We start from the raw sequence: 71458 nt of genomic DNA, 5'->3' as shown, positions 1-71458 counted from the left end.
GGGAATCTATGTAGCTTCTAAAATGAGTATGACTTCCTCACTAAAATTAGATTATATCTAGCAGTTTTGTAAAAAATACTGCAACAAGCCATTAGGATAAGTGTAGGAGCACAAACAGCCTCCTTTGAGAGTAGGGCGTCAACAAACTTCTTCTGTAAAGGAGCTAAATAATAAATATTTTAGACTCTGTGGACCCTGAGTCTCTGTCACAGCCACTCAACTCCATTGTTGTAGCACAAAACAGCTGCAGATATCACAGACTGAATGTACGTGGCTCTTTCCCAGTAAACCTTTACTTATAAGCGCTGACATTTGAATTTTATGTAATTTTCTTATATCATGAACTATTATTCTTTTTTTGAGTTTTTTTCAACCATTAAAAAATTTAAAAGCCATTCTTAGCTCTCAGGCTGTACAAAAACAGGCAGTGGCTTGAACAGGGCTCACAAGTGATAGTCTGCCTGGTTTATAAAATTCCCAAGGCAAAAATGCAATGAAGGCAAAGTTTTGGTTTTGGTTAATGTAATCCTTTCCCTATGGGCCTGCTATTTTAAAGTAAAACAATGCGGGGGCGGGGAGGGCGGGTAAATAATGAGCTTGGAATTAGCAGGTACAAACTACTGTGTATAAAATAAACAATGTCCTACTGTATAGCACAGGGAACTATATGCAGTATCCTGTAATAAACCATAATGGAAAAGAATATGAAAAAAAGAATATATATATGTATAACTGAATTCCTTTGCTATGTAGCAGAAATTAACACAATATTGTAAATCAACTATATCTCAATTTAAAAAAATTCCACTTGGGAAAAAAAGAACCACTCAGGGCTGCCTCTGGTGGTAAAGGTACTCCTGCATCCTCACCCTAAACGAAACCAAACCTTCCTGCCTCCTCCTTGATCGCTGAAATCCCTTTAACGGGGGAAAAGTTCTGGAAGACAGCGTATCAAATTAAAAGCCACAATAAGGATTAAAAAAAATAATAAAGGAAGACAAGTGGGTAAGAAAAAGGAAAGTCAAAGGAACAAATTATCAACACAGGAATTTCAAGAAGAGCAAGGGAAATATTTTGAAGAAGGTCCCTCATTTGCCACCTTGTAAACAACTACTGACTTTACTTTCGGGGGAATGAATTTCACTTCTAGCAAATTCGACAGACTCCTATTGACCTCTATTATATGCCAGGAACACACGAAGTGCTAAGATGATGAAAAAACAGCTCCTGCCCTTTGATAGGGAAGAATTGCAATTAGATAATGAAAGGTCCTTTCCATTGAGGGATAAGAATCAATCATTCATTGAACAAAGCATTCGCTGATCACCTGCTATAGGCCAGGTTCTGGGTTAGGTGCCAGACATTCCAAGAGAAATAGATTCTGAAGATGTTTATGGTAAGCAACTGCCTGCCTCGCTTTCACTTTGTTATCTTGTTTTCTTGAGTGACAGACGGAGCCACAGAGGATGAAGCTGGCTGTCCCAGGTGGAACATCAAAAGAGGAAAACCAAAGAGTGACTGGTCTCTGCCGTAGCAGTGCTGGGCTAGGGAGAGGTGAGCGAGGCCTCCAGGGTGCAAAAGCCAAGGATGCCTTCATGTGCACGTGCTTGCGTGACCTTGAGAGTAGGCACCTTTCATTTGGCCCCCTAGCACCCCACTGGCCTCCCTGTAGCGCTGGCTGGTGCCTTAGCTCCCCCAGTGCGTGCTGTGAGCCTGGGAGGGCTGGAGCTGGCCTTTGTGGGTTTGGGATACCTAAGACGCCCCAGTTCCCTGGTGAGGAATTACTTCTTTCTCACTGTATCCAGCCTTATGGAACTTCCCCGGGGCCTCATCCCCCAAGAGGTCCCGAAGCTGGTGTGGGCATCACATGCTTCCTTCTGGATTGTGACTTCTGGGCTGCATGAGTTGGTTTCCGTTTCTTCCCACCACCTACAGGCTCGCTGAGTAAGGCCAACATTCCAGTCCAAGTCACACCTCAGAGCCCTGCTACTCCAAGTGTGATCCACGGACTAGCAGCACCGGCATCGCCTGGTGCGGGTGAGACGTGCAGAACCTCAGGCCTGACCCAGACCACAGTCAGAATCTGCATTTTGACTGGGCCTCCAGGTGGTTCTCGTGTGCCTGAAAGTGCCGGATGCGCTAACCCACACCTTGCATCCCCTGCCCCTTCCCCCATGGTATGGCCTTTGCTGCTGCCCTGAGCTTCACAACACAGGGGCCTGGGAAAGGGAAATGCCATACTTGCTGAAGCACAAGGAGGCTCAGGGCTGGGCCTGCCCGTCCCAGATGGCATTCCCTCCCTGTCAGACACACTCACCTGGTGTTTTGTTAATAGTTGACTCCAAAATAAAATAAAAATTTAAAAAATAGGCATTCATTTCAGAAAATGATGCCAGCACCATCCTTTGAACCAGCCTCTCTCCAGAGATGCTCCTTCCCTTTTAAAAGTTTGGGGCAGTGGAGGCGGGAGACTCAGGAGGCTACTTCGAAGGGTAACGTTTCCCTGCAAGACCCCTCAGTCTTGGGCTAATACGGGACAGTGGTGGTTCTTTTTGAGAGAGCGACGTCTGCTCTCTCTTCCTTTTAGAATGGGCCAGGAGTGGAGAAAGGGCATCAACAACCCTGATATATACTGCTAGCCAGCCACGTGCCAGACCCTGGATGTATTTTCTCTTTTGTTCTTTAACACAACCATAAAGGACAGGCTGAGACAGAGGAAGAAACAAGTTCAGAGAGGCCAAAATAACTTGCCTCGAATCATCCATTTGTTTCCTGGGAAGAACCAGGGACTGAACCCAGGTTTTGTCCATGTTGCAGACTCATGAAAACACGTGAAACACAACATATAACTGTGGCCAACCTTTGCCCCACGTGAGAGTAGTGGTGGGGATGGTGACAGCTCTGGGTGTGCACATGCGTGAACGTGTGCTGGGGGTGTGGGCTGGGGTCCTAGGAGAGTCAAGGGCAAGTTACAAGTGAGAAGCTTGCAGAGGGGCCTAGCTCTTTGTGGTGGTGGGCCATGGCATCAATGAGATATGCAGTCAGCTTCAGACTTCACACATTTGTAACTTAAAATAAGTGGACCACCAAGGACCTACTGTATAGCACAAAATACTCAATATTTTGTAATAGTGTGTAAGGGAAAAGAATCTGAAAAAAATATATATGTATGTATAAATGAATCACTTTTCTGTATGCCTGAAACACACAATCAACAATACTTCAATAAAAAAAAATTAAAAAATAGTGGAAGTAAGGATATTCAGATTTTTCCAATGATGATTTTATCAATGCTTTTTTGGAAAATATAAAACACTGAATTCTATCCTTTTTTCTCATTCTTTTGGGTCCCCTGCTTTTGCTGATGCACTCAGTACACACCCCTGTAGGACCCACCTTAACACCGGCGCTGAGGCTGAGGGTGTGTGGAGGTGGTGGTGACACCCTCCAGCGGGAAGACCAGCAGCGTGTGGCGTGGCTGGGAGGGGAGGCTGCAAGCCCAGGCGAGGCACTGCTCTAAGAATTGCTGGAGTGCCTGCTATCCCCATTCCCGGGCTCTGAGTCAAGAATGTAATGGAAGCCACAGGACAATAGAGTGTGAAAGGAAAGATGTTTCCTTGTGTCAGATACCCTGGCCAACCAGACCCAAAAGCACAGAGCAGGTGCTTGGCTTTTGTTCCTGGTGCTGGCTGGGTCCCTGCGCCCTGCCCCATACCCCAAAGCCTCTCTAGACGAAAGCCACAGCTCCCGCCTCCTCTGCACATCCAGGATCTGCTCCCACGGAGAAGGGTCTGCTTCCTCCTCCCGACCCCTTGTTTCAAGGCTAGAGATACAGAGACAGGAGCCACATCTCAACGGAGGAAACCATGAAGCAGAGCCTCAGATGCTAAGGATCTCACACGAGGAGGCTGAGGGTTTTGTCACTGTCTGAAGAAAACTTTCAAGTGCCCTAGGTAACCTTTTGGTGTCTGGGAATAGGATCAACAACCAGGTGACCTGGGTTTTCACAGTGTCATTGAGACGTCCCCAGGAAACCCAACCCCAGGGGCAAGCCCCATCCTGCCCTGGTGGAGACACAGGACCTGCGTGCTGCCTTCTGGATGGCATGGGGGAGGTGGCTCTCAGAGAGCTGGAGATGGTTGGTCTTTCCGTCTTGCAGGGTCTTCTTAAGCCCTGCCCCTCCCCGCTGGAGAGGGACTATCTTCCTGTCCACCCACATTGGATTCAAGTTTTTTGTTCTTTGGCCACGCTGCGTGGCTTGCAGGATCTTAGTTCCCCTACCAGGGGCTGAACCCAAGTTCTTGGCAGTGAAAGTGTGGAGTCCTAGCCACTGGACCACCGGGGAATTCCCTGGATTTTAGTTCTGAAGGGCAATGAAGCCTTGTCTGCTTGCAATTTCAGGAGGAAGATCCAAATGGGCTATTTGGCTCTGAAACATCCTGATGAAGCATCCTGATGAACATCAGAGGCAGCCTTGAAGGAGCAAAGACAGCACCATATGGCAGCCTCCCAGGTAGGTGTGGAAGAGACAAGGAGCAGCCTTTTCTTTGAAGTCAGGGGAGGGTGGCTGTAATGGCTGATGGCAAAGACCTGAGACTCAGGTGTGTTTAAATAACAACACACAAAATAAGCTGTCCATCACTGAGCGTTTGCTGTGTCAGGCACTGTACTAAAAGCTTTACATGTGGTACCCTAATCATGCCTTGGATGCAGGTATTATAATTAGCACCTTGTTTTGCAGACAGAGAAGTGAAATAGCATACTCAAAGGAATATAACCAGTACGTGGCAGAGTGACTTCCAAATTCTGGTCTTACTTCGAAGCCTGGCTTTTTGTTTTTTTTTTGTTGTTGTAGCTGTTATTTGTTTTTATTTTTGTAATACAAAGAGGGAGAGAGGAGGCAAAGGGGCAGGGCCCAGCGATGTCCCTGGAACAGCTTCTGAGGCATATGTTCTGAGGCATACATTTATCCGGATTTGTTTTGAAAAGGCAAATTCAGACCATGTTTCAGGAGACTCTCCAGGCTGTCAATCTCAGTGCAAACAACTTAAAATAAAAACCTCCCATCTGTTCACCACACGGGACCCCAACACAAAGTGCAAAACAAACCTGTTTGGAAAACACCTGCCCTTAAAACAAGAGTGAGCGAAGCCTGGGATTTTGACCTCTATCCTAGACTGCATCCTTTGCAGGGCAGTGTAAGTTTCTTTTATCCCTGCTTCTTCCCTCTATCACTGTTCATTATCAGTAGTTAAGGGTCTTCCCAAAACAGAGTCAAGAGTGACCCCGGGCAGTGCCTCTGAGCCCACACACCCATTGCTCTCTTTTATCAACTCTGGGTCTAGACACAGGGTACAGGAAAGAGTGGCTGCCGTGAAAGTACCTCTTAAAGTTCAAGATTGTGTGTTTTCATTGGTGGGAGGAGGAGGGGGAAGAAACAGAGATAACGTGTGGAGCTAGATTTCTTAAAGGCCTCTATTTCAACCAGTTTGGGGAAACTGTCTTGTTTTGTTTCTTTTTAAGAACCCAAAGGCTGGAAATCAGATGGGCTGTCCAGTTCAGGCTGGGGCAGGAATCACTACATAGTTAAGCAGCTTAACACTGTATTTAGGGTTTGCCTGCACTTAAAATAGCTTTTTTTTTTTTTTAAAGTGTATGCTTTCATTTCCTATGAGTCATAAAATATCCAAATTACAAAGAATCTCATATCAGTTCTACTTATGAGAGCAAAAAAATCAGAAACATGCCAAATTTTCAAAAATAGGAGAATAACAAACTACAGCACATTAACCAGTGGAAGTATCACACAACGATACAATGAAGACTAGGTTAGCAACACAGGAAGGTGCTTATGCAAGTTATTTTGAATAAAAAATAAGGTTTTAAATAGAAAGTCCTATATATACATATAGGCAAAAGACATAGAAAATAATTCTTTTAAGTGGTGGTGAGATTATAAGTGACCTTTTTCCTTATACGAGGGTGAGTCAAAAATCATCTGCACTCTGGCTGTAGAATTTGCAGAAGTTTCAATATAATGAGTGTGGATAATTTTTGACTCACCCTCGTAGATTTTCTCTTATCTTTATAATCTTTTGTGACAAACTGGAAATGTATACAATTATATGGTGCCTTGCACCTTTGGCTTTTTTTTTTTTAATTAATTTTTTAAAAATTTATTTCATTGGCTGTGTTGGGTCTTTTTTTTTTTTTTTTTTGCTGTGCATAGACTTTCTTTTAGTTGCGGTGAGTGGGGGCTACTCTTCGTTGTGGTGTGCGGGCTTCTCATTGCTGTGGAGCATGGGCTCTGGGTGCGTGGGCTTCAGTAGCTGCAGCACATGGGCTCAATTGTTGTGGCACACAGGCTTAGTTGCTCCGTGGCATGTGGGATCTTCCTGGAGCAGGGATCGAACCCATGTCCCCTGCATTGGCAGATGGATTCTTAACCACCGCGCCACCCAGGAAGCCCACCTTTGGCTTATTTACCTTACAATTCTATATCCAAATATGGCAAATAGATATTCATTTGAACTTGCAAATTGCTGCATGAAATTTACATATTCCTTCAAATACATATCTATTTCTGTTATACAAGCTGGAATTAATTCTTTGAGTTAGAGTCTTTTTTATCCAAATTTCATTATGCCATGTTTATCAGTAATATTTTATCTATCTTGGACAGGAATCCAAACTAGAAAAGTGAAAGGGAGCTGCCACCACCCAGCAGTTCCTATCAATACAGCAGTGAAACCCCATTTTCTCAGCACATCACCTCACTTTCTATCTTTTGCAGAAGGCAGAAAGGAGGATTATCTGGAGATCCCCAGGGCTCCTAACCCATTAAGGCTGAAGTCTGGCACCCCAGCAGGTCAGGTGACTCTTCTCTAAGGTCCACAGGAAAGAGCACTGGGGAGTCTTCCTATGGAAGAAATGTGTGTTGGTGGTAACTCTTGTCCATCTGCTTTCCCAGGAAGCAAAGGCTCCCTGCAGACATCCCTTGTGGAATAGAAACCTGATTTTTATTTATTTATTTATTTATTTTTTATTATTTTTTGGGGGGGTACACCAAGTTCAATCATCTGTTTTTATACACATATCCCCAGAAACCTGATTTTGTAGTCTCGAAGAGTCTGTGTAATTATTTATTTATACTCTACTCTTTGCCCTGAAGATTGGGAGATGCTCTAGGATAAAAGCAAAGGTATAGTAAGACCAATTTTTTTTTTTTTTTAGAAAACTTAAATGGCATAAAACAAGAAATGGGAGGTGGGTAAGAGGGGAGAACTTGTAAATTAAGTTCAGCAAAAGAAACCTACAATAAAGAACAAAAACCGGGTGGTCAGAGTAAATAGTAAAACCAAAGCATTTATAAACTAAAAGAGCTCTTGTTTCTAAGGTTTGAGAGGTAAGGATGAGTCATGGATGCCTGTGGCTAGAATACTCGAGAAAATTATACAGCATGCCCGAGAGCGCCTTTCCCATTGGTTTTAGGTGGTTAAATCTTCCAGGAAGGGGGGTACAATGCCTGTTTTCAATGCACTCCTGTATCATTTACTCTCATTTTGCCAGGCAATCATATCCTATTATTACTATTTCTTGCTGTGTATGCACTGCCTCCTCTAGATTATAGACTCTTTGAGGGCAAGAATTCTATTTTATACTTTTTCTAAATTGTCCTTTAACCTCCAAAGGATGGTGTCTAAAATAATATAAATGCTTCTTAAGTGGAAATGGAAATTCTTAGTCTTGTAAGCTGAATTCCTTACAATCTTAATTTCCACGTATTCTTTAGTTACTAGAAGACAATATGGAAGCCCTTTCTGTGTTTGAGAATGAACAGAATAAGAGATTAATGAAAAACTATAGCTGGAGGGGAAAGAGAGAACACAAGCCTGAAACGAGAGACACTCCGGATAGGAGTTTTCACGTAGAGGGTTAGGGATGGAAGTGAGATGAACAGTTCTGCCAGAATGTGAGACCAGACACACTTCGTGGAGTCACATTTTCTTTACATCGATTGCATTCCTGTTCCTAGGCAGATTATCCGCCTTGTTCCTTTTCAATTTCTTGGGAAGGTGTTAAGGCCGACAGTCCTGGAGTACCCTGGAAGAAGAGTACTGTGTGAGAACAGAGCAGGAAGACACGTCGTGGGAATGGCGGTCACCAAGCTCAGCTAAGCCAGCAGTGAATCACTTCCCCACTGGGTCGTGAGATGCAGATGTGCCAGCCATCCCTATGAAGCCATCACTCACCTTAAAAACAAAAATGAAAAACCCTATTGCCTGGGTGCTGGGACACATTTCTAACAGGCTGATCTCTGGGCTTTTAGCAACAATATTTAACCCTTTTGGGAGAGCGACAGGGCTCACTTTGGATAGTGGTGTCCTTGACCACAGCATGACTCAAGGAGTTACTTGGCAAACTGTTTTATTGTGAAACGCGGTTTTCACAGAGGAAGTGGGCTTGGGATGGGGTGGGGGTTGGGTGGGTGGGGGGTAGTTCTGATGCAGGATGTGGTCAGCACATCAAAACCTGGCTCATTGGAAGGCCACAGGGCTATATTATTCCACTGCATGTACCTGGGAGTTTAATGTTCGATTTATGAGTCTAAGCAACAAGAGTTCCACTGGAAAGGCAGCATTTCAAGTCCCGAGTATCTCCTGAGTTGACAACAGATCAGGACTCACCATCATCAAGTGTACCCCCCCACCCCATCCCCATGCAGCACCCACTCCTGGGAGCCGACTCCTTCGTGCCTCTGGCCCGGCCATGTCGTCAGCCCCTCGGGAGACAGAGCAGAGTTCTGTGTGTTCCTGGGCCTCGCACCTTTCCTGTCGTTAGCTTTCTTCTGGAGACGGGATTCCGCAGTGGCTCCTCAAGAATGAATGAATGAATGAGCGCTGACCTGCCTTCACTGTACATCAGCTGCAAAGCCTACCAGCAGGATCCCATGTTCTGTTTACTTCCACTCAGCAGCACATCCAAATGCAAGAAACTGAGCAACAGAAACTTATTTTCAAGGGCCAGTGTTTTGCTTAAAAATGAAATGTGACTCTATTACTGTGAAACATTCCTTACCCGCTGTGCACAGGTGGTGAAACACTCCACAACTGTTACTTGAGCATGTGTGTCTGGGCCAATCAACCAATGTATTGTGAATGCGTTTTATGTGTGGGATACCATCGCAAAGCCATGAATGGTCTCCCAGGGATTCATGCTGGGGATTTTCATTTCAAAAGGAAACAAGTTACTTTCAGTTTCCCTAAGGACCTAACGGGGAGAACAAAAGGCTCAGGGCCAAGGAACAGAAGCGTGACTGGAGGCAGAGGCAGGGTGGGGGTGGGGCGTCTACACACATCACCTTAGCTCTTGGCCTCACGAGGAAGGTGCACAGGCAAACCGTCTCCAAGGATGGAGAAACGGCTGTACAAACGATAACATTAACCTGGGGTCACACAGTGAGTGGCAGAGGACTTGAACCTGGCCCCTCTGGTTTCCAAGCCCCTCACTGTGCTGCCTGCCCTGAAAGGGAGCTAGGGTTGCACTCAAGCCAATGGTGACCTTGAGCAAGCCACCCAGCTCTGGGGCCTTGATGATGATAAGCCTCCTTCCGGCTCTGAATCAGCATTTCGGTTAAGGCACCAGCCTTGGCAGGCCCTGATAAGGCCTTGACGCGCCTCTTTGTTCTCCACGGCCTTGGTAAGAGACGGAAAGAAAGCTCACGGGCAACAGGAACCAGTCTCATCCTCTAGGTCGATGCCGATTTGTTAAGAATTTGGCAAAAGTTGCACTCACGTTAGTGAGCCCTCAGCATAGCTTCATTGTTTGACACACAAAATTTATGACATCTGTTGGAGGACTGTAGCTCTGAAAACCCTCAATGTCAAAAAGCATATATAATGGGAGGGACACTTCTTGTACCACCTGCCATTTCTAACAATTTCTTTCCAAACCCCTGTCTCCAATTTCGGAAATGATGGCTCCCTGAGCACCCCAGTGTTTTGACTGGAGAATTCAGATTCTTTTTTTCGGTATGTACATCTGACTACAGATTTAAAAAAAAAAAAATCACATTTACAAATAGTGTTGACAAGGTGAAAAAATGGTTAACATTGACTCAAATATTTGTTCAAGTGAAAAAGACACTTTCTTCCTGAAGAAGAAGAAAAAAATCAGGCCCAGAGTATTAAACTCTGGAGGATACACAGCAGCATATACAGAAATGAGATTTTGTTCCTGGTAATGGTATCTCTAGGAGCAGTAAGAACTGTTCTCTTCAATGCCAGTCTCCAAAAGTTCACAATGTATCCACAAAGTGCTTTTCTTTTTTCCTTAATAAGAGACCAGAGAACTCTCATCACAAAACTAAGTATTTTTGGAAGATGCTCACATTTTTACCCTGCACCCTTTCCCTGTGGAGTTCTACAATGTTTTACACTGAACAAGGCAACATCTCTGGCTGTTCATTCTGAAATCTAGGCTTGCTAAGTCTTGGCAATGGAATTTAGAGTACGAATCTTGAACTCTTTGTACCACACGGTTTTCTAAATGGTGACCGTATCAGTGTCCAGCCTCTGTGTTTGCACACGGAAGAGCCTTAACCGCTCTCCCGACCTCAAAGAGCGGCATGTTCGGAGATGATCACACCCGGTCTGACCCAAGGTGTGCGCCCCGTGGGGACAGGGCGTTTTCCCTTTTCTATGTATCAGAACGATCTGGTAATAAAATTCTTCGAATTGGCGGGATGCTGCAGTAATCCACTGATTTCATCTGGTCCCTGGAAGCCAGGGAGGAAGTCAGGCCTTCAATCACGCACTGGGGTCAGGGCAGCTGCAGACTGACTCAGCCTCCAGCCTCCCAGGCTCCTCCTCTCCCAACTGTGTCTGCTGCCTCATCTGGTTCGACCCGCGTCCAGGAGCTGCTTTTCTTCTGCTGTAAAACATCTGAAACAAGTGGAAGAAGAATCCAAACAGGGCTTTGGAGTCGCACAGGCCCACGTGTGACGCCTGACCACCGTACTCACGCGCTCTGGGCCTGTGAGCAGGTTCACTCAGCCCCCGAGTCTGTTTCTGTGTGAGATGAAACAGAGGTGAAGCTGAAACAACACCCGTAAGGCGCTTATGACAGGTTCTGGCACAGGATATCTGAGAAGAGTCCTGATAACCAGCATTGCCACGTGGGGCTCTCAGTGTTGTCCCAGCTTCCCCAAGTCCTCTGTGGTGATCTTCGTGGCACGTGTGGCACTTTGAGGGCAGCAGGAACAGCCATCGAGTGTGCCCGAGGAGCTGTGCTGCGTACTTATCACCTGGGTCACCCATTCCAGTCCCACGACAATAACCTGTGAGCTAGATGCCCATTTCATACATGAAGGGTCTCAGATTTAGGGACTTGACAGGCTAGGCAGCTAGGAAAGGTGAAGCCAGATCTGCCTCCCAAAGCAAAAAGATGCTGGGAAAGCTTTTGACTAGAGTGAGGCAGGGGGCATCTCTGTCTAGCTGAGGACAAGCAGGGGAGTGCCCAGGGCTGGTGAAGATGCGGGAAGGCTGAGATGCAGAGAGTTTAACTGTCTTGAGCAAAAGGACAGCTTTTTAGAGGTGGGAACTGTAACCCAGCTGTGAAGCTTCTCTTTGGGTCTGTGGAGAGAAAACACCTGATCAAAGGGTGTGGAAGAACAGCTACAGTGATACTGAATCTTTTTCAGTGAAAACGTCCGTGCATTCAAATGAATTTATTTTCATTTTACTGTGTTCGCTTTTCATGGGAATGCCTTTTTCTCCCCCCTTGTTTAGCACAAGTTTAGCCAACTCATACAGTACTCTGTTTTTGTAATATCGTACTAATATTGTAATCTGTTTCTGTTTGCTTAACTTCTTCAAGACTGATCTGTGATATTTTCAGGTTCCAAATCCAATAAAAAGATGTATTGGAATTTAGAACTCAGCATGAGTTAGAAAGCAGAAAATCACCAAGACACTCTACTTCTGCTTTTAAGTAGATCACAGTGCTGGGGGACAACACATTTGGTGCATCAACCCACAGTTTGTTGATGTGTATGATTGCCACCGCTAGAGACATGGCTAAGAACGGAGGAAAAATCCCCAAACCACGGCCAAAGGCCTACATTAATGTACGTGAAGATATAAACCGTAATCTGGAGAAAGGCTTGGACTTGGAAAGGGTCCTTTGCTGCTTGGCTGTAACTTCAACAGACCAAAGGGATGCTGCCTTGAGTGCTTCTGGGAGGATGACATATGAAACCAGTTTCCACCTGGACACTGGGGTATTTTTGCTTTAAGACACATGTATGAGGGAAGGTAGGTCGATCACACGATCTAAAGTTCACAAAATAAAAACATACAAACAACAGGACCACCTCATTTAGAAAATGTTCTACAACGTGCATTTATTCCATATCATTATACAAGGTTTCCATACAGTTATAACTCTTAAGACAATGTTTTTTCTTCACCATTGTACACGGTGCCTAAATCTTTCATTTGAACATGGTGGAAGTCCACATTGCATGCTATCCCACGAGTTGTAACGAACTGCAAACGTGCCAATCAGAAGAAAACAGAAGCCTGAGAAGAGCATGGTGTCTTACAAACCCTTGGCTTTAGTGCATTCTGGCAGACAGGATCCACAGTCTCACCTCATCGTAAAACTCAAGACAAAATAAATTAGTGTTGGACAGAATTCTAAATTGTACAATATTGAACGAAAGACCACAGTGGGACTTTTTGTTTAAAGTAGCACCAATCCACACACCTGATTGTGTTTCCAACATTAATCTTCCTGTTCATGTATCATTGGCACTTTGAGTGTAAGTCTTTCTGCTTCAGCGAGGATTCCTGGACTGACTAAGCATACTGTGTTGCTAGACTCTCTAAGAAGTGTGGCAACGTCAACTTGGGAAATGGCACATTTAAATCATTGTTGCCTTGACACGGGCTTGCCTCTGTGTGTGTGTGTCTTCCCCACCCCCGATCTAGCTGGTATTTTGTGGATGTTTCTGTGACAGTGGTAAAAGTAAATAAAAATGCATTTAAGGGGTTTCATGGTAAGCATGGTGTTTAAACACAAAACAAAAAACAAAAACAACATGAAAGAATGTGGTCGCAGCTAAGGAGGTTTTCACATGTTGTTTAACTCCAGTAAAGTCTGATCCAGCATCTGGTGCATACTAAGGTTTTCTTCTTTGGCATGAGCCACTTTCTCTGTGGTGGGATTAGAAAATTAAGTCATGAATAGCTGCGCTTTGGACACAGTGGTGGTTTGTACATTTAGGCAGGCAAACATCAATCACAAACACAGGATGAGATGATTAGGACCAGGCATGCTCCTAAGACATGATTCATTTCCAGACAAGGACCTACGAAGGGGACACTGTCTTGGACCCGAAGGAACTACAGGCACAGCAGGTTCTCAGAGTGGCCAAGTCAACCTCCACCAACAATCCACGGAGCACAAAATGCTGGCGGGGTTGGTGAAGGTTCACGAGTCCTGCGCCGTGGGAACAGGGAGGGGTGCTCGCAGCACTGAAGTTAACAGCAGACGTTTCTGAGCTACAGGCAGTTAAGGTCTGAGAGCTGCGTGGTAACACAATCTCACAGAAAACCATCATGACGTAAATAGGCTTTCTGATTTATTTCTGTTGCTCATTAAAAAGAAATCACCAACACGTTTCATGCACACTCTGGTAGGACATTCTCTTATTATTCTCACAGTGTTCTATGTATTACCAGCATGACATTCTCACCAGATTCCAACACCACTCTTAAACTGAATAAAAGCATACCTTTCAGACAATCAGGGACTTCTGACATGAGCTCCTGTTTTCAAAAGCTATTCTGCCCAAGCATAGGTACATTTAATCATATTTCAAACACTATACCAGATACTTAGAACTTAGAAATATGAATATGTAATAGGAATATATATTATATATATCACATCCTATATATAATATATATATATACTTATACACATACACACCCCTCTGCTCTGGCTTTCTAACTTAAAGCAGGACTCAGTTCTCTGTAGGAAATAGAAAACATTTTTTTGGTCCTCATCATGTGTCAGTTCAAACAAGAGGACCTGCTACTGCAAAGACGAGTGCTGAACTGATTACAAACGTTGATCCACAGACACAGATGTAATTTTACCATAAAAGTGGTTTGGGGATTAAAGAGAACTTCATTATTCCAGATATCAGAGGAAAATGCAGGCAAGGCCAGCCTTTCAACTGATTCATGTTCAATTCTGCAGAAAGCAATCATTTTCAACCCTATTGTGGAAGGTTTGACAGTCTTAGGTTTCCTGCCCATGGGCTGCATTCCTAGAATTCAGCCCAGGTTCTTTCCCACTTAAGTTTAATCCTCATTCAGGGCCAGCTTTAGTTGGTTAGTTAGGCGACGGTTTTGCTCAAGTTGCTGGTAGAGTTGATCTGTACACGTCAGCAAGCAGGTTAGCAGAAGAGAAGAGGCAGAAGGAAGAAGAGGTTAGCTGAAGGTGGTGAGAGGCAGTTAAGAGAACACAGAGGTACCTCAGGCGCCGGTCACTTGCTGAGGTTACCCTTACCCCATGGTCAGCGGTCTTGTGCCCAGGAAGGGTGGATGGGAAAAGGCCTGGCAGACTTAGGGAAAGCCAGGACTCCTCTCTTGGCAGGAGGGAGGGAAAGAGAGAGGCAGGATCCGAGGAGGAGGACAGAGAGAGGGAATGTTCTTCATGCATCTCAGTGAAACCACCGTGTGAAGTGGGCCGAATGCAGCTTCTGCTAACAGCCTCAGAAACTGGGGCAGGCCTGGAGGTGAGCCCACTCCTTGCTAGTGCTCAGCGAGAGCTTCCTGCAAAACCTCGACCTGCCCATTTCTGCTCACCTCTTCCCGGAACCCTTTTATCTCCACTACCAGGGTTGGCTTTCCTTTCAGGTTAGCACCTAGAGGGCCTACCGCCACTGCATTAACAATTTTTGAAGTGCAGAACTAAGCTCCGTGTCCCTCCCCCAATCGCTGTGGTACAGGGTGAAAATTCTGAACTCTCATCCAGCTTAGATACAGGGTGTGTTACCCTACTCAAAGCGCAAAAGAACAAGCACTTATCTCCACTCAAAATTGATTTAAAATTTAACTGTTGACTTCCTGAAGAGGATGGCATTCTCTGGTGCTAGATGGATGTGTATAAAATGAGTAAAAATATCAAAAAGCCACATGGAGACCAGTGCAACATGCATTTTACATACGGGCACGTAATCTGCTCACTTGGCAAGGAAGGCAGCCGCCAGTCAGTCTGTATCTGATGGTCCAGGGAATGTCCAAACAAGGACAAGAACCTGGCACTTAAAAAGCTGGAGAATACATGATTGTTTCGAATTACGGTGACAACCTAGACCCACAAAACTCTTAATGATCTTGAAAAGCTGATAATCCTATACCCCGGGGGAAATAAAAATGTTTGGTCTCTAGCCCCCAGGTCTGTTGGGCAATTGATCAATTCTAATTTTAGTCTTCTCTCATATATGGTAGGAGATGGGGAATACGCTACAGTCACTGTGCTTTCTGGCTTGGGATCTCTGCCGCCTCGTCTTCTTTGCTAATCCAAATTTTCTGAATACTCAAACCCCCATGCAATTGTCACCTCCTCCAGAGAGCTCCCAACCAGAACTACTGTCTCTATTCCTTGTTGACTCTAAATGCATACCACCTGTTAGATCAGACCTGCTTCACTCATCTATCTCCCCACAAGATGGCCAGCTCATCAAGGGCAAAGAATATTTCTGGGTCATCTCTTTACCACATTCTCCCTACCTTTCATGGTATGCTGCATGTTTGGGGGTTGCAAAATCTAAACCCCATGAGCACATTCACACTATTACGTGGGAGGTACCAACACAGGCAGGTAGATGTCTCAGTTTGCTGAGCCAATGTGCAGCCAAGCTGGGATGGAAGAACTCTGGGGAAAACCTAGAGAACCCAGAGGGTCAATGTGAATGCAGCTTAAATGACAGCTGTCTCCACCACTTCCTCCTCTGGATCTGCGCCACTTCAGCTGCCGTGGAACTGGTATGCCTGGGGGGACTGGAATGATTATATGTTTGCATGTGTTTTCCCCTCCTGTTCTATTTCCCCAAGGTCTGGGGTGTCTAGTGCCAAGCAGTGCTTCTGGGGTTTGGTCTAACCAAGGCTACTGCAGCAGCTGCCTCTTTGTATGGCCTGACCCTCTGAGCTAGAAGCCTGGGCCCCAACAATTTCTTGATAAAATCAACTAGTTATTTATCCTCTTGTGCACCTGTATCTTTCTGGGCTATTCCAGATTTGCCTTCCCAATCCATCAGTTACCCATTTCCCCTTGTAGAATATATTTATAGAAAGTGTGAAAGTCTCTGGAAGAGTTTCCAAAAAACAGATGTGCTGCCAGAATTAACTGAACATCTGCTCAGCAGAACTTTCAGACTTGTCATCTTGTATCCCGCAGGGAGCAGGGTTACTCAGAGAAGGGCCCACTTCCATTACTCTGAATTTTAAAAGAACAAGGCAGGAATCATAGTCAAAGCAGGCCCAAGAAGCCTCAGGGAAAAAAAAAATCACAGACGTCTTTCTACTTTCAAAGGAGAGACATTGTCTAGATTATAAATTTTTAAATTCATACCATTGCTAAATTCATGGTCCTCTTAAAAACAGTACTCTTACTCGGTCCTGAAGTCTTTGTTGAGTGACTCACATTTTCAGTTTGTCCAAATTTATTTGAATATAGGGATATATAAACACTCTTAAGCTAAGAAAAACTATACACAGATGAAGATCACCCACGTTTAAAACACAGGAGAAATACAGCCAGATTGCTGAGGATGAGAAATGTTGGGAATTAAAAGTCCATATCATTATAAAGTTCTAATTTTGACATGTTTAAAAAAATCACTTAATTGCTGTCTTTGAATTAATAAATATAACTAATAAAATAAACTATGACTGAACAATTTCTATTTTCAGTGGGTAAGAAAAAAAGAACCAACTTTAATAGCTATGCTTTAAAGATGTTCACAAATGAAAAAAAAAAGTTAATTATCACAAAGATTATGTAAGTAAAATCCCTCCTAAAAAATACATGATGTTCTTAAGAGCACAAAAATAAATCTTGAACAGAATCATATGTTCCTAAAACCTAAGAATGTCATTTCATGATCAAAATGAAGGTGGCTGAGGAATGAATATACTTTTAAAAAGCTTTAACTGTTCTTTGTGCTGTAAAAGAATGATCAATGATAACCTCAATTTACAATGTTAGAATCCACTTTCCTTTTCACCTTTTCTGATATGTAAGTTTCTGGCAGTGTGGGGGCGGCAGCCTTTCATTAGTTAGCCACACCCTCCCAAGCACGGCCACCTAAACACCAACAGAGAGCTCTCCACATCCCAACTAAACATCTGGCAGAGGAAGGCACTGCTCAAGGCAGATCTTCTGACTCCAACAAGCAACATCCCCTGTGCAGAGGTGCTCAACCTGTACTACATACCCCCGTACTACATATTAGAAACATCTCAATCCCTAAAAATAAACAGATGCTCAGGCCTCACTCTAACCTTTGCAAAACAAAGCTCTGAGAAGGACCCAGGCATAGGTAGTTTTAAAAAGTTCCACAAGGAGCTACTGCTTTAGAGACTCTTGATATTAATATATGGTGTTCAGAATGGAAAAAAAAAAAAAAAAAAAAAAAGGAGCAAGCAGCAGCCAAAGATTAACCCTCATATGTGTGAAGCAGATTTGTAGGTTTATTCAGTGTTGAAACTAAAATGCCAATAAATAAGAAGTAAAAAGAAGAGCAAACAGAAATAGCTTATACAGTGTTTATTTTACACTGAAATGAGGAGCTTCTGTACAATAGGAAGCACAGTGCGTTCCTGGCCCTAAGGCAGGATGTGAAAAGAAAGAACCAGGGTCAGCTGGAGAACAGACAAACTGCAGAGCTCAGAGAGGTGGGACATCCAGCTTGATGAAGGGGTCTTGGGAGAAGTGAAGCAAAGAAACTTATCTGCATGAAGAGAAAAGGTGGGAGAAAAAGAAAAAAAGTGGCACAATGGAAAACAGAGAAGCTAAACTAACAGATGAGAGCAGCACTTGAAACACAGGTGAGAAGCAGACATGCAAAACCTGCTGCCAGCTGCACCTGCAGGAGGATGTCAATCCTTTGCCCACCAGTGTCTGGACCTGAGGCCAGCACAAGCCCCTCCTGGGGGAGGGGCCGTTGTAAGAAGACCCATGAACAGAACTTAAAAACAAATTTTAAGCTAAACCCACTTTTCAGAATATTTAACCATACTTGATGCTAAAAGTTCTTCCTCATTAGAATCACCACATTTTAGCACTTAGAGACAGATGATCTGATCCATCCCCTCACTTACAAATGAGGGAAGAGAGGATGGAATGCTCTCTAGTTTCCATGGTGACAGTCATGCCTCCAAGGGCTGTGTGGTGATTCTATAATCTGTAAGGCAGCAGGCACATGCCAACACTCTTAAGCTACCATTTTTCTGCACGGGTAAAGGAATGACAGGTGGGCCAGGAAAATGAAATTTCCAGCTTACATGGAATTCAATGCCATCTTGTGAGGTTAAAAGGAAGCCTCTGTGAAACATTCCAGGTTAGAATTTAGAGGGCAGAACCAGTTAAACGTTCAGGTTTGCTTAGCAACATGTAAGTTAGTCGTGTATGCTCCAGGTTCTGGTGAGATTAAGACGACCTCTACTCCACTTGCACTGCCCAGCAGTAGTAAAAGCTGGACCATTAACTTCCAAACTCATACTACACAATCTGTGTTTTATGTCCCATTTCTTTGACACAGGTTGCGGTGTTTGTATGTCAATTCTTTTTATATAAACAGAAAATTAAAGGCTTGGCTACTCAGTAGACGGTTCCTTTCTGTCTAAAATTCTTAAAAGTAAGGAAGATGAGATCCTTTACAGCAACATTCTTCATGCTGTTCTGGATCAATTTCCCTTCTCTCAGAGCCTCAGTCACCTGAGTGTAGGCTTCCTTAAATTTATATTTCTTCTACGAAAAATGTTCACATTATATTTAATTGAATCTCAGGAAACCGGCTTTTGATATTTCTTGGGAAATTCCTCCACAATTGCATGGCCTTCTAATTTTACTGGAGCCTAGTTTAATTTCCTAAAAGGACAGTGCCCAAGTCACTCATATTCCAGTTCACTGCTTCTTGGGAACGACCTAGCTGAGACAGTGTGAAACGAATGGATTCTGAAAGGTTTGTATAGACAATCTACTTGGCCTTTATGTTAGTAGAACGTGAGAAAAACAGTGACTATCCTAGGTTATGCAAAGAGAGTGAGCAGAAAGGTGTCAAGATGGAGATTCTGGAGCTACAGAAGGGAGTGGTGGCAAATTGATCATATTAGTATGAGGGCACAGCTGTGAGCAGGCAGGGTGGATGAACATTTACATGGAAGTCATATCGTTGAGAGCGTGGTCCAGCTCCTCGCTGATGGCTTTGTACTTCAGTTTCTGAGCGTACAGCTCGTCTATGACCAGGAAGTGGAAGGCAGAGGTGCAAGGACATGGAGAGTGATCAAGAGATGGAGGGTGAGTGAGGGTGGCATGGACACCATCCCGACACAGCAGCAAGAAAAGGGCAATGCATGAAGGAATTGGTGCCGCAGCAGGTGGCCAATGCAGGAGGCGTGCGTTTTGTTTTTAATAAAATTGAAACAAAAACAAAAAGAACAAAACCCATTAGAAAGTAAAACCAGAAACTCAACACGAAAATCATAACAAATATGGTAGGTATATCAGTAAACCCTGTTACACCCTAAACAAAACCACGGAAGCCTGCCTCCTGGTTGGGGGAGGGGTAGTAGAACATCTTTCTTTTATAGAGCTATAATTTAATTACACTGGAGTAGTCAGCCGCCTGCAACTATAAACAGTGGAAAAAACATCCAAGGGCATTGTTTTGCAGGAACAATTTGTGACTACAGTCTGTAATCCTTATCGGGCCCCGCCCGGTAACCACTGACTTCCTGACCAAACTAGACCACTGGGATATGGATTTGTTGGTGCCATCCAGACTACTCCTGTGGTCTTCCCACTCAAGCTGCCCTCCCTGGTCCAGGAGGCTTGGAAAGTAAGGAGAGTCATGCTTTTTATGGTGTTGCTGTGCCAAGTCTGCAGTTCAGTTTTTCTAAAGATGAAGGTTTCATACGTTGCTGCACTTTGGCAGATTGTTTTGCAACCATTTGTCACTTTCTCTTTTCCACCAGCTTGGTTATCATTTGCACCAACCTCCAGTCCTTCTCTAGCCCCCTCCACCTTTGATGTATATATTTTATATATATTTTTTCTTTCTTTTTCGCAGCCTCAGAGCTCGACACTTATGATTTCTGAGGGACAGAGAGGGTGTTACTAAAATAAAACCTAAATATCTTAGCGGAGAAATGCTTAAATACAATATCAAAGTGCAATGCCCTATTGCCCTCCACCCATCTTTCAGGATACAGAGCATAGGCCAAGATGATTAGTAACTTACAAAATAAGTCCAAACCCTTACACTGAATTCACACTTGGGAGAAGATAAGCTGTGCCTAAAAACAAATCCATACCATTCTGACAATAAGGAGGTTATCACTAAAGACAGAAAACCTATCAGTCGTTCTCACCTACAACCACCTCACTCACAGTGAAAAATAAACCTGCCACACTTCTGAAGAGTGTGCAGTAGAGCCGCTTGGCATCTGCTGCTACAAAAAGAGACGGGGCCTGTCTGGTGGCTAACAGTCATCTGGCGAGCAGAGTTTAAGAGCCACAGAAGGAAAATCCCAAGGGGCAGACAGGAAGACCGTGCAAGAGCAAAGGAGTGTATCAAGGAGGACGCGATGATTGGAAAATCATTTTGCCAGGTCAGTATTCAGCCGTAAGGATTAAGGTAAAAACAAAACTTAAGATCTTACCTTCTAAGTCATCAATGCTTTTCTCCAATTTAGTTACTGACCTCTCCGCAAACTCGGCCCGCGTCTCAGCCTGTGATAATCCAATTTATTTCAATCAGAATAGGGAAGTTTTATTTTTCCGGTAGCAACAAAGACAGGGAAACTAGAGAATGAAAATCAAGCCTGGCACCCATGAACGGGGTCTGAGACCACCCGCCAGTCAATCACCACAGCTCGCTCTCCGAGACCACCCCTGAAAATCCCTGGATCACTCTCACTTTAAAATGAAAACGCCCTGACCAGCTCCATAAGAAAAACAGTCCAGCTGGCTTTGTTCAGAACACCCTGATTTTACCTCCTTCAGCTTGTCAGAGAGGACCTTGATCTCCTCCTCGTACTTGTCTTCCTTCTGCGAGTACTGCAATTGGAGAGAACATTCCAGATGTCAGGCCACAGCTCACCCTATACTTATGTCTCCTAATACAACCAAAGTGCCAGCCCAGTCAACAGATGTTGAGGATCTCTCAGGAGGTAATGGAGCCTCTGCTATCAAATGGCATATAACAATACGCTCTCTGTTTTCCTGCCTATTGTTTTACACGGGATAAGAAGATAACCTATCCATTTGGCACTTGGTTTAAATTAAGTTGTTGCAGATGACTCACATACTCAACGTAAAATAGATTCTCTCCATAAAAAAAAAAAAAAAAAGAATCCGTTATTGATAACCATCAGGAAATCACCTCAAAATGACGGCATGTGCTGAAGTGCCTAATGGACTCCGCCTTTCATTGGCAGGGCCTCGGAAGAGAAAAAGTGGGTGTCTCTAGAGCAGCTCTTAAAAGATGCCTTTCCCCCAACACCATGCTCCTGGCCTACCTTCTCAGCCTGAGCCTCCAGTGACTTCAAGTTGTTCGTCACAGTTTTCAACTCTTCTTCAAGCTCGGCACATTTGCTAACGTTTTCAATCAGAGGCAGAAAGGGTGGGAGATAAGCCAAAGGAAGGAGGAGAGAAAAAGGAGAGGGATGGGAAAAAATGAAAACCGAGTCCTAGAGAACAAAGGGCTGCCTTAAAGTAGCCAAATCATCAAGGTACTAAAACGCTCAATTTCGCCATGGACACTGCCCCCGACCTTTCAACAGCAGAAAGGGAGGGTGACAAAATCCAACAATCCCGAAGTGTGATAATTTGGCTTCTTTTTTGGCTGCACCAAAGAGCATTTATGAAGGAAAAACAAAGGAGTATAAAAGACCCAAAGAAAGCACTTAAAGCAAGATATAAGATAGCAGAGGGTGTTGTGAAGGTGCAGTCGTTATAAAAACGAACCAGTAGGCATTGGAAGCTGAACGACGCCTGGGTTGCAGTTAAGCCTAAAACCCATACATGAGCCATCAGTACCTTATCCTCTGCAGCCATTAATGCTTTCAAGGTCTGATCCATTATTCTTAATTGTTCTTCCAGCTGTCGAACTTGGCTGTTAGTGGACACAGGAAATGCACAAGGCCATTCTCAAAATCAGTGTGCAGGTAAGGCATGCAGTGATACACGCATTCATACACAGACACCCCACACAAGTCCTCCGTGTTCCATATTCCTGGCTCATCCACATCAAATGAGCACATGAGGAGCCCTGAGCTGAAATAGGTAAATGTGCAGCTGCCAGAAGGTCATGCTGTTTAGTCACTGCTCCGCAGCACCCCACACACAGCCTCCTGGTGCTGGGCCCGCTTACCCTTCTGAGAGCTCAGCCCGCTCCTCTGCACGCTCCAGGTCACTCTCAATGATGACCAGCTTACGGGCCACCTGCAGCAGGACAAACACAAAACACACACGCCATGGGTCTTCCAGGCTCCGAGTAGGGGGTGTGGGGGTGCGGACGGGATCCATCAGCTCCTAGGAGTTCTTGTCTGCAAACAAGATGATCCTCTTTCCCGTGGACTGCAGAGAAGCAACTCTCCACCAGGAGTGCCCATGGCAAGGAGACCAGAGGCTTCCGCTCACAAAGAACGAGAATGGTTAGTCACGAGTGAGCAAGCTCATCTGAAGTCCGACCCAGGTGAAGCCTGTATAATTACACAGCAGCCAGACCAAGTGTGGAAGGAGGGAGAGAGATGAAATTCATCATCTCAAAAACAGCAGTATGATGAGACATGATGCCTTTTATGCTGAAAAGGTGGGGGCTGCAAGACAAGCCTGAAAATAATCCTAAGAACTTCATCAATTTAGAGCTCTGTACCTCAACTTCCTTTGTGTGGAGGAGGTCAAAAATGCCAACAGAAATAGCAAGAGATGCTAACATGAGAAGCTAGTGAGATGACTAATGAGGTCAATGGAAGAAAGGACCAGAGAGAAGGGATCCTACAAAAGTATTCAAAATTAGGGGGTCACAGTGTAACCTGGAGAGGGAGAGGATGAGGATGAAGAGCCAATGCTCTTTCAGGACAGCTGTATTACATTATGGGAAAAACTAAAACCTTAACAGTCATGTGGGCTCTGTTACCATAGGAGGTTGCTTTCATGGGGACATGGCCAGGAGTGATTCACCTGTGAACCTTGAGGAGAGAGGAGGATGACAGAGAAGCCTCCATGAATCTAGGGAGCAAGGCATGGTCTGTGTCTCTATGCTTTCTGAAACATGCTGCACCAGGAGAATCATGCTAGGGAGAACTGCTTGCGTGGTGACAGCATGAGAGACCCCTTCCACAAAACACAAGAGACCCAACTCTCCCTTCTCTTGGCCAAAGATCTTTTGTACTGGTCTTTGGGCTGGGGGGAGGACAAAAAAACCTTTGGTCCTTCCCAGCGTGACTGATCCCTAGCAGGATCAAAATTAAGAACCGTTTTCCGGGGACAAAGGAACTCTGCTTCTCAAGACCACCCATTTCTGCTGAGGAAGCAGATGGTTTCACTGAAGAACGTAAGGCTGCACACTGCTGCCTGTCTCCCCCCAGCTCCTGGGCCACGGCTGGGAGTCCACGAGGCCTTGGGCCTCAGGATCTGACCTCTTCATACTTGCGGTCGGCATCCTCAGCGATGTGCTTGGCCTCTTTCAGTTGGATCTCCTGAATTTCCATTTTCTCCTCATCCTTTTGGGCTCGGCTTTCAATGACTTTCATGCCTCTGAAAAGGAAGACGTGCAGGAAGACCCAAGATTTAGAGGCGACCTCCGTGAACTCACACTGCTCCCCAGCGGTTTGTGAGGCTCGGTGTAACTGACAGACTGAAACACAGCACAGAGCTACTTTTATCTTCCAAACCATGAAACAAGACTTTCCAGAGCTGAAGGCAGAACAAAGACATGCACTTCCCTCTCTGTTTATTGTGGATGGAAGCTTACACTTTCATTACTGTTGACACTGTCCAGGCAGCTAATGTTAAATGAAAGGTACCATGTCAGGATCCTGTTTGAATCTGGGAGGCATGGAATCAGGGAAAGCCAGCATGCTTTACTCGCTATATAAAAATGGGATTTCTTCCTTTTCCGGTGGGAACCTTCAGCCTGAAAATGGACCAAAGTTAGAACATGTGGGTCGACCTATACTTCAGAGAAGAAACTGAGTTTTGCCTATAATGACACTTTCATAGTAGAGGTGCTGAGAGGCAGGACCAACACCATCTCCTATGCTGACGTGCATATTTGGATCCTTCGGCACAGTGTAAGTTTTGGAAAATGTTAACTGACCTATGATACATCACAGATTTATGCAATAACAAGTTATGTTAAAATGGGATTCATTTACCAAAATCTTAAGTACACAGTAAGATAAATAAATCACTTTTTTTTTTTTTCAAATGAAGACTACAATATATTTTAGGAGACCGGCATCTTTGCCTGGCCATAAATTCTCTTTCAGAGTTTAGGCAGGCCACACCAGTCTCTGAACCCTAGTTTTCTCATTTGTAAAATCAGGGGACGGGAGTAAGTGATCTCTAAATACCTTTTTACTCCGAAGTCTAACATTGCCAGATTACCTTTCAGGTTCACTAACAAGTGTATTTCAGGAAGAAGCTAGCCACAAAACCGCTGGTTATGTGTACACTGCAAGAGATGATGAGTCATTTTTAAGAATTCCAAAACTCTTGGTCAGAAAAGAAACAACAAGCAACAGTGAATAATGAGCTGAAAGCTTCAGCTAAAGAGCTTCTTTAATCCTAAAGTCTGAAATCATTCTTTCTCCATGGTGGCAGGGGACAAAAATGCACCTCAAAGATGGAGAAACTGACAAAATGATTGACCACATGCACCTGCCCAGGTCACAGCACAGACACACGCTGCCAGTGTTTGAGATACCACACTACTTTGTCATCCCTCAAAGGGCAGAACTCTCTAGTCTTGTGGAGTCTTTCTTGGAGTGCTTCCAAGTAATATGAGTACAATAACTGGAGTAGTTAAACTGAGAAAAAAATGCCTTCTGGAATACACGATGGCCGATATGACCCTGGTTTTCCTTTACTACCACAAGGCTGAATCTTGGGGTAATAAGTAAGGTAGAGCCAGGTCACAGGGGGAGCAGGCTCATAAGACACGTGGATCTGGCTGTATTTACCTGTGCACGTGTGTTTTATCGGCTTTACTAAGTCCAAAACAGTTTACTTTTGTGGATCATATTTCTGTTTCGTCTGTGCTTTCTCTTCCACTCATTTGCTGGGCTATTTGACAACAGATAGCACATACTGTATTCACCTCGGTCTAAGCCTCCTTGGTATAATTTAAAATAAAGTTATCTTTTAAATCTTATGTCTTACCAATCCTTGCATCTAGTAAATTTAGATGTTTTAGAAACAAATTCTTGTGACTGTGACTGATTTCTCCAAAAGAAAAAACTTTGCTCCTGCCCTGCTCCCCTCTGCCTGGCAGGAGAGATGACATCTGTAGACCCAGACTCTGCCCCATCATGTTCCCTCACCCCGGTCTCTAAGGTTGTTTTCCCATTTGAGGGTTTGGAGTTAAGCAGACTCAAAAATATTTTCCTGTTGTACCTGCTTTGAGAACTGGACAATGGGGTCTCTATTCATGTTCTATGTTTTAATGTTTGTATTTTACGTTTTAATGTTTATATGAAAATAAAGCATTTACCATGTGTAAAAAAAATAAAGTTATCTTTAAAAAAATGCATAATTGCTCCATGGTCAGCAGGAATGAAAGAACCAAACACATCCCTAGAACCTCCTGTTTACACACCCATCTCCCTGATCGGGTGGTGAGTTCTAGGAGGGCAGAGTAGGGACTTTTTCTTCTTTGTAATCTTGGGGTTTAAAACAGTGCTTTGCACAAAGGTGCAACAAGTGAGGAAATCATATCACCAAGGTACTGGAAAATTCTTAGATGCCCAAGATCAGAGAAGCCCTTCCGTTCCACCAGGAGGAAAGGCTGTGCTAACAGGTGGGCTGGATGAGGGGTCCTCACCTCTCACTCTCATCTGCTGCCTTCTCGGCCTCCTCCAGCTTCTGCAGAGCTGTTGCCAGACGCTCCTGGGCGCGATCCAACTCTTCCTCAACCAGCTGGATGCGTCTGTTCAGAGAAGCTACATCGGCTTCAGCCTGGGCAGAGAGAGTGAAAGCCATTTCAGTGTTGGAGAGAAAGTGAGGGTAGTGCCTTCAGGAGGGGCTGAGACGGAAACGCTGGTTCCAGACAGGAAGCCTGGGCCTTGCAGTGAGCCACTCTAAAGTGCGTTACAAGCCCTGGTCAACTCTGGAGTTGTTGGATACGTTCATCCATCGATTTACCCAGTGAATGTCCACCCTGGGATATATGCAGATCCACACACACCATCCTCACTGGACAGAGAGACCACTGGCAACGTCTCTCACTTGGTTCCTTTCCTCCACAGATTTCAACACATGGGTTTTACCTGCCTGTTAACGGGGAGCTTCATCACAGCCACCTCACTCGGTGGGGCCTGAGGTGTGGACGGAGGCAACGGGACTCACCCAGGCACAGTCACACAAGATGAGAGCAGCACAGCGAGAACTTGGACTCAGGAGTCTCAATTCTCCTTTCACCTGATCATGTTCTCAAAAGGGCTTTATTAAATATTTTAGGAACTGAAATATTTTTAAATTCAGTGGTTCTAAGATATACACCATAGGGAGACACAACAAAATCCAGTAACCCCCCTGCCCTTCAGCACCCCTTTAGAATAACGGGTCACACTGGAATAGTGCCAAGACAAATTTCCCAAGCATTTGTGACATAAGCCTACAGGAATTTCTCACAAGTAGCGGTTGCTGTCAGAAGAGTTTCAAACTTCTTAGAAGAAAAGCAGTACAGATACTGTTTTTACTTGGTGTCTATCTCTGAAATAAGATGTTTCTTTTGGGGGATGCAATGTTACCTACAGTTATGAGCATTTGTTACTATGAGCCTCAGAACACTTGCAAGACATCAATGCAATACACTTGCATTGATGGCTGTTTAAATATTACGCATGGAAGTGAGAGACGAAATCTGTTAATCCAGTACTGTTTCCTCATCCACTTTGAATGTGTGCTTATCCTGGGGTGATGGGGTTTTCAAGACACTTGGGAGTTTTCTAAAAACTACAATATGCACTACAGTCCTGTCTTCCTTACTCAACTGTAAGCTTCTTATGTGCAAGGAATCACAATTCTCTGCACAGAGTATGGGCTCAGTAAATGCCTACTGAATAAAATGGGTAACACCAATCCTAATTTAAACAAAAGCAGCTCTCCTAGTTCCTGGACCCATGATACACAGTTTGAAACGCACATGTAGTTAGTCTGCGATTATGGCCTTGAACTAAAGGAACACGAGAACATTCTGCTCTTTCCTCATCTAGATTTGTAAAATTTTTAAAGCCAAGTTCTCCCTGGGAAAGAGAGGTGATTAGGACATCTACAGCCATGATGAAGGACTTCTTATAAAAACATGCAAATACACTTTTATCTTGTCAAAAATTAACTTTGTAGTAATAATTGGCTGATGGAGGCAGGGAGCAGGGGAAAATGTGAAATGAATCCAAGGTCAGTTTACAACTGTACTGGCCCACAAAGTAAATCATTACAGGTGAGCAGCTCGTAATGGGCCACACCAGGTGTGACCAGCAGGTGAATGCTGGGATTTTTTGGAGGAGGGAAGAGGGTAACAGGTCACACACTTCTGAAGCATGGGAACTTTAGAAGTTTTCAGTGCCATTAATAAAAAATCTGGAAGGAGGTATACATGAAGGGTATACTTTTAGGTCAGGTCAGATTTCTTTCCTATATTTTCCATTTCTAGTAAAATTCTACTCCTTTTATGAACTGGGGGAAACAAGTAAGCAACTCTGAAAGCCGAAAACTAAAATGAAGAGCAGAACAAAAACCACCCCCCAAAACACCACCAACAAAAAACCTCAGTAGAGTGTCTAGGTCATGTACTCAAAAGCATTTCCCCCATTCCTTAAATACCCTTGTTATAGATGCTGCAGCCAGAGAAATGTCAACAAGATTTTGTAGCCACCACACTCTACGTTTCCTGCTCTGTTTTCAGTCTGGGCCCCAACTTCAAGGACTTTGTACTCACAGAAAGGAGACTATTTATGCTTTGGGGAGAGAACCTTCCAGGTGATGGGCCAGTCTAGGTCCCTGGCAACCCCCACACCTGGGGTGTTGGAGAGTAAGGAGACAGCACCCCTCATGTTTGTTCCTGCCCCGGCACAAAAGACCTCCCTACCTGAGAGGAACCCCCACCAATCCGAATCTTCTCTCTTCCCTCTTATTGCCTCCACTCTAACTGTTCTTTCCTTTAGCTCTGGATACTGTTTTATAAATGTCCTTAACTCCTCTTCCCCAGGAGCATTTTGTAGAACGTTCATTAGGGGTTGTGTCCTACAGCCAACAGGCCTCATACAGGGCACCCAAACAACAGGCCAGTCAACAGGCCTCATACAGGGCACCCAGACAATGGCTGGGAAAGGAGACCTGTCCTAGGAACCAGGACTGGGGCAACACAGAGAACAGACCTGTGGGTGGTCCACAAAATGGGGTCTCAGATGTTCAGCTGGAAGGGTTCTTAGGCATCATCCAGCAGTTCCCACAAATGGCTGGGTGTCCAAATTCACTAGGAGACGCATATTAAAAACACACATTTCCAGGCTCCATCCCCAGAGATCCTGCTTTAAGAGCTCAGAAAGGACAGCAGGAAGCTGCATTATAAAAAAGCAACCACCCCTCTACCTCACCCACCATCCAAAGAAGTTGGCAAATCCTGTGGCAGCCACTCATCTCAGCCCTTTGTTGAAGAGAAAATAGGAAGAGGGATGGGTCTTTGACTCTGAGGGCTGAAGCATGCTCAGTCACACAGCCACCAGCAGGAGACAAGACTAGCATCCAAGCGCCCTGCTCCTCATGTGCTGGCTCACCTGCCTCCCTTCTCAAGGCCTCCTGGAGCCTCACGGAAGCCCTGGAACTGGTGGTTCTCACCTACGGAGTCTTTCTGCCTTCTGACGTCAGAGCAGCAGGTTCTCTTCAGCCACCCCATCCCAACCCCCTAGCTGAGAAAGAGGCCTTCAGTGACCGAACCTAACTAGGACTAGGAGAACAGATACTGTACTGAATATCATCCGCTAAACAAGTCCTCTCAATCCTTTTTGAAAAAAGGTATGGTATAAAGTCGAAAATGTCATCAAGTAACACCAGTGGGTAACAGCTCACACAAGGACACAGAGCATTTGCTCTCAATCCCAGAGGCCAACACCTGTGGCCCCAGAGGTTTCAGAGCAGGATGGGCAAAGGTGCTTGTAGGTTACAGCCTAGATCTGAAAGCAGTGTCTGGGAGGTATCTATCTCTATGTAAGCTTCCCCAGGCAAAAACCTGGACTCTCACTGGCTTCTCAGGCCTCACCATACTGGTCTGATCGCAATTTAGTTTAGTTCCCTAGAATTTGAGATATATTCAATTCCATAAATTAAGGATACTCTTCACTTCCTTTTTTTTTTGGATTATGCTCTGTGTTCAAAAGGTCCACATCTCTCACCTTCACTAACTTTTATATCCGGTATGTATTCTCTGAGATCTGAGGCTTATTTAGATATTTTCTAAGGTTCTTTTCATCACAGCACCTGGGCAGTCTACTTAAGACTTAACTGGCTATTGCCTCAGCCAGTACAAACCCCACAGCCACATGACCATCTGTTATTTAAAAAGCAGATATAAATAACAAGGTGTTTGGGAAGGGTCAAGACCCCAGACGCAAATTATTTCCAGGCATGGAAATCACCCTTAGTGCACTGGGTTAGCTTCTAACAACAGCCCATGTGTTGATACTGCTGGTGAAGTCTTTGTTTGGGATGCTAGTTTTTTATTTCAAAAGTGCTATTGTGTCCCAACATGTAATGAGCTACTCAGAAAAGAGACTGCTAACATTAGCAAAGGCTACCAATTGTCTTCCTGCAGATCTGTTATTAAACAGCCACCAGGCGCTCTGCACTTGTGAGGTGCCTTAGAGCTGTATGTGCCCCCTGCCCCTTTCCACAAGGTACTAGCTACTGAAACAGAAAACAACGGCAGGTGTACGCCATGCCTACCCACTTCAACAAGAAACTACACAGAAGTCAAGGGCATGACCCTGCAATATAGCAAAATGTTACCCCAAGTCTGATTTGAAAGAAAACTTTTACACGGCCTAGATTTTCATGAAAGCCAATATAACTAAAGACAGTTTAAAAATAGTGATGATTTTTACTTAAAAAAAAAGCACTCTCGTTAAGACTATTATGAAGAAATAACTGTAGGAGGATAATATTTTATCCTAAAATCCTCTAGACTATATTTTCAAAGTTCTGCCTGAACTGGAGTGCAACATGGGATGATCAAAGGTCAGGTCTCTTTACTTCATGCAAACTGTAGTTGTAGAGAGAAAGTCTCACCCAACTTACTGTGTAAGACCAAGTCACTACAGCCAAGTTAAACTTCTGCCCTTATATGGTAAGGAAAGTGGAAAAAACACGGATGACATTAAGGGGCACTCCCATGGATAAGAGATAAAAACAACTTCTCTATTCGCAGCAAAGCCTATAATTTATGAGGCATATTTGTATAATGAGTGAGAAAGGATGTGAAAAGGGCATTGTAGTGCCTTCGCCTTGCCTATACATGAAAGCAGAAAGCCAGAGTATACACTCCAGCTACTGCCACCCTGGGGGTGCCAAAGGGAGCACAAAACGCACTTTTAGATTCCTGTTCTCAGAACTATTTACCAACTCTAAAGAGGGAAAGGGCTGGGAATTTTTGTAAATTGGTTTTTCCCATGACTTAATAAAATTACCAGTTAAGAACCTACAGGCTGGACTTCCTAGGTGGCGCAGTGGTTAAGAATCCACCTGCCAATGCAGGGGATGAGGGTTCAAGCCCTGCTCTGAGAAGATTCCACATGCGACGGAGCAACTAAGCCTGTGCGCCACAACTATTGAGTCTGTGCTCTAGACCCCATAAGCCACAACTATTGAGCCCGTGTGCCGCAACTATTGAAGCCCACATGCCTAGGGCCATGCTCCACAACAGAAGAAGCCACTACAATGAGGAGCCCACGCACCACAATGAAGAGTAGCCCCTACTCGCAGCAACCAGAGAAAGCCCGTGTGCAGCAATGAAGACCCAATGCAGCCAATAAATAAATAAAAAAAAAAAAAAAAAAAAAAAAAGAACCTATAGGCTGCAACTGTAAGTCCCCTTGTTTGCTGGGTACTGTCCAGAAAGGAGGAAGGAGGACTGGCTTCTTCTTGCTCCCTCTTTTCCTTTGATAAGAACAAAAGGCAAACAAAACCCTAGTGGGTCACAAGACCTGGAGTCAACCAGTACATCAAGCAAAGTAGCCTCATTCCAACATTTTGAAGGGCCCACACACCTTGGAAAAACAAACCAATAAAAAAAAGGGATGGCTGCTTTTTCCAAGGTACGTGCTAGTTGTAATAGGGCCAATTCAGCCTGTCTGAATCTTTGAGGATGTGAATTCAGGGCCAACTCTCCAAATATTTTTTGCAGTGGTTCATGACTTTATCACTAAATTTTTATCTTTGCTGCCAAGAGAAACTGTGACTGCTAACTTAACTCACAGCTATGTCTGACAACTACCAAGAAATCACCTTAAATTAGCTATCTGTAAATTCCATTTTCTTAAGTTAGGAAAATCTCAATCTAAATCTCTCTCTTCAGTGGTCTGACCTCAAGTTTCTGTCATGAAAAGCTCTATGTCCATTCAATCACCTGGATAGACTATTTTCAAAAATCACTTAAAAAAAATAAAGCTATTTAAACCACTTTTAACATAAAGCCCAACTAGGCCAGGAAGAGTACTATTATAAAAACTAAGCCCAAAAGAGAAGGCGAGTATAATAGTAACAACGTGACCTTCATAAAATTTATCTTCTGTGTCTAACATCAATCACCGGGCCAAGAGTCCACAAGAGGTTCTCCTGTACAGGACCACATATTCCCTTTCTTAGCAGGGGGAAGGGAGGTCTACCAATTTCCACCACTAATACCACTTCGACCCACCAAACATTCCTTCCAGCCTGCCCTGTCCCCTCTCTGTTCAAGGTGAAAAAAGAAGAAGAAGAAAAAGATTAGAAGCACTGAAATGGAGTGTTTTAAGATGTAGTGAAATCAGCAGCCCATTTTTAAGACCCTTTGACAGCTGGTGCACTGAAAGCAAAGGAGTAATAAGCTATGCTGAGTGCAGAGCAGTTCTAATACCAGCTGACACAAGGTACTTACTCCAGGGTGCTAAGCGCCCGTGCAACTTCTTTACACATACTCTCTTCATCCTCACAACAGGCAGGTACTACCACTACCCCCATTTTACATTTGGGGAACTGAGGGACTGAGAAGTTAAATGATTCAAATCCTGGCAGCCTGAGCCCAGAGTTCTTGCTCTTATCCGTTATCATATTCTATTGGTTCTAATGGTTCAAGGACAGCTGCGAGCCAGAGAGGTAGTAAGGATTCATTGATTGCCTGGCCAAATTCAGAGACATCCATGGGACCTTACTGTCTTGTGCTTTACAGAAAATGATCTTTTGCCTATTGACTTCCCGGTTCCTGCCTATTTTAACTGAAACTTCATCTAGCTAGGCCTTCCTCTTAAGGGGACCAGTTTGCTTCTAGGTATTTTATGCAAAACAGGTCTTGTAGCTTCTGCAGCCAGCCATAATACCATTACATACACTTCTCAACTCAGAGTAGGCGTCTATTAAACACAGCAGGACCCCATAAGAGCGCTTGTGATGAAATTCCCAAAGTGTCTGAGCATCCTGATTACACACACACACACACACACACACACACACACACACACCCCAAAAGCCTAAACTACCTCTGAAATCCTGTTTGCCAGATACGTTTGCCTTAGGAGAAAGGAAGGAAGCCAGGTATTACACTCACCGTGGGGGAGGGGGAAGCCGGCGGGAGAAAACACCCAATAATCGCAGCTATTTAGCCAACTTTTTTTCAAGACTCGGTAACAAAGCGACATCTATCCGTACAGGAGAACTTGGGAGGAGGGATGGTTAAGGAAGGGAAAGGCAAAGGGCCGCAGAGTAAGTCAGAAAACGCACCGTCAGTGTCTCAACCACCGCAGAGAAACAGGCTTTCAAGAAACCAAGGCTGAACAGGGATTGGGGATTTAGCATCCCCGGGCCCCAAAGCTTGGCAATGCCTCAGACGTGACCTGTTAGCGCGGTTTCCAAAAGAACGGATTTCCGAAAGGAGGGCTCTCCCGTCCCCACCCTCCGCGTAAATAATGCCAGCAGCGCAAAGGGCACATCCCGGGGCACCCGAGACGCCCGGCCGAACGCAAACACCCCAGACGTGAGAGCTCCTTCTGGGAAGGTGCTGCTTCCAGAACCTTCTCGACACCACTCCTAATTCCCCCTCGGTTCTCTGACTGTAAACCAGAGAGATGAAAAGGGCTGAGGTGAACGGGCAGCGCCCCTCCCCAGAGCCCGACACCTGCGGGCCCAGGTGCGCCAGGTGCGCCCCGAGGCTGGGGGAGGGGCGGCGGGGGCAGGTGCGCTCCGGGGGGCCCCGAGGGGCGCCTCCGGGGGTGGGCGATGGGGGGGGTCCCTTACGGTCTCCCTCAGCTTCCTCTCGTAGTCCAGCTCGCGCTGCAGGCTGCCCGCCCGCTCCTCCGCGGCGTCCGCCTGCTCCTGCAGGCTCCGGATCTTCCTGCGCACCGCCTCCAGCGAGCTGCTCCCCGCCATCGCGCCGGGCGGCAGAGGGCCGGCAGGCGGGCGGGCTGCGCGGGGAGAGGCCGGCTGCTGCGCTCCTGCCGCCACTGCCGCCGCACCCCGACCACCCGGCCGCCCCGCCCAGGCCGCGGCGCGCGACGCCGGCGCCCCCTGCTGCGGCCCAGGCACAGCCCGGAAGTCGCGGCCTCCCCGGCGGCGCAGGCGAACCGCCGGCGGGTGCGCGAGCGCCGGGGGCGGGCCCAGCGGGCGGGGCGGGTCCCGCGCCGCGGACCCCTGGAATTCGCCGCCCGCGGGAGGCACTGCGCATGCTCGCGGCCGCGGGGGCACCTGGTGGGCGGGAGGGTGGCCTGGGCGCCGAGGGTGGTGCTTCCACTCCCGGCGCCCCTCCCCGGCGCCGTGGGGAACCGGGAGGAACGGATCTGGCTGTAAAGGGCGATGGTGCCGCCTACTGGCGGCGGGAGCGCTCCGCTTCTAGATTCCCATGCTCAGGAAAGAGAGGAGAGGAGCGAGGGGTTTGGGGCTTGCATGTGCCCCCAAAGGGGCTGTTCCTCGTTGTAAAGAACCCCAGGACATAAGATCCTAACAACTCTCATCCCCCTCCACACTCATGAAGTGAAAACCACTAACATACCGCACAGAGGTTAAATCTCTTAAATGCAGTCTTCCCAGGTTAGAATCTGGCTTTTGGTTCTCTCCTGGCTGTGTGACTGAGAAAGTAACTTGACTTCATCTGTAAAAGCGCGGTTAATAGTGGTACATTTCTCACAGGGCTGCTGTGAGGATTATGAAATAATAGAAAGCGCTAAGCGCAATGCCTTGTACACAGTTAACTCAAAGGATCGCTTTAGTTAGTAAACACACAGGCACTGTCTTCAGAGTCAGCCCATAACCAGCTGTGGGACCTCAGGCCCGCCGGCCTCTCTGGGACTTCCTTTCCATAAAAAAACAACGGTCCCAAGAGTCCCTTCTAGTTACAACCTCCTCTGGTTTTATTTTTTTACTTCTCTTTTTTTTTTTTGGTGGGAATCGTCCTAGAGCGGGGATCGAATCCGTTTCCCCAGCATCGGCAGGCGGATTCTCAACCACTGCGCCACCAGGGAAGCCCCGCTCCTCTGGTTTTAGATCAGCCTCGGAGATCTCCGGGAATCTGACCAATTCTGGGCTGGACCGAGATGCCTTAAAAAGGCGCACCGAGGAAGGCTACAGAACCCAAGCACGGCTACAGCTGGATATAAACCAAAGTGGACACAATCTCTAGGAACCAGCCTCCCCTTGGGCTACGTTTCTAAATGTCTTCTAAGTCTCAGCTTTCTTTCCTCACCTTTCTCACAGAAGGCTCTTCAAGTCAGCTCCTATGTGTTTAAGTGTAGGATAATGAAGAGAAAGAAAACACACTTGGCAACCCCCTCCTCCTCCAAAGCCCTAACTACGAAGCTCCTTGCTTTTCTGGCTCATTTGCTACGGACTTTCTCACAGCCTCTGCTGAGACTAACAAAGCCAGCACCGGCCCTCGCATCCGGTAGGTGGAGCCTCTTGCTTTGTTTCCACACAGTTCATCTAGTCAGGAGGGAGGTCACAACTGCTTCCCTAGGAGTACAGACTGTGGGAGAAAGGGGCATCTGGGAGCCTCCAGGAGTGGCAGAAACTGCTGGACACGTGCAGATGCTCTAAGCAGCCAACTAGTGACTTAATGTCCTGCTTTTCAAGCACGTGGGAAAGTCAGTTTCAGGTGAGTTCATTTGCATGCTGATGTCATCATACAAGAGTTTAAGGACAGTTCTCTGCGTTGGCTGCACATTGGAATCACCTGGGTGTTTAACAAATACTAACCCCTGGGTTCCACTCCCAGCGATTCTAATTGGCCTGGGGTGCAGCCTGGATTTTCAGTTTTTAAACCATCCTAGGTGATTGTTTAGGTAAGTTTGAGAATCATTGATTTAGGAAGCAAAGACCTACAGGGAATAAGGATGCACATACTGCACATGTCAGAGACATCACAGTTATTGGGGAAGGGGTTGGGGCCAGAGAGAAAATGGAGCCCTTGATCCCTTTCAGCCTCACTTAAGTGGAGTGACGACAGAAAATTCAAAACAAAACCATCAAAGACCCGACCTTTCGAATTACAACCTTTCAAGCTAGGAAGAGCCCATTTCTGGAATAGGATTTGTAATGTATGCTGGTACATTAGTAGAAAAATGTTTTTAGTAGTAGAAAAATGTGAAAATGTTTTACACTGGTGAGTAATGGCAGTGCAATGTCCTAATCCTAAATGTAATATGACTCTAGCTCAGGAAGTTGACCTCTCTCCTACCTCCTCCTTCCTCTAATGACATCTGTCTCTTCCTCCTCAAGTCTTGACTATTTTTACTAGCTAGGAATCACTCTAAATATAGCATTTCTTTGCAAACATCTTCCACATCCCTACAGGTTCCAAAGAACCTAAAATGTCTTAAAGGGAAAGGTGATCAATATACGACTTAAAAAAAAAAGTGTACCATATTAGGGACAGCTTTCCAGTGGGAAAAAAAGAACACATCTTCAAAAACCTCCCCCTCCTTCTAGCTCCACCCCCCCATGGGCTTTAAATATCCTCCTTGCCACTTCTGCCTCACCTCATTCCAATGCTCCCTTAAACAAGACTTTTCAATAAAGACAAGAGAGCACCACATAGTTATAATAATTATGATTTTTTTCCTCTTAGGAATTGTAGTAGCTTTTGTCTCCTCTTGCTTTCAGTCTTACTGGGCTATTTTCAAATTCTCTGCATTCTTTTCCTTATAAGGAATATCTCTCCTTGATCTATCAGCGGCTCTTTTGAAAAAGCTAAATAAACGTCCTGCTGGAGAATTTGGGGGAGACAGACATATACAGAACAGACATCTGATCTACATTATACAAAACTGGCACAGAGTTTTATGTATTTTTTGGCTTTTTTTCTAAAGCCAGGTAGTTTGTAACTTAAATGTCTTAGCTCAATCAGTGCTTCCCTGAACCCCCTTTTCCAGGGACCTTGCTTTTCACTGAAACTTTCTTCTTGTCAGATTCTAAATGTCCTGTGTCTGGAGCTCTCATTTACAAAGCACACTTGGAGATTACATTTCACACCTGTCGTGTCACAGAAAGCTTTTACTGATTTCAAGATGCAGACCCTCCAGCAATTTACACTTTACTCTCATACAAAAAATTCTGCCGTTGCGCTTGGCAGTTCAACTTTCTGGGCATAGCTTTCCCTGGTGCTCATACATTCTTGAAATTGTTACCAACTTCGCAAGGAATTCTTTCCTAATTGGGCCTCTAGGCTTAATTAGCTTCTAGAATGGTGTGAAAAGAAGTCAGTCCTTGGGAAATCTCATGCTTGTCTTGACTTATGCGGCAGAAGAGGCAAGCTCTTCAGTTAAAAAGATTCCAGAGGGCAGTGGACAGAATCCTGGCGGAGCTTTTGTGGTGTGTGCATCACCCTTGAAACTATGCGGTGGTTGTCAGAGGCTGACAGGTCGGGGTGGGGCGAGCGGGAGAGTCAGGGGGCAGCTAGCTCACTATACCATATAAAGCACTGAGCTATATATAACTCCCAGCTTACTTTCTGGATCTGATGCCCTCAGACTGCAGACCCAAGCAAGTATCGTCTTCCCAGGCAGATCTTAAGGGCTGGATTAAGACTTCCCTAGTGAGTAAGGAGGCCTCAAGTGTTTCTGTGGCCCACCATCAAGCTTAGACTTCTAAGTAGAAGTAGCACCATGCCATTTTTTCAATATAGAGGCCAGACTCTCTGTATCCTGATTAGACCACCACCAAAAACCAGGCCTTCCCATCCACCAGAGACGGCAAAAGGAAAGAAAGTGGAGAAAACGAGGCATTCTGTTTGCACAAACCTTGGTGATGACACCTCAGAGGTTTTCTGCCACCATGGAGGCAGGGTTCACCTCCAGGGTCCAATTTCAGCTACTGTATTCTCCCAGCTTCTCACCCACCCCTCTCCACCCCCAAGGGTGGGGGAAGGAAGGAGAAAATAGAGAGGAATGGATGAAACAAAAATGAATGTGTGCAGTAGCAGTCGGAGGCAGCATCCAGTGCTCTGGGCCATGGCAGGCTGTGTGCAGGTGTCCAGCAGGAGGAGGTAACCCTCCTCCATTGCTCTCTGGCCCCTGTGGTGACCCCAGAGCGGCCACTAGGGCAGGAGGTGAGGGGGGCAGTGTGTGCGTGCACTTACGTCGGTGGCCTTTTTTTCTGCCAGCTCCAGCTTCTCCTGGGCATCTTTGAGAGCCTCGGAGTATTTGTCCAGTTCATCTTCAGTGGCCTTGAGTTTCTTTTGCAGCGACACCAGCTCATCTTCCAGCTGGGAGTTGGCCGTGGGGGACGGGGAGGAGGGGGGGGTGCAGCAGGCAGCGTGATCCCGCAGGGGAGGGGTGTGGGTGCACAGAGCCAGAAGGACAGGGACAGCGGGAAAGAGAAAGGGAAAGACAGGGAGGGAGAGAGAGAGAGAGACAGAGTTAGCCATTCGTGCGCCGCGCCGCGCGCCCCGGGTACCTTGGCGGCGGCCTCATCGGCGGCCAGGAGGCTGTCCTCTGCCTTGTGCAGCTCCTCCAGCACCCGGTCCCGCTCGTCCTCCGACACCCGCAGCAGCTTCTCCTTGGCCGCTATGTCCTCCTCCAGCTGGGGGGCGGCGGCGGGCGGGCGCGGGCGGCCGGCACGGACCGGGTGTTAGACACACACACAACACACGGGCACCGGGTTGGCTGGGGCCCTTCGGGTTGGGGGCGCCGCCGAGTGGGGTTCAGGGGTCCCTAGGTAAGCTCCTCTGGCCCCGAGCCCACTCCTGCACCCCACCTGCCCTCGGGACGAGGCTCCTGCCGAGGTCTCAGCGGGCTCAAGCCCGCAACTTGGAGGTGCAGAGAAACGCCCCCGTCTGCCCGGCCCGCCGTACTCTCTATTCAGTCCATCTTAGTTTTTAGGAAAAAACTGTGTGACTCTCCCCCCTCCCCGCTGAAAGTTTTATACTCCCCAGTCGGAAGTCCAGAAGAACTAACACTTGCTGGACTTGATTGCCTTCAACCCTCACCCCCCCCCCCCCCCCCCCCGTCCCCGGATCCAAAATTGATTTCCGATCCTGAGAATCAAGTGCCTCTAAGACTTGGAGGGACTTTGCGGGCCCTGGGAACCAGAGAAGGGAAAGAAGCGTCCCCAGACGAGAGGGAAAGTTAGAATTAGCCCGAGCCTGGCTCTTGCCCTCCCCCTCCTCAGACGTCCTGCAGCAGGGGTGGCTCCCCGCGTCCTCGGGGTGAGGGGCCGGGGAGGGGGGTCCGGCCCGGGTCCCGGGGGCCCCCGGCGCGCAGAGTGCGGGCGACCGGCGGGCGCAGGGCCGGGGAGGCGCAGACCTGCTTGCTCCTGTCCTCCGCCGCCTTCTTATCGGCCTCCGCCTGCTCCGCTCGGTCCAAGGCGTTCTCCTTGTCGAGCTTGAGCATTTGCATCTTCTTCTTGATGGCGTCCATGGTGGCGGCGGCGGGGGGCCCTGGGGCTGCGGCGGGAGCGGGGAGGCGAGCGCGCGGTGGGGCGGCCGGGCCGGAGTGCGAGCGCAGAGCCGCCTGCTGCTCCCAGATATGTACTTTCCCAAGGGGGCGACCGCATTCCTCAAGACAGCCAATACTTTTTTGGAAAAGCTTTTTTCTCCTGCCCCCTTTCCCCCTCTCCTGCCTCCGCCCCCCGCGCCCTCCCCGCGGCTCCCGCGGGGGCCGCCCGCCCATTCGCTGCCGCCTGCAGGCCTCCCAGTTGACGGTGGATATGACTATATATGGGGACCCGAGCAGCCGAGGCGGCGGCCGGGCGAGGCCTCCCGCTTTCCAAACCTGCACACCAGGGAGAGGGCACCGGCGCCTCGCGGGTCCGAGCCCGGGCCGAGGCGCTACCCTCGGCCCGCTGCCCTCCGCGCCCCCTCCTCCCAGGGTCCACGCCCCGCCTTTAGGGTCCGCAGCCGAGCCGTCCGGAGTCACAGGGGGCCCGGAGAAGCGGGGCAGGTAGAAGATGCTCGTCGCGCCCCTGCGCCGCCGGAGCCCTGGCGCGCTTAAGCATCGGGCCCCGGGGGCGCCCGCAGCCACCGTACCCGGCGCCCAGGCCCCTGCTCTCTAGGAAACCGCCCCACGCCCTTGCTCTCAGCAGCTCTTAGCCTGCCGGGTGTCAGCTCCGGCTCTCCTGTTCTGGAAACTCAATTGGAGCTGAGAAAGGAAGAGCTGGGAGGAAGGCCTGGAGTGCTGCTCTTGAGACGTCCTCTGTTGGTGTGGGTCAGAATGTCTGAGAATCTGTCTTACGCAGTACCCTGTCCTCCAGGGGAGGGATGGTCCTGTACTTTAGGGACATAGGACCCAGCTGACTCAGTTCTGTGTGTGCCTGTGCCTTCGGCAAAGGGTGGTGTGAGTTTGTTGATGTGTAGGTGGGTGCATGTGTTTAAGGGGAAAGACCATTGAGTTTAGACTCAGGCAACTTGGTCTTTGGTCTCTATCACCAGCAGCTTCTATGACCTTGACAAGTGACTTAGCCTTGGTGCTGCAATTCCCTCATCTTTAAATCCAGGGGGGTGGGGTGGGTGGAGTAGATGATCCGGGAGGTACCTCCAGATCCAACTCTTAATAATTTTTCTTGCACTGATTTTAGGGAGTTGGCCTCTTTCCATGTTAGGCACTCAGGTACTAGGTTGCCAAAACATGGGATAAATGTTATCCCAGCCAAGTCATTGCATCCACAGGTATAACTCTAAGGAGGAAACAGGCCCAACTCTGTATAGTAAGCTCTGCTTCGAGGCAGGAGGATTTCCCCTACACCTCTTACTCCTCCCAGCCCCCACTGGGGAAAAGCCTGCTCTTTTCAGAGCTTTGGTGAGAGGGGAAGAAAGGGGGCTACCCCGAAGCCCTGCTTGATACTGGCTGAGACGGAGCTAGTGAGGGTCTTGTTAACAGTCCCCACAGAATAATTCACAACCTGTACTACATGGATACCGAATAGTCCCCGGACGGAATCTGACCAGATTAGGCAGGCCAAACAATTTGTAAGTCCTTCAGAGAACGATCAAGTTCCTCTCCAGGATTTTATCAGATTTCTTCCACTAACCCAACTGCCCAGGAGGGAGAAAAATGCCCTGACCTAATGGTCAGAACATCAGATTTGTGTGCATAGGCACTGCATGGCACAGAAAATTCACCAGGACCCTTTAATCACCAGATGTGAACCCAGCCACTGGAGCACTGACAAAGTTCAAGGCCTATGGGTGACGTACAGATGCGTGGACCACAGGGAGCTGACCCCCCAGCTTGAAACTCAGCACAGGGGGCATGAGAAGGGACACTAGAGTTAGACCCTGGGATCCAAAGCTGGCCTGGCTACTTCCTTGCAGGGTGGTCTTAACCATTTTATAACCTCTTTAAGTCTCAGTTTTCTCTTCTGTAAAGTAGGTGTACAAATTCTTCCATCTTAGGGTTGTTACAAGAATGAAAATGAGATGAAGAATGAAAAGCACTTTGTCTAGCACATAGCAAAGTGCTTAGTAAACTGTGGCTGCTTGGATGGCAGAGGGTAAGTCATTTCTCCTCTCCGGGCCTCAGTTTTCTCATCTGTAAAATGAGGCAACTGAACTAGAGAAACTCCTGGAGGGACCACATATTACTGACTTTTCTCTGTTGTGTCAAACATAGCAGAGGAACGCGCTAAAGTTTCTTTAAATGAACCAGTGTTACAGATGATCTATTCAAACATACCACTGGTGAGCATCTGCTGTATACCAGGCAGGCACTAGGCTCTGGGATCCCCAGATAAGTAAGACACATCCATGCCCTCCAGGTGTTCAGCATGAACAGCGGTAAAAATATTCAGAAGAGAAGAAATAGAAATGACCAGGTCAGAATAGACAGATAAAAACTTCTTTGAAAAGTTGTGGTTTTTAAACTGATTTTAGAGGAAGGGTAGCAGTTGAATAGCGAGGAGGGTGTTGTATGAGCCAAGGGAAGAAAAGAGAATGTTTGATGGTAGTTGGACAGTAGGTTCACTTGGGGGTGAGCTGGGACACGAGAATGGAAAGGTAGATGGCTGGGTATGTGGTGAAGGGGCTTGAATTTCGGGTTCAGATATTCAGGTCTTATTGTGTAAGTTGAATCTCTTCCCCTCCCTGCTCCTCTCACCTAGGGCTACGTTCAGAGGCCAAAGACTGTGGTGTCCAGTATGGAAATGGAGCTGCATAAAGCCAGTTTTTAATATCCCTTGGTACCATATCACTGATCCCTAGACTGATGGGTTAACATAGTAGGTCCTTGGACTCAGTCATTTCCATTTCATCACCATTGAGATTCTGCCCCATGAATAGCCTAACAATCAGTCAGACTCAACCTGGCTTCATGGACTGTACCATTCAGGATCTTTCTATCATCAAGGGCTAGGACCAGCAAAATATCATGACTTACACAACATTTTCTTCTGCACTGGACAGGTCTCCTGGTCCCTGGTAGCATCAAGAGGGGCAGGCCAGACAGTCATGGGATACAGTGCATATTCCTGTTCCCCACCTGATAGGCTATGACTTAAGGACAGATCCATGGGCTAACCAGGGACCCAGTGTTGTGGCCTGTCAGGCAAAGATGGACTGTGCCCCTCAGCTTCTCTTTCACTATAGTTTGAACTAAGGAGCATGGGAAATCTGAATCGATAGCTGAGGCTGCTTGAAACAAAAAAGGGTTGCAAGCTTGGGCTGGAGATGCCTTGGATGAGGGTGATTAAGGCTATCCACAGATATTTGGGCTTTCTTCCCTACCAGGTCTTGGTAGGATTGCACATCCCCACCCAATTAAGTTAGGTGTGGTCATTTGACTTGCCTTTTTTTTTTTTTTTTTTTTTTTTTCATTTGACTTGCTTTGGCCAAGGAAATGTGAGCAGAAGTGACTCATGGTGGACACCATTAGAGTTAGGATAGGCCTCACCATGTTCTTTTTCAGGGCTGTTGCTGTTCTGTCAGTCTGGGTTCCTAAGTGGCTGTGATAAGCAGAGCTCCCCCTCTCTCCCCGACTAACCCTTGGTGGACAGGTAGTACGAGTGAGATATAAACCTTTGCTGTGGTAGGCCACTGAGATCTGGGGGCTATTTGTTACCAAAGCATAACTAGCGTCTCCTGACTAATATACCACAATGGGCCATGTATTGTTTAAGTTATGAGGAAGCAGAGAAGTCTGGTTGTAGAGGAAGAGAATGGAGTAGACAAATCAAGATAAACAGAGAGAAAAGCACCACTGAGAGAAAAAGACTGGGTGATGACCAAATCTCAGTTCCAGGGGCCCTTATAATCACCCCCTTTCTTTCCTGAGGTTGCATGAGAGTCTGTGTTCCCTGAAAATTAAAAAACTGACCAAATCATGGTGGTGCAGGAGCCTGCACAGCATCCTTGGTCCAGAGGTTCTGTGTGAACACCAAGAACATCCTTGGAATTTCCAGGAGATTTCTCCTGTGCTTGGTATTCAGCCTTCTCTCCATAAATGTTGGTTAAATGACTGTTTCTTGGCTATTAACCATACCAGTAAGCAGTCAGGAGAAATAGTATCTGGGAAGGAACCATAACAAAACTAGGCTCCAAAGACTTATTTCCACTCAAAACAGGGACTTTATGTTTTACTTTCTGAAGAATGAAGGTAAGTATTGTGATAGGATAGGACAAATGTTCCACAAATATTTATTAAACACCTTTTGTGTGCAAGGCATTTAACTAGAGTTTATGGGATCAAGGAAGGTGGGTAAGGACATGGATCTTTTCCTCGAGGAAAAGCATCCATGTATATTGCAGGGTAAAACCCTCTTTCTGGGGGTCATTAAATATGTTTTTCCAGCTGTGTTACCACTGTCCCAAATGCTGCCTTAGCTGTGAGGAACGTATCTCAGGCTTTCTAGGAGAGCTTTAATATTAAATACACTGTCCCTTTCCTCCCATAAGAGCACCCGTACTTACCAGACTCCATTTCCCAACATTTGGTCAGAAAAGAGTCAACGTGAGCACAGCTTACTAATGTGGCACCTTTAACAGGAACATGCACTTGAATATGTACAGCAGGGTCTCTTTGTTTAAAAGAACAAAACAAAACAAAAACCTAACTACCTGATAGTCCCACACTGTTTAGCAGCGGTGCCTCTCTACCTGTGTACCATGACTCCCCCGGAGTCCGCAGTGCTGACTCAAGCAATTAAGGGAAAGTGAAGAATCTATAATTAAGCTGACAGACAACTGCTTCTTGCACTGGGTTTTGGAATGCAGCGTGTCATGTCCCACGGGACAAGATGCAGCGTGTTCTCCTCGTACACAAGAGCATTTTCTTTCTCGAGGGTTTGTGCCACTACCATCAAGAACCCAAGGAAAATACACCCTGTTTCCAGGGAGGGTTTGGAGCTCTGAGAAAGGTCTTTAGGCCATCGTGAATGTCTTCCTTCACTGTTTAGTGACACACAGCTGGTCCTGATTCTGAGGCAAGTCCCCTGAGTACTCTTGCTACCTGCACAGGCAAGATGGTTCTCCCAGTGCAAAAAAAGGCCATGGGTTTTCCTGCCTTACATCTTATCTTCTTTCAACAGCAGCAACTATGTATAGGTTTAATCAAGCCAGCTTGTGAATTCAAGCTGTCTCAAGAACGGCAATATTCCCTAGGGATGTAAAATTTAGAAGGCACCTTCAAGTTCATTACCTCTTCCTCACAACGTCTTATGACAGCATCAGGATGAGTGCTATTATCCTCACTCTATAGATTAGAAAGCCAAAGGTGGTGATGACTCAAGATCATCCAGCTAGGAGGTGGTTGTTCAGGGACAAGGACGTGGATGCCCCGGCTCCCAGCAATGGTGCTCTTTTCATTAACTCCTCCCAACCTGTTTTTTTAAAATTAATTAATTAATTAATTTTATTGGCTGTGTTGGGTCTTCGTTGCTGCACACGGGTTTTCTCTAGTTGCAGCGAGCGGGGGCTACTCTTCCTTGTGGTGCATGGGCTTCTCATTGCGGTGGCATCTTGTTGCAGAGCATGGGGTCCAGGCGCGTGGGCTTCAGTAGTTGCGGCACACGGGCTCAATAGTTGCGGCTCACGGGCTCTAGAGCGCAGGCTCAATAGTTGTGGCACGGGCTTAGTTGCTCCGCGACATGTGGTATCTTCCTGGGGCAGGGATCGAACCTGTGTCCTCTGCATTGGCAGGCAGATTCTTACCCACTGCGCCACCTAGGAAGTTCACCAATCTGTTTTTATTTATTTATTTTATTTTTATTTTTTAATAAATTTATTTGTTTATTTATTTATTTATTTATTTATTGGCTCTGTTGGGTCTTTGTTGTTGCACACGGGCTTTCTCTAGTTACTGCGAGTGGGGGCTACTCTTCACTGCGGTGTGCAGGCTCCTCACTGTGGTGGCTTCTCTTGTTGCGAAGCACGGGCTCTAGGTGCGTGGGCTTCAGTAGTTGTAGCACATGGGCTTAATAGTTGTGGCTTGCGTGCTCTAGAGCACAGGCTCAATAGTTGTGGCGCACAGGCTTAGCTGCTCCTCGGCATGTGGGATCTTCTTGGGGCAGGGATTGAACCCGTGTCCCCAACCTGATTTTTAGATTAATGTTTGATTTGATAAGCTGAAGAGGAGAGGAGAGGGGACCACCAGAAGTTTTTTCTACATATGAACATGGTTAAAAGCTGATAGTAATGAGGCTGGGACTGAAGGAGTGTCTCACCCTGCATGGACCAACTCAGCACTGCAGCCCAGGCTCCTAAAGGCACCCTCATTCTCCGCTGATGGGAGAACCTGGTGAAAAAGTGTGGTGAGGCCAAGGCAACCTTGCCTCCTCTCGTGTTTATGGCCCAAGATAGGACAAGAAGGACATCTTCATGAAGATAGAAAGGCAAGTATGTTCATTTTGTTCCCAGTATCTTCAAGGGGGAGTTAGAAGTAATTGTTAGAAATCTACAGCTTCTTCTTTCAAAACCCTTGGGTCAGCAAAGGAAGGAATCACCAGTCAATCCAGGCAGTATGTTTGGGGGAAAATGAAGACAAAATATGTGGTCAGGGCAGCATCTAGTGCTTTCCCAAGCCATAGCCTGGGCAGAGATGAAAGCATCTACAGGCTTTGCCATCCAGAGACTTGAGCCAGCCTCAGGGGCCACGTCGAAGATTTGGAATGGTTTTAATCATTGCTTCCTGGCAATTCCGACATTCTTTCATATTGGATGCCACCTATTCATTTTTATATTTTTATATTTTGTTCTCAAGTTTCCACTGATGTCCTTAACAGGAACATATGTGAGAGTGACCTTTGCAGCCTCCCAAGTGGTGAGCAGAGCTCCACGCTTACTCTGCAGACCATGAAACCTGATGCAAAAATGCCGTGGATGTGGACAACCCCAGTGCCTCTTGCTCGAACTGAGGTCTGGCTCCCACCCATCCCGGCGCTAGGAGGGCTGCTGTATTAGGTCAATTTGAAACTGGGATTTCTAAAACTTTCTTCCTGTGCCTATGCCCACTGCCAACAGCTTCATTTTCAGTTGAGATGACTTGGTTTGGAGGTGTAGGGGTGAGCCTAGGGTACTGAAAATAGGCAGTGGAGTTCCTTGTTCTTGTAAAGACCCTTTCTTGCCAGACTAGCAAAATCCTTCTCTCCAAGTGCTTTCTACTGGGGCCCTGGCTTCTCCTTAAGAGAGAGAAGCCAGGGCCCCTGTTCTCTTGATTTAGTAGAAATTGCTATTTCTCAGTAGAAATGCTTCTTTGAGTATATTTTCTCCAGAGGACCATTTCCACCTCAGTAACTTCAGTGGGGGAGGGAGCCAGACCTTTCTTAATGCTTGTGGCAAAGGAAATTCTCTGTTCTTTTTCTAAGGTCCTGGCACTGGAGGAGGGCGCTCCGGCTGCCGGCCGAGTTCCAGAAGAGGCTGGGTATTTTTAGCATGGCCTTCTTTACTTCCCAGCACCTGCCATGATCTGTAACCTAAGGGCCTACTTAAATGCCAGCAAGATGACTGAGGACAAGGCAGCCTGAGCTAATGTCCTAAAATACCACCCAAGGGAGGCTTTTCTTGTGGGAGACATGGCATTACCCACTCTGTTCCTTTTCTTGTCCCCCCGCAAACTGTGGAGCTGCTACAGATCCTGGCTGAGATGTGTGACATCTGCCTTGGGAAGAGGTTGGAGAAAATCCTGGATCTGTGTACCTTGATGCCAGCTGATTTAGTTCTGATGATTTTACTCCTGGCTCCCAACTTTAATCTTTCCCTCTACTGTGCATGCCAGATGGAAGCAAGAAGAGAATGTCTACCCACATTTCCCTGAAGCAAAATCCTCTTTTGATATCTATGAAAATATGTGAAGATGGGAGACAAAACGCAGCTAATGTTCTAGATCAGATGATGACAACGGGGATGCAAACGTCTTTCTCACAGCAGATACAACTCCTTGAATTCATTATCCCCTAAAGATGAGGCGAATTGGAAAACAGAAACAGGTTCTTAAGAAGCCTGATATGTTTGTGGAGTACAGTTTTGCAGCAGGGGTCATGAAGGATGATGGGAATATTTTAAGATGTCTCTAAGCCTGGAGTTTGATCTCAGCCCACTGCATTCCTTGGTGCCACTGTCAGACATACAATAATGAGAGGATAAATTCTAGGGCTAGCCCAGTGTGGAAGTTCTTATGTGCCTCTGCTGATTTCTCTGGCTATTCTAAATTCTCCCAAATGTCTGGTCATAAAGGTAAGAGCTTATTTCAAAAGGAAGTGAACCAGAACTTAAAATATTTAAGTGCATTTTGTCCCCTTTAAAGTGGTCAGTTTTCATTTAGTTGAGTGAAAAATGCAAGCAGTGAATCACACACACCATGATACAATTTAGTAAAGAATGATATGTGTGATATATATAGTATATGTGTATAATATATATGTACACACACAAACATAAAAAATTTTGGAACTTTGCACATCTATCTGATAATTGAATTCACTTCCTCTGGGGAGGGAGGAGGGGGTCTAGGGTTGGATATGGTGGTCAAAAGGAGTGTAGCCATATCTTTAAGGTTTAATTTGTATAAGTAGAATATTTTTATGAATTATACAATTAAAGTGTTAACACTTTCTTAGTTTTCTTACCGTTGTCTTAAAAATATATTCCTGACTGTATCACAGAAAATTCCAGAAGTCTTATCACTGATCAAGCCTCTCAGAGGAAGGAAAATCCACTTTGGCATATACACAAGCCAAAGCCACGCAGCAATTAAAAATCATTTAAAAAAATGGGGGGACTTCCTAGGTGGCGCAGTGGTAAAGAATCCACCTGCCAATGCAGGGGACACGGGTTCGAGCCCTGCCCTGGGAAGATTCCACATGCCATGGAGCAACTAAGCCCGTGCACCACAACTATTGAGCCTGTGCTCTAGAGCCCGTGAGCCACAACTACTGAGCCCATGTGCCACAACTACTGAAGCCCACGTGCCTAGGACCCGTGCTCCACAACAAGAGAAGCCACTACAATGAGGAACCTGTGCACCACAATGAAGAGTAGCCCCCGCTCTCAGCAACTAGAGAAAGCCCGTGTGCAGCAACGAAGACCCAATGCAGCCAATAAAAATATATAAATAAATAAATAAATAAATAAATAAATAAACAAATAAATAAATAAATTTTAAAAAAAGGGGGTTGGAATTCCCAGGTGGTCCGGTGGCTAGGACTCCATGCTTCCACTGCACGGGGCATGGGTTGGATTCTTGGTCAGGGAACTAAGATCCTGCACTCCATGCAGTGCGGCCAAAAAAAAAAAAAAATCAGTTAGAAAATAAAGTGGTCCAGCCCAGCATTCTGGTCTTCTATGAGATCCTTTATTTCTAAGCCACTGCTTGTGGCAAACTCAAATTTCATGCTACCCACTGGAACAGTCCTTAGTGCTATTTTACGAGCCACCTAATAAAATTAGTTTCATTACGTTACCATCTGTTTGGACTGAAAGCAACATGCCTTCAGCTTGATCACAACCAAATTTGCCGCACCTGGTTCTTGGCAACTTACGAATGTTCCCAAACGCCAACCTACCTTCAAAGGATAAAGATTTGCCTCATGAGGCAAAGTCAAAAGAATGTGCTACCGAGTCTAAGGGAATAGAGGCTCCAAATGTGGAGCTCAAAAATACTTTTGGAAAAAATACAAATAAAAGGATATATAGCAAAATATTGACTATCGTTTCTTAGATGATGGAATCATAAGAAATTTCTGAAATGCTTCCTGTACTTTTCAAAGTTTCAAAAATGAACATGTTTTACTTTAATAATAATAATTTAAAAATCAATAAATGTTCAAAGACTACTTTAACCACCCGCAACAATGCTTTAAATGTAAATATGAGACCTCCAAAAGGAACAATTTTGAAAGGGACAGGGTTTGTAACTCTGGATTACCTGTTAGATTCCTTGCCATATTCTGCATGTTTCCTATTTCACAATCACAGGCTATTTGTGTACTTGTCTTAATGCCTCTTCTAGCAGGAACACTCCTTGAGTACTATCCCTCTTCCCCCCAGCACCCAGCTTAGGACTTCCACTGAGTTCTATGTAATAATAGCACAAGTAATAATAGCAGCAGACTCTCACTAGACTAGGTTGAACAAGGCTAGGACTTGAACCAAGTTCAGACAGGCACCAGAGTTCACCTTCTTAACCACTAGACTATATCACCCCTCTAAATACTTGATGACAGTAGACCCACAACACATGTTTATTGAGTGAACAGATATTGCACAGGTGCATTAAAACAGTGCAGTTGCAATAAGCTGTACTTACACATCATTAACAGCAATAGGAAAGCCGGCAGCCAGCATCTTCCCTCCTAAGAGAAAAGAGAAGACAAAGATCACTCTAGCCTGTTTTCACCTCTGCTCACTCTCCATCAGCCTCGCTGCCTGAGCAAGGACCATGAACACATGGCTGGGAATGATGTGCTTCCCCCAGGTGTGTGGTCAGTGGGGGAGCCATTACTCATGTCCTTCTGTCCTCTGGGGAAGCCAGCGTGGCTTGTGACTTCTCAGTCATCAGTCGAATTCCCCCAAGGCACAAATGCTGGTGCTTGCTCTCTGGGTTCCTGGGTTTCTCCATTACAGGGAATGCACGGTGGGCTCACTGTGATTGTTTCCTGGTACTTGCTGAGCTGGTAGGCCTGGGACCCCTGGCCAGAGACAAACAGAAGCCCCAATAAGTCACAACCCACTCAATGAGCACACCTGATCCAGGGCAAGGCCAGGCCACATACCAGCCCTCCTGTTCAACCCAACAGCTGAATGCATCACCTAGGCTAGAATATGAATAGGGATGAAGACCCTTTAATCTCTCCTAGCCTTAGTTTCTCCTTCTGCAAACTACAGACAAGCAAACCCACCTCAAAAAGTTTTTAGGAGGATTAAGTGTCATAGCAGAACCAGTGTCTGGCTTCCCCTCCAACAGTCATGTATGGGAAAATGATCAGCAAATCCTATTTACTCCTCAAAACAAACAAGCTCACCTGTCTTTCTACCAGATATGTCATTAGTATAAACCATTGATGAATAAAAGAGGACATTTCTTGTACGTCACACAAAAGAATCAAGTATACACACTTCTATTTGCACATTTTTTAGGGAGTTGGAAAGTACTGTTTGAAAAGCATGGGCTTTGGAATTAGCCCAACCTGATTTTGCCATTTATTAGCTTTGTGACATTAGCCAAGTCACTAAACCTCTCTGTGTCTCAGTTTCGTCATCTGAAAAGTGCGGGTAAATAATAGTACCCACTTCCATCAGGTTGTTGTGAGAACTGAGCTAATTAATAAATGTAAACCACAGTGCCTGCCATGTAGAAAGGTTCAATAAATATTACTTCTATAATTATTACAAATTTATCCAAAGGTCCAAGGCATGTGAACATGTACACATATGTGTCTCTATGGGTCTGTGTCTAAAACATTGGCCTGAACATATTTTCATGCCATTTGGGGTTGTCTTCTAAGCCATGAGTTCTTTTCTCCATCCTAAACTCCTCTCAGAACAAGGCTGCTCTTCCATGACTTGGCCCTCAGCTTCCTATTCTCTTCCAGGCCACTTTGGTTATTTAACCAGATATCTCTTGCATGAAAATGCTGGGGAGGTGGGACCTTGAACCCCTGCCAGAACTGCATCATGTGGGCTCTGGGGACAAGTCAAGACCTAATCCCTTTCTGTTTTATTTTTAAACTTTTATGGACATACATATATTACAGAGATGTACATATATACATATGACTCAACCAAATATTCACACTCAGCAGAACCTAGATTGGGAATCAGAACATTCCAGAAGCCCCTTCTTCCACCTTCCACATATTATCTAAGGGTAACTAGTCCCCTGATTATCTGCTTTTGAAATTTACGTAAATCTGGTCCCTAATTTTGAGTAGCTCAGTGCCTATTTGTTCTTCCTCACGTTTATACTATGATTAGGCGCCACCTGTTTTAGATTAGTAATTCAAGCATCAACAAACTTTACAGCAGCAGCTACGTCCAAGGTACAGTATTGTTAATTGGCTAAGGCAATGAGGCAAAAGAAGTTTGGTGTCTTGGTGGGTGTTTTTTGCAATCTTCTTCACATGGGCCACCTCCTTGAGCTGCTTCTCTCTGGAATGAGGTCCAAGTTTCCCATACTCTTCTCTCTGGTCTGGCTTCCACTCTGTATCCTATCCAGGAAAGTGAGTCTTCCAGGGTAAAGATCCCAACAACTGACCAATGTATCAGATTTTATTGATTGATTGATTGATTGACTGCGTTGGGTCTTCATTGCTGTGCATGGGCTTTCTCTGGTTGCGAGCAGGGGCTACTCTTCGTTGTGGTGCGTGGGCTTCTCATTGTGGTGGCTTCTCTTGTGGAGCACAGGCTTCTAGGTGCATGGGCTTCAGTAGTTGTGGCTTGCAGGCTCAGTAGTTGTGGCACACAGGCCTAGCTTCTCTGTGGCCTGTGGGATCCTCCTGGACCAGGCCTCAAACCTCTATCCCCTGCATTGGCAGGCGGACTTTTTGTTTTTTCTTTTTTAAGAACTTTTATTGAGATACAGTTAACATACAATAAACTGCATATATTTAAAGCATACAATTTGGTATCCCAATCTCCCAATTCATTCCCCTCCAACTCTCCCTGCTTTCCCCACTTGGTGTCCATATGTTTGTTCTCTACATCTGTGTCTCTATTTCCGCCTTGCAAACTGGTTGATTTGTACCATTTTTCTATAGTCCACATATATGTGTTAATATACGGTATTTGTTTTTCTCTTTCTGACTCACTTCACTCTGTATGACAGTCTCCAGGTCCATCCACGTCTTTACAAATGTCCCAGTTTCATTGCTTTTTACAGCTGAGTAATATTCCATTGTGTATATGTACCACATCTTTTTCATCCATTCATCTGTTGATGGACATTTAGGTTGCTTCCATGACCTGGCTATTGTAAATAGTGCTCCAATGAACATTGGAGTGCATGTGTCTTTTTGAATTATGGTGTTCTCTGAGTATATGCCCAGCAGTTGGATTGCTGGGTCATATGGTAACTCTATTTTTAGTTTTGCAAGGAACCTCCATACTGTTCTCCATAGTGGCTGTATCAATTTACATTCCCACCAACAGTGCAAGAGCGTTCCCTTTTCCCCACATCCTCTCCAGCATTTACTGTTTGTAGATTTTCTGATGATGGCAGGTGGACTCTTAACCACTGCACCATCAGAGAAATCCCATATCACACTTTCAATTCCAGATTTCCAGGAGAGAGTATCTGACTGCCTGGCTGGGTCCATGCTTGGTCACGGCGACCGAGGCTGGAGGGTCAGGGGCACAGGATGCTAAAAGGCTGTGGATCCACCTCTGAAAAGAGGGGGCGCTCCTGAGGAAGGGGGAGGGGCACAGCTTGAGGTTCTCAGGAGGGACTGTGGTCCACACTGGCCCCTTCCAGCTCTGACAGTCTACGATTTCTTGTTCTTCTCAGATGCATATCCTTGGACCCAACATCTAAACAGACATTCACCCCCTGCACCAAAGCTGAACTGAAGCAATTAGATAACATGGCTCATGGAAGACTAGGGCCAATGCTCCCCGAAGTGCCATTTGAGGGGCATTTCCAACTTTAACACGGCATCCAGCTACTCGGGATGGCAGCTCTTTCACCTGGCTCTGAGAGTCAGCTGTGGCTTTATAGACACACATGCTCTGCAGTCTCTCCCCCTGAGGAGATACCTGGCCCCCAAAACTAATTTCCTGGATGCAGGGACCACCAACCATGTATGATGATAATTACTACTGCAGAGCATTGGAACTCCTGCCCGGATTCCGGGAGTCACCCACATACAGGAGCATTTGCGATGGCACCCTGAATCCTGCACAACCTCATGGCTGGAGTAAAGAGCATAAAGCCGGAGGTATGGTCCCATCTCTGCTTATGTCACAGGTGTGGGGCAGAAACAGAGGCAGGGAATGGTGCTAAGTTTGCTTTACATACATAAGCCCATTTAATCCTTGCTGCAAATCCAGGAGGAAGACGCTGTTACTCCCCATTTTTATGGATGTGCAAACTGAGGCAGAGAGTAGTTAAGTGTAACACAAGCAAAGTCCATTATCATTTATAAAGTGCCTTTCTCATTATCTCACTTCATCCTCAAGAAACCCCATTTTACAGATGAGCCGCATATGGATCAGGTTCCCAATATTGCACAAGTCATAAGTGGCGGAGGCTGGACACAGACTCAGAACACTGACACCCGTCCCCTAAGGCAAATTGGCAAATAACTGTAATAAGAAGCAGATGGAGAAGAATGCCTTTAGATGATCCAGGTGAAATTCTGTGGCGTTACAGAGACTGGCGAGCTCATATACAGATGGAAGAAATTGAGGAAGGATTGAAGGAGGTGATGGTATTTAGACTTAGTTCTTAAGAGTAGACGGGCAGTATTGGAAACATACTTGGAAGGAAGAACACTCCAGGAGGGCCCTACGTGAGCCAAAGCCTGGGGAGGAGGAATGTTCAGGAAATAGTGGGGAGTCTTTTGATGTACTGCGGAGACTGGTGGGCAGAGTGGGGACTTGAGACTGGAAAACCAGGATGCCTCTCACCTGGTAATTGTCTCTTTGACAGGTTGGGGCAGATGGGATGGTGGGTCAACAACCCACAGGTAGAGCCTGTGACCTCAGAATCCCCTGAGCTTCCTTGGCTTCCCTGGGTGCCTGTGGTTAGGGACAGGGTGGGGGCAGCAGTTGGAGCGCCATATTATTTACAAGTGCTGGGGAGATTCAGCAACTTTCTAAAAGCAGGAACAATAAAACCTTTATAGACTGTTAGAGTCAGTTGCCCTTGAGGTAGAGTAAGATTGTGGTTGTGTGTTGGGAAGTTTACAGGTCACGGAGGGTAGGGAGCAAGCTAGCAAGGGGTAACAGCTAAGCATGGCCCCTTCTGGTCCCATGTAGCTTTCTACTGCAGAGGCATAGCTTGTGGGAGGACAACATCTCTTCTCTGAGCCTCAGTTTCCTCACCTATATAAGGGGAAATCATAAGACCTCCCACTCAGGATTGCTGCAGGAATCCAGTGAGATGTACCGATGTGTCTTGGGACATTACTTTCACTGTTATTTTATACTATTATTAACCCTTCTCATGGGTGCATCCCTTTTCAACTAGAGAATAAAGTTCTCTAGGAGTAGGGGCCATGTCATCTATTTCCTTTCATGTCTGACAGTGCCAAACAAACATGCAACAAATTGTTTCAACAAACAAAATAGACAAACATTTAGTGTAGTTTTTGGAAGTCTTACCTTAGTTCCTCAAAATCGTCCTGGGCCAGGTCTCAGGGAGCTGCAACAAGCAAGGCAGTTTCACACAATCCTTCGATACTCGCAAACCAAGCTGCATTGAGCCCCTGTTGTGTGAGTCCTATTCCGCAGACCTTCTGCTCTAAAGGTGTAGACTATTTTAGAATCAAGAACATGGAAAGGTAATTACAAATTATTGATATGACAAATGAGGGTCATCTTGATGCTGTGGGCTCATCAGAAGAGGAATAGAGTTAAGTCTCCCTTGAACCTCACTGGATAGGGCAGCCAGCCCTCCTGTTATTGAGCCCTAGACATCTCCCCCTGGGGCATGGAGATGGGGTGGAGGGTTAATAATTAATTGCTTCATTGTGTGTTTGTGTGTGTGATTCAAGGAGCAAGAAGTAAAGCATCTGGGCTGTTTTGGAAGATCCCACTAGGAGGAAGCCTTGGTTGTCCTAGAGGAGAAGGGGTCAGGGACTTGGGGCTTGGGTTGGGGAGAGGATGGGAGACCTTCATTTCTGAGCGTGGCAGGACCCAGGGTGGGACAGTTGCTTGGATGCTTAAGGATATTGGTCCAAACACTATACTTGTGGATCTTTGGCTTTTGTCCCATGCTTGAGCTTGGCATGGTGGTCATGGATGTGTTTGTGGGACAACCCATCTTTGAATGGATCCTGGAAGCTTGGATCAGGGACCCCAACAGTGACCATGAGGGACCACAACTAGAGGACTTACTTATGGGTTGTGAAAGCCCCAGGAAGAGGGTAGAGGAACCACTAACATATGATCAACATGGGACTTTACACTGAGCTTGGTTTGTGAGGAATCAGAGCTCAATTTGATTTAGTTCAGAAACACTTCCAGGGGACTTCCCTGGTGGCTCAGTGGATAAGACTCCACACTCCCAGTGCAGGGTGGCAGGGTGGGGGGGGTCCAACCCCTGGTCAGGGAACTAGATCTGACATGCATGCTGCAACTAAGAGTTTGAATGCTGCAACTAAGGAGCCCTCATGCTGCAACTAAGGAGCCAGCAAGCCACAACTAAGAAGCTCACCTGCTGCAACTAAGACCCAGCACAAATAAACAAATATTAAAAAAAAGAAAAGAAATACTTCCAGTAATAACAATTCTTGTAGCTTGAGAGACACAAAGACTTGTACCAGCTCAGTTCATAATGGTGAATGTTGTATAAAGAAATTGCTATAGAAAAACTCTCCTAGGACCTGAACACTGTGTGTTAAGAGTGGAAAGGAGAGGGCAGTGGTTAACGTGAAAAACTCAGGGCCCATCTGCATACTATTTGCGTGATTTTTTGGGGAAGAGAATTTACTTTTGGGAAAAATGCCTGGAAAATTTGTGTCTTTGATAAATTTGAAAAAGTAAGAGGTGCTACAAAACCACAAATGGTCTCTAGGGTGGTAAGAGGGAATTTGGATTGGAGAGTGTCATTTCACATTGTGTTATCCTTTTTGTGGTTAGAGTATCAGGCTTTAGAAGGCAAAGGTATTTTGGGAAGTGTGCTTTATTTTGGTTACTCTGTGTTTTGTTTCCATTTGATTTTTCCCAAGTCCTTCTCTTGTCAATGAAATTTCTTGCTTTGACTCCTCATTGGAGTCTCACAAACTGGTGTCATCACTAGGTTTTCATTGTTATCTGTTTTGGGGACATTGTCTACTGCCCCAGAAGCCCACAGGCTGCAAGAGGGAAAAAACTGTGAAGGTATGGTTAAGGAGAGACAGTATCCCTTGAGATTTTGACATGGAAGGACTGCCTGAAAAGCCCCCTCATGGCAAATCAAGGTGAATTCAGACTTAGGAACCAGAAAACTCTGAGGTGAATATAGTGGGCACTCTGCCAGTGGGACAGGTGCCTGGCTAAGAAGGTCCAACTGCTGAGTGAGCGGGAAAGGGTGTTACTTAGGACAGCAGCTCAGGGATGCTTTGCTAGGTTGAGGATGAAGAATCAAAAAAAAAAACCAAGGGGGCCATAACAGGTGCCAAATCCAAAAGGTAGCTGAGGTGTAAGAGGAGAGAAAGCAGAAAGGTGAGGGTAGAGTTGGGAGAAGAGATTGGGCTGAAGAGTTAGGACATTCTGTGAAGGAAATCATATGCTAGGTTGCCCTTGACATCCAGTGGCTGGTTTACTCTCCAGAGGAGAGTGTTGGTCCTCAACACTCATCCCAGAGTCCCTTAAGAATCTGTGGACGTCATCTTCATGCCTGTGCTTTTCTTAACCATCCTGCTTCCTAGACTCTACTCTCTGACTGTCTGAATCCATCTCTCTGCTCGAACCTCGATACCAAAGTGGCCAGGGAGAAGGAAGCACAGAGAAACCGCAAGAGTCCACTTGGCCACCAAACAGTAACAATAACAAAAGAACAGTTTTGATGGAGGATCAGGGGTTGAAATAAGCAAACATTTCAACTCTTGGTTTGGTTTATGCCTCCTTGCCTCTCTTTACTTTGAGGAAAGAGATTTAACAGTTTATACCAGCTGGATCCCTCTCCCACATTGCAGATGGATCTGATTTCTGCCCATCCCTCCCTCTACTCCCCCAGACGGCCTCTTTAACTCTCTCCTCTGCACACTGTACTCTGTTTTGGGCTCCTGGATCAAGCGAGATCTCAGACAGGGGGAATGGCAGGACCTGAGGCTGCAGTTCTGTAGACATGCACTGGTCCTTCTATGGCCTTGCTCCACTCCTCAGCTCCACCTGAACCTGAGCTTCAGGGGTGGCTTCTGACTCACTCATCGTTTCTACCTTGATTTCCTAAGCCTCCAAGACTGGGTTTCTTTTCTTTTGCAGAAGCCTCTTTTTTTAAAATTAATCAATTTATTTTTATTTATTGGCTGATTGGGTCTTCATTGCTGCATGCGAGCTTTCTGTAGTTGCAGAGAGTGGGGGCTACCCTTTGTTGCAGTGTGCAGGCTTCTCATTGCAGTGGCTTCTCTTGTTGTGGCACATGGGATCTAGGCATGCAGGCTTCAGTAGTTGCAGAGCGTGGGCTCATTAGTTGTGGCTCACACGCTCTAGAGTGCAGGCTCAGTAGTTGTGGTGCACGGGCTTAGTTGCTCCACGGCATGTGGGATCTCCCCGGTCCAGGGATCAAACCCGTGTCCCCTGCATTGGCAGGCAGATTCTTAACCACTGTGCTAACAGGGAAGCCCCAAGACTGGGTTTCTTTTTCTTGCCCCTCATGCTCTGCTTTGCAGCCATCTCTTAGTCTGAGTCCCAGTATCTGTCCTTGGTCCTTCCCTCAAATTATAACTGTCTAATGCTTCCCTCCCTCCAATACAGACCTTCTAGCCTGGGTGTGCCTGACTATCCATGGAGATGTCCACTGGTTACCCCCAAACTTCCCCTAGGAGCCCATCTCTCTGGACTTCTAGGATCACCTATTGCTGAGACCACCCTCCACCACCTGCCTTACCTTGGTGGGTCTCTCTGGGTCTTGGCCAACCTTGTGTAACCTACTCCCTGCCCTCTAAGCCATTGTTATGCTCAGTGGTTCTAAAATCATTAATCCAACAGTCAACAAGTACTTATTTACAGAGCACCATCTACATGGTGGGTGCTATGGGAGCAACGTTCCCCAGACAATTGAGAGGCAGCAAACATCAGTTTGTAGTGATATGAGACCAAATGTGGAGTTATCTTAATTCACCCTTTTAGAAGTATTATTTGACCAAGTATATCAGTTATCTATTGCTGCATAACAAATTACCTCAAAATTTAGTGGCTTCAAATAAGGAAAAATAATCTCTCACACAGTTTCTACGGGTCAGGTGTTAAGAAGTGGTTTAGCCAGGCAACTATGACTTGGGGCTTCTCATGAGGTTGTTGTCAAGGTGTCAGCTGTGCTGCAGTTATCTTTAAGGCTCATCTGGTGCTGCAGGATTTACTTCCAAAATAATGCATGCAATTTGGTGCTGAGTGCTGAGAACACCATCTTTCTCCCCACAAGCCTCTATGTGGCTTTGTAAGTGTCCCCATGACATGGCGTATGGTTTCCTCCAGAACGAGGAATTCAAGAGACCAAGGATGAAGCAGCAATGTCTTTTATGACCTAACCTTGGAAGCATAGATGTCACTTCTACCATATTCTATTGGTCATGTAGATCAGATTCGATGCCGTAGAGGCAATATAAGGGCACAGATAATAGGAGCTGAGGATCATTGGGGACCATCTTGGAAACTGAGCACCACGCCAAAGAACTATCAGCTTAGGGGCCAAGAAGAAAATCAATTTTAGCTATTAAGAAGATAATATTTGTTTAATGATTTATCTCCAATGCTGGGACAGTGCATAGCGTATAGCAGGTACTCAATAAACATTGAGTGAAAGAATGATCGAGTGAACAATATACACTACTTTCAGGAAGTATTTTGTAGTTTATAAAGTACTTTCCCAGATCTTATACAATCTGATTATCACCTCTGTGAGGCAGATTAGGCTAGTATTATGAATCCTATTTATAGAAGTATTAATATGCAGTATTATTAATATATATTTCAGATATGTAAAGCATCACCAAAAGTCATACAGCCTGAATCTGATGCCCTTTGTCCCCTAGTCTAGTCGTACCACAGGACCATGTTGTAACCCCAGTTCACCAGGCTTTGTCCGTCTCATTGGCTGTGAGGTGGGTTTTTGAAGGATGGGGTGAGCTGACCCTTGGGAGGCTGATCCAGCCCCTCTTTTATGGTTTACAGGGAGGATTTACTGTGAAGCTAGGGACACTACATCTCTTTACTTGCATTGGCCCTTCCCGGGGAATTCCAAACATTTTGGCAAGTGAGAACCATTTATCTGTGACTTCCTGCAACAAACTGAAACAATTCCAGAAGACCGTTACCTGCTGTTTAACAACATTTACAGTCACTTATGACAGTGCAGCTGCAAGTGTTTGTGAAAACATCAGTGAGTTCTCAGAATAGGTGTCACATCCAGCTGATTTCCTTAATCTCACGGGAGAAATCTCTCTTCCATGATACCTGAAGTTGCTGACATTTTCAGTGTTGCCAACAGTTACATTTTTTGTTTTCAGGTTTGGCTCCTAGGTGCAATATTTTAAATATAGATACTAACTTAGATTTTTCCTTAAAGAAACTGATTTTTCTTTAGCTAAATAACTGAGAATATTCAGATAAAAATGAATCGACTATGAAATCAATGAAATGGACATAAATTATTCTCATATCAAGAAACAGATTGTAACCATTTTCAATGCCAAAAGCAGTAATTCATGAGGGAGAAGTACATTTTGAAGATAAGTAATAAATAGGGTCTCAGACTTGATAATTCCATCTCTAGGGAGGGGGCTCATCTGGGTGAGTGGAGGCTTCCCCCAGAAGAAACATCCCCTTCTCAGCCCAGGGTCTGTGGGCCACAGTTCCTAACAGCTGTGGCCAGGCAGGGGCCCCCAGTGAGCTTGGGCTTCTCCTGCAGGCTCAGGAGCTCCTCTGGTGACCCATGTGACCCAGCCTCTCTCTAACCACTCAGTTAGGAGTTCTTAGGCATTACCAAATAAAAAGAAACCCAGAAGAAACATCCAGTATTTATATAAAGTAAATATTTGCTTTCCCTGACTACTCTATCCTCCTTCAGTTTCAGAAGAACTTTTGTCTCTGGATTAGTCCAGCTGAAGTTATTTTTCTTAGCATCTGTAAGGGGGATTTTCCATTTTCCAACAAGAAAATAACCCTTGGGCCAAAGGAACTGTGAAAATGTTTAGTCTCCAGAAAGGCATGTAGACTCTCAGGGCGGCAGAATCCCTGCAACTCAATTTTGGAGAGTGCCATTTTGTCATTGATGAAATAGCCTCTCTTGCTTTTCCTTTGCACACTCGGCATCACATTTGTGGCCCACAATTCACAAATAACTGTTCTTCAGGATGTCATGGAGAGAATTTATCAGGGTGGGGTGCTGCTGGAATGCACAATTATCCAACTAGGTAGTGTGGAGCAAGAGAAGAGATGCTGGGCCTGGAGCCTGGAGAGCTGGCTCTGGTCCCAGTTTTCTTGTTGTATGATCACGTGCAAGCCATTTCCTCTCCATGTGCCTCAGTTTCCCCGATTGTAGAAAGAGTGTGATGAACTGGCCTATCTCCTTTCTAGGCTTAATGATTTATGAGTTACCCTAGTGAGGCCAGGATCAGGGTAGTTTGTACAATAATTTACATGAAATGAGTGATGAAGGAGGCCATTCTCTGTGTATTCTTGAGGGGGAAAGAGCAGTTTTATAGCATATATTTGTATTAGTGAACTGTGTCACACCAGGCCAAGGGATGTGAGGCAATACTTGGGGAGGAAGCAGGGATGGTGATGTTCAAAGCAAAGTCGACAAAGACCTGGTTCAGGAGGACAGTGCTAAAACTACCAGTCAAGGTCATCAAGAAGCCAGGTGAATAGTTAGGTAGCAGGAGACAGTCAGAAGGCCAAGGTCAGGACTTCCCTAGTGGTGCAGTGGTTAAGAATCCACCTGCCAGTGCAGGAAACCCGGGTTCGATCCCTGGTCCAGGAAGATCCCACATGCCACGGAGCAACTAAACCTGTGCGCCACAACTACTGAGCCCGTGTGCTGCAACTACTGAAGCCCGGGAGCCTAGAGCCGTGCTCCTCAGCAAGAGAAGCCACCGTACTGAGAAGCCACGCAATGAAAAGAAGAGTAGCACCCCGTTGCCGCAACTACAGAAAGACCGCACGCAGCAACAAAGACCCAACGCAGCAAAAAAAAAAAAAAAAAGGAAAAAAAAGAAGGCCAAGGTCAAAGCAAGACAAAGTGAGGAACTGAGCAGTATACACAGCAACAGCTGAAACAGCTTGTAAGTGAAGCCCACCCTCGCCCCAGTCAAGGAGCCTCTCACATGCTTCCTGCTGAGCCAGGTGCTGAAGTTGAGGCTCCACACTTGGACAATCCGCTGTTTCCCAGCTCAGGAAGGGCTGTGTGGAGAAAAGCAAGTGTGGCTGGAGTGGGGAGTGAACCCATCCAATGTTTTTATAAGACTGAATATTTATGCAAATAAATATGTAAAACAATCTGTTGAAAGATAAAAATATAAATTATAATCAATTCATAAGTTTGTAAGTCAATATTACTAAGGTAAAATTGCTATTTAATCTCTTGAAAATGCAATTAAATCTTTGGAAATATTTTTTATAAAAATAGAACTATGATACCTGGAATAAAATGTGCAGGCTGAAAAATAAATAGACAAAATGATTCTAGCTTTCAATGTCTATCTGTAGTCAACATAAAGAATTAGTCTGATGCCTCTGGTATGTCATGGATAGGCCTGCAGATAAACAAGTTACAAGTATTACGATTTGTTTACTCTCACAAAATAGTCCCTGTGTAACTGTTGTGAATACTGCATTAATTTTTTAAATGGAGGCATTTTAAAATTGGCATATTACGTTATATTAGTTTCAGGTGTACAGCACAGTGATTCGATATTGGTGTGTGCATCAATTTTTGAGTGCCTCCAGAACCACACAGTGCAACATAGAGCGAAGCAAGAAACTGACATTCAGCAAGACACTCTGTACGAATCTGTTGCATTCATATCTAAGAGGTAGAATCTATATATAATAACGACTCTGCCTTGACTCTTTTTTTTTTTTTTATATTATTATTTTATTTTATTTTTTTTGGGGGTACACCAGGTTCAATCAACTGTTTTTATACACATATCCCCATATTCCCTCCCTTCCTTGACGCCCCCCCCTCGATTCCCCCCCACCCTCCCTGCCCCAGTCCTCTAAGGCATCTTCCATCCTCGAGTTGGACTCCCTTTGTTATACAACAACTTCCCACTGACTATTTTACAGTTGGTAGTATATATATGTCTGTACTACTCTCCCGCTTCTTCTCAGTTTCCCCTTCACCCCCCGCCCCCTCCCATACCTCGAGTTCTCCAGTCCATTCCCTGTATCTGCTTCCCTGTTCTTGTCACTGAGTTCATCAGTACCATTTTTAGATTCCGTATATGTGAGTTAGCATACAATATTTGTCTTTCTCTTTCTGACTTACTTCACTCTGTATGACAGACTGTAGTTCTATCCACCTCATTACATATAGCTCCATCTCATCCCTTTTTATAGCTGAGTAATATTCCATTGTATATATATGCCACATCTTCTGTATCCATTCATTTGTTGATGGGCATTTCAGTTGCTTCCATGTCCTGGCTATTGTAAAGAGTGCTGCAATAAACATTATGGTACAAGTTTCTTTTGGGATTATGGTTTTCTTTGGGTATATGCCCAGGAGTGGGATTACTGGATCATATGGTAGTTCTATTTGTAGTTTTTTAAGGAACCTCCAAATTGTTTTCCATAGTGGCTGTACCAACTTACAGTCCCACCAACAGTGCAGGCGAGTTCCCTTTCCTCCACACCCTCTCCAACATTTGTTGTTTCCAGACTTTGTGATGATGGCCATTCTGATTGGTGTGAGGTGATACCTCATTGTGGCTTTGACTTGCATTTCTCTGATGATGAGTGATGTTGAGCATCTTTTCATGTGTTTGTTGGCCATCTGTATGTCTTCTTTGGAGAAATGTCTATTTAGGTCTTCTGCCCATTTGTGGATTGGGTTATTTGCTTTTTTGGTATGAAGCTGCATGAGCTGCTTGTATATTTTGGAGGTTAATCCTTTGTCCGTTGTTTCATAGGCAATTATTTTTTCCCATTCTGAGGGTTGCCTTTTAGTCTTGTTTATGGTTTCTTTTGCTGTGCAAAAGCTTTTAAGTTTCATGAGGTCCCATTCGTTTATTCTTGATTTTATTTCCATGATTCTAGGAGGTGGGTCAAAAAGGATGTTGCTTTGATGTATGTCAAAGAGTGTTCTGCCTATGTTTTCCTCTAGGAGTTTGATAGTGTCTGGCCTTATATGTAGGTCTTTAATCCATTTGGAGTTGATTTTTGTGTATGGTGTTAGGAAGTGTTCTAATTTCATTCTTTTACATGTTGCTGTCCAATTTTCCCAGCACCACTTATTGAAGAGGCTGTCTTTTTTCCATTGTATACTCGTGCCTCCTTTGTCAAAGATAAGGTGCCCATACGTGTTTGGGCTTACTTCTGAGTTCTCTATTCTATTCCATTGATCTTCCTTTCTATTTTTGTGCCAGTACCATACTGTCTTGATCACTATGGCCTTGTAGTATAGTTTGAAGTCAGGAAGCCTGATTCCACCAACTCCATTTTTCCTTCTCAAGATTGCTTTGGCTATTCGGGGTCTTTTGCGTTTCCATACAAATCGTAAGATTTCTTGCTCTAGTTCTGTGAAAAATGCCATTGGTAATCTGATCGGGATTGCATTAAATCTGTAAATTGCTTTGGGTAGTACAGTCATTTTCACGATGTTGATTCTTCCAATCCAGGAACATGGTATATCCCTCCATCTGTTTATGTCATCTTTGATTTCTTTCATCAATGTCTTAAAGTTTTCTGCATACAGATCTTTTGCCTCCTTAGGCAGGTTTATTCCTAGGTATTTTATTCTTTTGGTTGCAATGGTGAATGGGAGAGTTTCCTTAATTTCTCTTTCTGCTCTTCCGTTGTTAGTGTATAGGAATGCAAGAGATTTCTGTGCATTAATTTTGTATCCTGCTCCTTTACTAAACTCATCAATGAGTGCTAGCAATTTTCTGGTAGAGTCTTTAGGGTTTTCTATATATAGTATCATGTCATCTGCAAAGAGTGATAATTTTACTTCTTCTTTTCCAATTTGGATTCCTTTAATTTCTTTTTCTTCTCTGATTGCTGTGGCTAACACTTCCAAAACTATGTTGAATAACAGTGGTGAGAGTGGACACCCTTGTCTTGTTCCTGTTCTTAGAGGGAATTCTTCCAGTTTTTCTCCATTGAGAACAATGTTGGCTTTTGGTTTGTCATATATGGCTTTTATGATGTTGAGGTAATTTCCTTCTATGCCCATTTTCTGGAGAGCTTTTATCATAAATGGATGTTGAACTTTGTCAAAAGCTTTTTCTGCATCTATTGAAATGATCATATGGTTTTTATCCTTCAATTTGTTGATATGATGTATCACGTTGATTGATTTGCGTATATTGAAGAATCCTTGCATCCCAGGGATAAACCCCACTTGATCGTGGTGTATGATTTTTTTAATGTGCTGTTGCAGTCTGTTAGCTAGTATTTTGTTGAGGATTTTTGCATCTATATTCATCAGTGATATTGGTCTGTAGTTTTCTTTTTTTGTGACATCTTTGCCTGGTTTTGGTATCAGGGTGATGGTAGCCTCATAGAATGAGTTTGGGAGTGCTCCGCCTTCTGCAATATTTTGGAAGAGTTTGAGAAGGATAGGTGTTAACTCTTCTCGAAATGTTTGATAGAATTCGCCTGTGAATCCATCTGGTCCTGGGCTTTTGTGTGTTGGGAGATTTTTAATCACTGCCTCAATTTCTGTACTTGTGATTGGTCTGTTCATGGTTTCTATTTCTTCCTGGCTCAGTCTTGGAAGATTGTATTTTTCTAAGAATGTATCCATTTCTTCCAGGTTATCCAATTGATTGGCATATAGTTGCTTGTAGTAGTCTCTCATGATGTTTTGTATTTCTGAGGTGTCCGTTGTGACTTCTCCTTTTTCATTTCTAATTCTGTTGATTTGCATCTTCTCCCTTTTTTTCTTGATGAGTCTGGCTAATGGTTTATCAATTTTGTTAATCTTCTCATAGAACCAGCTTTTAGTTTTATTTATTTTTCTTATGGTTTCTTTCCTTTCTTTTTCATTTATTTCTGCTCTGATCTTTACGATTTCTTTCCTTCTGCTCACTTTGGGGTTTCTTTGTTCTTCTTTCTCTAGTTGTTTGAGGTGTAAGGTTAGGTTGTTTATTCGATCATTTTCTTGTTTCTTAAGGTAGGACTGTATTGCTATAAACTTCCCTCTTAGAACTGCTTTTGCTGTGTCCCATAGGTTTTGGGTTGTTGTGTTTTCGTTGTCATTTGTTTCTAGATACTTTTTGATTTCCTCTTTGATTTCTGTAGTGATTCCTTGATTGTTTAATAGTGAATTGTTTAGCCTCCATGTGTTTGTATTTTTTGCAGTTTTTTTCCTGTAATTGATATCTAGTCTCATGGCGTTGTGGTCTGAGAAGATGCTTGATATGATTTCAATTTTCTTGAATTTGCTGAGGTTTGATTTGTGACCCAGGATGTGATCTATCCTGGAAAATGTTCCGTGTGCACTTGAGAAGAAAGTGTAGTCTGTCGTTTTTGGATGGAATGTCCTATAAATATCAATTAAGTCGAGATGGTCTAATGTGTCATTTAAAGCTTGTGTGTCTTTATTTATTTTCTGTTTGGATGATCTGTCCATTGATGTAAGTGGGGTGTTCAAGTCTCCCACTATAATTGTGTTACTGTCGATGTCCCTTTTTATAGCTGTTAGCATTTGCCTTATGTATTGAGGTGCTCCTATATTGGGGGCATAGATATTTACCATTGTGATATGTTCTTCTTGGATGGATCCCTTGATCATTATGTAGTGCCCTTCCTTGTCTCTTTTAATAGTCTTTACTTTCAAGTCTAATTTGTCTGATATGAGTATTGCTACTCCAGCTTTCTTTTGACTTCCATTTGCATGGAATATCTTTTTCCATCCCTTCACTTTCAGTCTATATGTATCCCTTGGTCTGAAGTGGGTTTCTTGTAGGCAGCATATAGAAGGGTCTTGTTTTTGTATCTATTCAGCCAGTCTGTGTCTTTTGGTTGGAGCATTTAATCCATTTACATTTAAAGTGATTATTGACATGTGTGTTCCAATTACCATTTTCTTAATTGTTTTGGGTTTGTATTTGTAGGTGTTTTCCTTTTCTTGTGTTTCCTACTTAGAGAAGTTCCTTTAGCACTTGTTGTAAGGCTGGTTTGGTGGTGCTGAATTCTCTTAACTTTTGCTTGTCTGGAAAGCTTTTGATTTCTCCCTCAAATCTGAATGAGATTCTTGCTGGGTAAAGTATTCTTGGCTGTAGGTTTCTCTCTTTCAGGACTTTCAGGATATCCTGCCATTCCCTTCTGGCCTGCAGAGTTTCTGTAGAAAGGTCAGCTGTTATCCTGATGGGTTTTCCCTTATATGTTGTTTGTTGCTTTTCTCTTGCTGCTTTTAATATTTTTTCTTTGTGTTGAATTGTCGTTCGTTTGATTAATATGTGTCTTGGTGTATTTCTCCTTGGGTTTATTCTGTATGGGACTCTCTGTGCTTCTTGGACTTGGTTAATTATTTCCTTTCCCATGTTGGGGAAGTTTTCCACTAGAACCTCTTCAAATATTTTCACAGACCCTTTCTTGTTTTCTTCTTCTTCTGGGATGCCTATAATTCGAATGTTGGTACGTTTAAGGTTATCACTGAGGTCTCTGAGGCTGTCTTCTAGTCTTTTTATTTTTTTATCTTTTTCCTGCTCTGTGGCGTTTATTTCTTCCATTCTATCTTCCAACTCACTTATTCGTTCTTCTGCCTCAGTCATTCTGCTGGTTAGAGCATCTAGAGTATTTTTAATTTCAGTTATTTTGTTATCCATTGCTGTTTGTTTTTCTGAGTTCTTATGAACTGTTTCTTGTACTTTCTCTAATTTGTTATCGAGATTTTGTATCATTTTTACTATCATTACTCTAAATTCTTTTTCAGGCATTTTTCCTATTTCCTCCTCATTTATTTGGTCTTGTGGGTTTTTTTCCTGCTCCTTTGCCTGCATGGTGTTTCTTTGTTTCCTCATGGTTGTCCAAGCTTTTGGGGTTGCTTGTCCTGGTGATAGAGGTGTTTATAGAAGACTGTCCAAGCCTCAGACTAATGTCCAAGTATTGGATTAGACGAATATTCAGTCTAGGAAACACATACATGTATAAGACACACAATTATTGAATCCGGTAGGACATAAGGCTCTAGAAAGACCTGACAGAACCCCAGTGTGCTATCAGATATTCAGAGAGAAACCCAGCAGAAACTGACAACTGAAACAGAACAAATCAGAGACAAAAGCAAAAGCAAACAAACAACAAATAACACCCTACACATACAAACATCAATCCAGGGAGATTTTGTAAGCTAGGATCAAATATAGAAATGAGCTGGAGTACCACCAGAGAGAATGGAGATTCTCAGAATGTAATTAGACAACTGTACTAAGAACTAAGATAAAGACAAAAGCCTAATATTAATACCAAGGCAGTGCATCATCTGGAGAATAGAGCAAGGAGTCTGAGCAGACCGATAGTGTTGCTTATAAGTATGTTAAGATAAAATACACTTAAAATGGCTGGAAGAAAGGGGAACAGAAGAGCGTAATGTGGTTGGAAGTATGCAAAGAAAAAGAAAGGAATAGAAGTGTATAAAAGAGAGGGATGAAAGGAAAGTATGAAAGATATTTTGTCCGTACTACCAAAAACTTAGCTAGATATAGAAGTATTTTAAAAGGCAAAAAAAAAAAAAAAAAAAAAAAGAGTAAAAAATATCCTTATAAAATTATGTTGTAAAACTTGTAGATCCCTTAGGGCTAAAATCGTATTTAATAAATAAAAAAAAAAAAAAAGAGAAAGGAAAAAAAAAAAAAAAAGAAAATCCAGAACTGATCCCCGAATGGACCAGTTCAATAGGTATTGATACTACTATTTCTGTTTCCTTAGCGTCTCAGCTGTAAGTGTCCTTTTCCTTGCCTTGGGTTTTTTTTTTTGTGTTATTCTGTGACCAGCAGAGGTTCCTTTACTGTTCGTCTGTAAGCCTCGGTGTGTGGGGAGGGAGAGGGTGCAATAGTGGCTCCTTCTCCTGGGAGGGAGTGAGCAGTGGCGCACTGTTGCTTCAGTCAGGCTTGGAGGTGCCTGTTGCAGAGGGCGCTGGTGGCTCAGGCGTACACAGAAAGTCTTAGAGTTGGGCCTCTCTCGGGGTTTTTTCTTTTTGATGCTGGTTTTTTTTTTTTTTTTCCTCTCCGCAGCCTCCCTGCTGCTGGCGTTGCAAGGAGTTTTAATCTAGCCCCGCCCGAGCGCCTGAGGGTGCTTGTTATCCCTGAGCGCCTAATGTGGCCCCGCAGGGCGTCTCTCCGCTGCCTGTTGCAGAGGCGCAGAAAGAGAGAGAGAGGCTATGCGCGCGGCTCCTCCCCCCCGCCCGGGAGCCTGCAGCCTCCAGCCGCCATCATGGCCGGGCAGCTCTCAGGGATCGGCATTCCTCTCCGCGGACCTCCTCCCTCCTGTCCTCTCGGTCCGTCACCCTACCGGCAACAATGTTTCTCCCCCTGAACCAGCTCTCCGGTTCCCACGCTCCCGCTCCTGGACCCTCCGTTCAGCCGCGGATCGATGTCTCGGTCCGGGAACGCTGAGCTGCGCTGCGGACCCTCCGTATGTTTCTCACTCCCTCCCGTCTGCCACAGCTCCGCCGCTTCACCCTCTTTGAGCCCTCGTAGATGCCTCCCTACCGGCTATGTCAGGTTCTCCGCAGCCCTTTCCGGTGTCCGAGGCCGTCTGCTGGTGTTCAGCTGGTTCTCTGTGGGAATGACTGTGTCCTTCCGTGCATTCCCAATGCATCTGTGGAGAGGGATGCACTCCACGTCTCTCTACTTCGCCGCCATCTTTTTTTCTCCTCTGCCTTGACTCTTATCTAAGTGTATCCGCTGCTCAAATCCTGCGCACACTCTGAAGGGAAGCGTTCATCTCCAATACTGGCAGCAGCACAGCCCACAAACCTTCACAACTTGTGGACACAGTGTCCTTTTATTCATAGACACACGGCAATAGATGTGAAGTGTTTCCCTGGGACCTGAGTGGTGTTACTCATGAGAGTGGATGTTTAGGGTTATTGGCTGTGCTCTGGCCAATGCCAAGCTCTGGATCCCTGGTGACAGAAGCACTCTCATGTTCTTTAATACATTCACTTACTCTGTTTGTGAGACCTGGTAAAGCAAGGTCTTGCCCGGTTGATGGATGACTTAGCCAAAAGATGCCAATGTGGCTGGATGATGGCTAAAGATTACACATTCATAATAGAAAAGAAACTGAACCACAGGGAAAGAAAGTTCCTCTGTGCAACTTTCCATAATCTCTCTTCCTCCCTTATGTACAGAATGAATCACCATCCTTCCACTACTCCTGTGCATACTTATTATTACACATATCATCTTGTAATATATAATTTTGAAAATATGTCAATATTGGTTTTCCTGGCTGGGTTGAAAACTCAAGAGTCAAGCAGGTATCTTAAGTGTCCCTGTGTTTCCTGCATGCAGCACCGTGACTGGTTTAGCACAGGCCTATGGGCAGAAGAGGACTGTGAGTGGTACGAGCTTGTGTTTGGAGCCAGACGCTCCTGAATTTGAATCCTGGTCTTCCCACTTCCCAGTCGGGTGACTCTGGGTTTCTGAACACCCCTAAGCCTCCATTTATTTATCTGGAAATAGGGATAGTGATATTGCCACCTCCGATGGTTGTTCTGAGGCTTTACTTACGAGAGCATGTGTGAAATGTTCAGCACAGCATTTGGTGCTGTAGTCACTCTATTATTTATCTGCATGAGCCATCTCCTTGTTCTGCCTTGCAGCGTTCATGCCCACGCACCAGGCGGGGGGCGCTGGGGCACTTGCAAGGCTATTGCCAGGAGGTGTTACTGTTAGGTCAGTTTCTAAACTTAAATGGGACACAGCGTGTGGAAGGCCTGCAGGTCTCCGAGCCGCCTGGGAGGGAGGAAAGATTAAGGAACCCATCTAAGCTAAAAGAGTCCTAGGACACGTGAAACGTAGATCTTCAGTTGTCATTCTCCTCCTGGAGGGTGACGTTCTCTGGCAAATATTTCCTGCACTAATGGGGTGGTGGTGACGGCTGGCTGCCGTGTCAAGGAGCCGGAGAGGGGGATGTAACATGAGACATCGCTCCCGCAGGCCTGGAATCTTGGTGGAGATCGGTGGAGACAGCAGCAGCCTTCAGAGCAGCAGCCTCTCCAGGTCTCGGCTCCACCTCCGGGATGGCCTACAGGACAGGTCCTGCCTCTGCAGCCTGGAGAGGATGCACGGGCTGTTGTGGGCTGGGGTGTTCCTATCTGTCAGCTGACTCTCAATCACCTGCACGGGGCCTGAGAGGCGGCTCGGCTTTCCGCTGCCCCACTGACTACAATATTTCCTATTTGGGGCCCTGGGAGGCAGGCGTGCAGCCTGTGTTCTATGCCATCAATGGAGCAGCCACTCGACAAACACTTGTAAGCTCTGATTCATCTCAGGCCACGTGTGCGGAGGACAGGAAGAGTAGAAGTCTCTTCATGCCACACCTTACACTCTAGTTCGGAAAAGGTATGGTTGCTATTCATCTGTTAATGTAACAAATATGCATCCTAAGTGTCAGATTACTGTTTTGGAGGGCAGGGGAGGGGCCCATGGAGTTGACTGGGGTGATCAAGGAGGGAGTTCTTTCCACATTAGGGTGATTCCCTGGCCTTGAAGTTGCCCATCTATCTTCAGGGGCCACACACAGCATAGGTGCTACCTCCCAATGGCCAGGATTTGGGGCAGGGGATGGAGGAGGGGG

At 45.4% G+C, this 71458-nt stretch overlaps 1 protein-coding gene across 26 annotated transcripts; it reads right to left on the bottom strand.

Annotated features, from left to right (window-relative positions):
- Positions 1 to 12386: 12386 nt before the first annotated feature.
- On the bottom strand, positions 12387 to 39792 carry TPM1 (tropomyosin 1). 26 transcript variants are annotated; one of them, XM_057722701.1, is made up of 10 exons: positions 39504 to 39701; positions 38656 to 38781; positions 38339 to 38464; positions 26348 to 26481; positions 23943 to 24060; positions 22673 to 22743; positions 21819 to 21894; positions 21295 to 21357; positions 20961 to 21030; positions 12387 to 13217 (listed from the first exon to the last, which is right to left on the bottom strand). In XM_057722701.1, exons 1-10 carry the CDS (start codon positions 39615 to 39617, stop codon positions 13135 to 13137), a joined length of 981 nt encoding a protein of 326 aa, XP_057578684.1. In that variant the 5' UTR covers positions 39618 to 39701; the 3' UTR covers positions 12387 to 13134. The 26 variants fall into 26 exon arrangements, with proteins under 26 accessions (XP_057578684.1, XP_057578673.1, XP_057578675.1 ...); XM_057722688.1 differs by lacking the exons at positions 12387 to 13217; positions 38656 to 38781 and adding exons at positions 17828 to 18028; positions 19457 to 19535 and having other exon boundaries at positions 39504 to 39792; XM_057722693.1 differs by lacking the exons at positions 12387 to 13217; positions 21819 to 21894; positions 38339 to 38464 and adding exons at positions 17828 to 18028; positions 19457 to 19535; positions 22339 to 22414 and having other exon boundaries at positions 39504 to 39703.
- Positions 39793 to 71458: the final 31666 nt, after the last annotated feature.

Source organism: Hippopotamus amphibius, chromosome 2, assembly GCF_030028045.1.
Source record: "Hippopotamus amphibius kiboko isolate mHipAmp2 chromosome 2, mHipAmp2.hap2, whole genome shotgun sequence".
In the NCBI taxonomy this organism is placed as follows: domain Eukaryota; kingdom Metazoa; phylum Chordata; class Mammalia; order Artiodactyla; family Hippopotamidae; genus Hippopotamus; species Hippopotamus amphibius.
Note: the sequence above shows the minus strand (reverse complement) of the source record. Positions and strands in the feature narration are given on the sequence as shown.

What these genes read in the sequence shown, in the direction of transcription:
- TPM1 (XM_057722702.1), bottom strand. Translation starts at nt 39,617, where the DNA reads ATGGACGCCATCAAGAAGAAGATGCAAATGCTCAAGCTCGACAAGGAG. An exon ending in CCGATGAGGCCGCCGCCAAG is followed by an intron (nt 38,465 to 38,655) that starts GTACCCGGGGCG and finishes GCCAACTCCCAG; the next exon opens with CTGGAAGATGAGCTGGTGTC. An exon ending in CAGAAAAAAAGGCCACCGAC is followed by an intron (nt 26,482 to 38,338) that starts GTAAGTGCACGC and finishes CTCTCTGCCCAG; the next exon opens with GCTGAAGCCGATGTAGCTTC.